Genomic DNA, 62,563 nt, shown 5'->3' on the forward strand with positions numbered 1-62,563 from the left:
TGCCGAATAGTTAACAGCTTCAAATCTCTGCGGATGGCTTCATTCCGCACGAACCATGGAGCATTCACCAGCAAGCATCCTGAGAAGTTTGTTTTGCAACCTTTCTAAAATGGAGAGGTTTGACGGGGCGGTTTGTCCCCAAGCACCTGAATTATACATGATGACAGGCTTGAACATCGTGATGTATAGTAAAATCTTATTTTCAAAATTGAGTTTTGAAAGGAGGACAAGTGGTTCATGACGTAGGGTGTTTTGATGGCGGCATAAAGGTCAATGACATCTCTGCCGCTCTGGCCTTGTGTACCCCTTCCTGACTGGGGTATTTGTTGAACAAACTGTTCATTTCAACAGACGTCGTGGAGCCTTCACTCAACCGAGCGACGGGGCCTTCTGAATTGAGTGGGGACGTCTATAGTGTAATCAACAGCTTCCCTGGCTAATGGATTATCATGAGTTTCCGCTGACTCGAAAACTCTCTGATTCCTCGACTGAATGGACTGCCGTATAGTTAACAGCCTCAAATCTCTGTGGATGGCTTCATTCTGCACGAACCATGGAGCATTCACCAGCATCCTGAGAAGTTTATTTTGCAACCTTTCCAAAGTGGAGAGGTTTGACGGAGCGGTTTGTCCCCAAGCGCCTGAAGCATACATAATGACAGGCTTGAACATAGTGTTGTATAATAAAATCTTATTTCTTAGACTCAACTTAGAGTTTCGATTGATCAGAGGATAGATTTTGGCTATCCTCATTTGTACTCTGTTCTTAATATAGTCGATGTGATTTACCCAGGTGAGTCGGCGGTCTACCCATAGACCTAGGTATTTGACTCGCGTTTGTCATTCGATCTCCCTACCTGAAATCGTGACTCTTGTATCTGGAGAAACGTTACGCCTCCCCAAATCTATCGCCTGAGTTTTTCCTGGGTTCACCCGAATCTTCCACTCCTGGTACCAGTTTTGAGGTCGTCCGATGCGCGTTGCATGTAGATGGCCGCCAACCCTCAACTCATGGAGGAAGCGAGGAGAGCCGTATCATCGGCGTATAGGGAAACATTCACGTGATCGAACCTCGGAAGGTCGCTCACGTAAAGGCTGTACAGTGGAGGAGACAGCAAAGCTCCTTGAGGCACTCCAACTTGGATTTTCCTGATAGGAGACAGGGTTCCTTCAACTCGGACCTGAAATGTTCTGCCCTTCAGAAAGGACCTAATCCACCGGATCAGGCCCCGAGGCAGGTCGAAATCGAGCATTTTATGTATTAAGCCTTCGTGCCATTCTCGGTCAAAGGCTTTCGAAATGTCCAGGAGAAAAAGATGGACTGTCTTCCTATTATTGAGCTCTGGAATGGAGTTTTCGACCAGTCTCAGAGCTTGGTGGAGTGTGCCCTCCTGAAGCCGAATTGTTCATCAGGCAGAAAATTTCGGTCTTCAACTTCTTCGGTTAGCCTTTGCAGCACAACACGTTCAACCAGTTCAGCCGTTTAGAAAAGCAGACTAATCGGACGATGATTCTGGGGAAACAGCGGGTTCTGGCCCTGTTTCGGAATCATGACAACTACGGCATGCTTCCATCTTCGGGGGAAGTATCTGAGGGCGATTGAGCTGTTTATTATATCCAATAGATATTTGATAAAGTAATCCGGGAGCTGCTTCAACAACCTTTTGTTGATTGAATCAATTCCCGGAGCCTTCTTGGGTTTGGAGGCCCTAATGTACTCCTTCAGTTCTTCCTCCGAAGCTGGACGGATCACGTCGTCATCATTTTCCCTGAGGATTCGCTGAACTCGTTGTTCCAGCCGGATATCACGGTCAATATCATCATCCGGATCAACGTTAAGCTGAAACTAATTCTTCATTGTGTCTGCAAAGGCCAACGCCTTCTTGGTGGGGGAGTAGCAGATACCGCGCTGTCCGTGAAGAAGGAAGGGAGCGGTTTTCCTCTTCTCGAGCCTGCGGGTGACTCGCCATAGCTCATCATCCCCAGGTTCGAGAGATTCTAAACACTCACTCCACCTCTCGTTTCTGTAGTCAATGATGGCCTGTTTGACTTGGTTGGCCATCCTGCTAGCCGCAGCCTTGTCTCCAGGGTAGAGAGTCCACTGATAAACTCGTATGAATCGATTTCTCTCCCGGATAAGGTTTTTCATCCTGGAAGGAAACTCATTATAGCTTCGCAGAGGACACTCTGTCCTGGTTGTGGCTGCGCGGAAAGCGTTGTTCACAGAGGAGCGCCTCACGTTCCGTACGATTCTCCACTAGATGAACCTTGAAGGCTTCCCAATCCGTGGATGATCTTATGCCATAGTCCTGGGGAGGGGAATCATCACCCAGCATCAGTATGACTGGATTATGATCTGAGTCTAGTTCCGACAAAGTGTACACTTCACAGGACATGGCAGGCCTTGACGTGAAAAAGCATGAACAGTACTTGTTAAAAAACACTGCGTAAACGCAAGACATAAGTGGAACCACCTATTGGTGTAATACCCAAGTAAGTTTGCCAAGTTTTCATGTCGGAATAATTGAAAATCGACAACTGCGATAGCAGAAATTTACAAAGCTATCTTGGAATGTCATCAGAAAACGACCCCACATGTTTATAGAAATAATATGGAATCAAGAAATGTTAATGCAGTCAAGCTTCTAGGAAATTTATCCATCATATCATCCAATCATATCCATCGAAAGATGAATAGATAAGTTAGTACTATTGTGATCATTCCCATATTGATTTCAATTCAAGAACCACCGGTAGAAAACCAAGAACAGTACTTGATAGAAATAACTGCGTGAACGCAAGCGAGGCATAAGTGGCACCACTTATTGGTGTGACAACTAAGTTAGTAAATTCAACATTAAACCAATTTTTGTGATACCCATTATATTCCCTTCACGTACTCACGTTTCTGAATGAACACATGAGGTAATTACTTTTTTGATCAAGTATATGTATAATTTCCTATAATCAATGAACTAAATGGATGTTTACTCGATTCCACAGTTCAATTTCAAAACCTTCGCTGACTTTTGAAAGAAGGTTTTGTCTACAAAAATACGGTAGATATTTCTACACATAATTTTTTTCTCATCTACGTTCGAAACCTCTTCAGCATCGAGATTTTGTAGCTTCTATAAACAAACCTTTTGATATACGCTACTCAACTGAGTCTATTATATTTTCATGAACCAATCCGTTGGTTTCTGTACTATCACATGAGTGAAAAAAACCCTTCAAAACTAGTTTTTACTGAATGCACCTCGACTATCACAGAATATCTCACAGTACGAAATAGGATCGTGTATAGGGGGAATAGGCAGTATATCCGGCGGTATATACGGATAGAGCCACATAGCCAGCATAGCCTAATGGAGCAGAATAGGCAGAGGTATAGGCTACAGGAGAAGCAACAACAGGAGCAGTGTAGGCTGGGGCAATCAGACTCGGATTGGGGGACGCCTTTGAATCAGCTTTAGCTCCAGGGGGGGTGCTGTAGCAATGGCAACGATGGCGACAAGAATACACTGAAAAAAAATCATTTTGATTTCCAGGGAAGTCTGAAATTTTCACTGAATTTTTATATTACTCCGTATCTATCAACTGTGCATTTATTGAAAGTCATCAGTCTATCTCTCATTGCTGAGAAAGCCATACTATAAGAATTAGGTCATGAATTTGGGCGTTATGTGCTCATTTTGATTTCAAAGATTTAGTTAGGGAGTTGTATATCATCCATGTTTACAGAAAACACAAAAAATCCTATCAGACAAATCCATTGAACTATAATGGTCAACCCCTCAATTAAAATAAAAGTTGAAAGTTGGATATTGGGACAATCAAGAATATTTGCTCGTCTGTAGGTCTGCCAAATAAAAATTTGCATAAATTGAACCCCTTCATTGATGAAGAAGGGATACTCAGGGTAGGAGGACGATTACAATTATCTATGTTGGATTATTCGAAAAAGCCCTATGTTGTTGTCGGGCAAACATAGGTTGTCTAGGTTGTCTAAAAAATCACTTCACGATGGACCTAATTTGGTATTGAGTTCAATTCTCGAAAACCATTGGGTTTTAGGTGGTAGAAATTTGGCTAGGAGGGTTACACATCAATGTGTAACATGTTTTAGGGTTAATACGAAACCACTTCAACAAGTTATGGGTGTACTTTCAAAGGAAAGAGTAACCCATACTTCTTCATTTCATGTAACTGGTATAGACTATGCTGGTCCTTTTATTATAAAACATATCCACGGTAGAGGTGCCAAAGTTAATAAATGTTATATTTGCCTATTCATTTGTTTTTCTACCAAAGCAACCCACTTAGAGATTATGTCGGACTTGACAACTGAGGCATTTTTTGCAACATTTCGGCGATTTGTCTCTAGGTCTAACTTTATTGGAGCTGATGCTGAACTTGGGCACCTAGGTGCGTTTCTCGAAAACCAGGCTGATTTTTTTAAAAATAATATTGAAAATGAAGGAATAACTTGGAAATTCATCCCAGTAAATTCCTTGATTTTTGGAGGTTTATGGGAGGCAGGTGTTAAGTCTTGTAAACATCATTTAAAGAGAATATTGGGCGAAGCAGGTTCGTTAACATATGAAGGGTTCTCAACTTCCATCACCAAAATTGAGGCAATCCTCAATTCACGTCCGCTATTTCCTTCATCATCCAGCCCTAATGATATGGATGTCCTTACTCCTTCTCATTTCCTCATTGGACGACGTTTGACTTCGTTACCAGACCCAGATGTTCGGGAAGTTTCAACCAAGAGACTGTCCAAGTTTCAACATCTCCAAATGCTTCTTCAACATTTCTGGTCCCGCTGGTCTTCTGAATACATCACTGAACTGCAACAACGATGTGAATGGACGAAGGAAAAAGTCAACCTACAAGTTGGACAACTCGTCCTCATCAAGGATGATAATCTGGCCCCGTTGTTTTGGCGCATGGGAAGAGTTAGCAACGTTTTTCCTGGTCCAGATGCAAAGGTTCGAGTCGCCACTGTAAAAACTTCAAATGGTGAAGTGAAGCGTGCCGTAACAAAACTAGGTGAAGAATAGATTGTAGCTTAATTTGATCATATATAGAGCATTCCTTTAGTATTTTCTGTTGAAAGGCACCCTTTCAAGGTGGGGGTATGTTCAGAATATCATCACTTTTTATATTTTGTGTAGACGTTCAAGATCTGGCAACATTTACTTTCTTGTATTTGTAAGTGAATGTTTTTCGTCATCCAACAACTGCATTACCATTATGTATGTAGGTAGACTTCTGACCCTTGTCACATGTTGGGTTTTAGATATTTGAAGTGGTGTTAACAATAACATTTCGTGCGATTCAAGCAGAATAAAATAGCATACAGTCCACGAAAGTTCTGTAGCCAGATGGACGTAAGTCACATTGTGCTTACTTTACAGCAGACCAATAAAAGTGAAAATAATAATTTCATCGTTAAGCTACAAAGCTATTGTTCGAGATATCATATCAAAATTCATCAAAAACATTGAAAGGGTCGTACCTTATTCATTCATGGACAATTTTTGTGTGAATAATTTAGAATTGATATCATTATCATGGTTTAAATTAGGCAGGAAAGGACTGACGCCATTATGGCTCTATATCAGGGATCTTTTTTGGGACCTGGTGATAATAAGACATATTATAAAAAATGATTATTACGTCGTTTCAAGTGAACATAACTACGCGAGCATTCATTTAAAATTTTTAATTAACATAAAAAAACATAGACGAACTACAAAATAATATTTTATTACTCCAGAGCAGTGGAGTCATCCTCAGGAAATTTTCCTTTCGTCTCTCCATGTGGAAGCCTTTCAAAGAAGGCTCTATATTCTTCAGGAATCCACTGCATCAAATTCATGAGATCTTTGTATTTCTCGTTATTTATTTTCTTCTTTGTTTTTCTCACTTTTGGTATCGCCGCTGGAATAACGACCCTTCCTCTAAGATTTCTTTTGAATTCGACAGTTTTGAAGGCCTCATCTGCAAAACTTGTTTAATAGTACAACTTGCTGTCACCTTTGCGAAGCTGCAACCACACTACACGGAATATTAAAAATGGTTCCTTGTCTGTGTTTTTCTTCCTTGCAACAAATGGACCATCTCTGCTTCTCAAGTAGAGGAAATCAAGGAAGTCTTCGAGGCACATCCTCCTCACAATGAAGGGGTCATTTTTTGAACACGAAGCGATAAAATTTACCGAGTCGTTAGTTGTAAAAATAGTGTGACTTTTCATTTTCTTCTTCGCCCTCTCTATCACACTATGCTTAACATCGACTTCCATGTGTGTATGCCCAGCAAGTAGGAACTTATGATTCACTTCTGCTAGGATCCCTAATTTTTCTAACAGCCACAGATACATGAATACCATATTAATATTTCTGTTTTGGCCGCTGCAATTATCTGTCCACACTGTCAACTTCTCCGTAGATCTTTCAGGATTTCTTAGTTCTTCCATCGCCCAAACGAATAAACATGAAGCTATTTCATTACCTCCCCGACCAGCTGTTGTCTCATCCCACATCATACACCAAGTTCTGTCAACGGTCGTGTCATAAATAGTACTATTCAATGTCCAGAGCTTTCTTGAGTAGAAACTTTGAAAATTCTTCAAATCAGCCATTAGGTATTAAATGGACTTACGTTCTTTTGGCTCGAATGAAGCTTAGGACTTACGCTCTTATAACCGTCCCTAATAACAAAGGATGAATCTTTAGAGGACATACGTCGTTACGGCCGGATGGACCATGAAATTATATGTGCAAACCACCAATAACCTGAAAATCGCTGCTTTTGGACTTACGTCCATCTGGCTCTGAGGTACAGAGTTGTGTTGTGATAATCTAAGAGAGTGAACACATAAATACAGACAGCAAACACTGGAGTTTTTCTTGTTTAGAATAATTGGAGTTCGAATTCAAGGGGATAAACCCCAACATCTGTCAAGACATGAAAATTCATTAATTATTTTCATTGATGGCTGAAATAATTCTTCAAAGTGTTTCTCATCTTCAGTGTTTTTATGAATAAGTAATCTCAATAAAATTTACGTGTATATACCGCTTTAATTATGATGGTAGTCATGATTATAATTGAAATAAAATATCAATATTGTGAATTTCCCCACGACAAGTAAATGTAGTGTGAATTCGATATTTATTGATTTTCATCAATATAATCAGTACTTTAATTTGTTTATGAATGAATAAATCATTGTCATTAATAATTTTTATCAAATAATTTTCAAAAAATATTCATTCGTTTCGTATATATTTCACAAAATTTTTAATAGTTGATCAACATTGAACGATTTCAATGAAAAGTGAATTATCATCGTGAAAGTCATGAATATAAAGAAAATTGTGATTTTATTATTTGCATTCAGCTTCACTTCGAAATTTAAAACTGATAATCCAAATAGTGAAATTGTCGGTGTGAGGTTTATATTTTATTCAATTAAATTTTTATTAAAAAAAATATTCATTATAACATTTATTTATTCAATCAACTGAGAACAACTTGTATCATTGGCGAATAGTTTCATTTTGAAAACTTATGATCACTACTATGAGTTTTTATTTAAAATTGACTTTATTAAATATAAGAGAAAATTCCAAAAAATTACTACTGCATCTGAAAAATATGTGGCTTCGTTTTTGGTAGTTAGTGGAGGAATTCATGAACTTTTTATCAATTGTAATTGGCATTTCCAGCAATTTTTAGTAACTGAAGAAAATGAACATTCACCATTTTGTTAAATTGTCTCGAAAAATAATTTTTAATTGGTGATAACTGCAGTCATCTTCAAATTTATATCACTGACGTGTATTGACCCAAAGAATAGAGGGGAACATTTCATTGAAAAACTTGGTTGCTAACAACCATTGCGAATTAATTAATATTCTACGGAGTTTCCAATTTATTATTTAGCCGATTGATTTCTATGTCACGGTCTCGACCTGTTCTTCTAATAGTTCAAGATCCTGAAGCTGCCATCGGAGCTAATATTTTGACTGGCAATTAAGATGGGTAAGAACGAAACCATACTTGTAAGCATATTTATTCTTGAATTCTTGCATTTGGAGCACTCAAATTTTGAAATACTGAATTTCAGGTCACTTTTATGATACGAAATTGTTTTTCTGATTTGACAAATTCATTCATTGTACATAGGTGTCTACATTCGATTTAGTTTGGTATATGGAGTGCTTCCTCCATGTTTGGATTTTTATCACGAGATGGAGCTAACAGTAACTCATTGTACTTGACTGACGAAGATTATACATTAGTAGACTACTAAAGAACAATGGTGTTTTGATTAGATGATCTGATCTGTTACAAAGAAACATTCCGAAACTGATTTGCAAACGATTATCCCAATAAATTTAGGAAAGTCCTGCTACTAGACAAACGATAAGAATCTGCAAAAATTTTCTGTAGAAAATAACTTATACAAGGTGTAAATTAGAAAACTTTTCACGCTCAATATCTTCCTTCCAGTAAATAATATGAGAACACGAAATAACAGGTCAATTTTATTTCCAAGGGGCACACTTTCAAGGACTATTTGTAGCCCTCATGGTTCAAGGAGTGGAAGATCTTAAAATGAGAAGAGGTGTCATGTGGCACATCATTTTGATTGGCGTTCAATTCTGCATCTAATGGTACCTACCCTGACTTATTATTTATTGATAAGCATTTTCCGACAAATAGCGTTCTAAACTAATACATGAGATGCATTATTGTATTGACTAATTTTAATGAAAATGGTTAGGGGAGTTGATGGCACCGTTTCAACCCTTGAATGACAGGAATAAATGTATAACGCGTGGGATTTTTATTTGCTTGTTATTGTCCTTTCACAAAATAAAATTCAATTTGCAAAAAAGACATTTCAAACATAAAATCTACTTATGCTTATCTTATTAACTGTTCGAAATGTTGTCCATTTTGCTCTAAACAGTAATAAAGTCTGTTTTCGAACTCATCCCTAACATTACGGAATAGTTCACTAGGACTGGGATGCTGCTGTTATTTGTCTTTCGAGTTCTTCAACATCAGAAGGTTGTGTTTTATAAACGAATTCAAGATGGCTCTGACTCTGTCAGAAATTCACTCGTGTATAATTTGATTGCACATTGAAACAAATAACTTTCAGTCAACAAATTTACTGAATTTCACAAATATCATACATATAAAACCATTTTACAGTACGACATAAGATCCAGTGTAGGGAGAGAAGGCAGTATATCCAGCAGAGTATACCGAAGGAGCAACATAACTAGCATATGCCAAAGGAGCAGAATAGGCAGATGTGTAGGCAACAGGAGCGGCTACAACGGGGGCAGTATAGGCAGCAGCAATCAGACTGGGATCAGCTTTTGGATCAGCTTTGGCTTCAGGTACTGGGGTAGTTGCTGCGAAAGCGAAGATGGCAACAAAAATACACTGGAAAAAAAAATTCATATTGAATTTTGAAACACTGAAATATATTGGGATTCATATCTAGACGAATTTTGCGAAATTTCCATAATCACATGTTATTTTGTAATGAAAAATTGGTCATGTTTCGAAAGTTGAAAATGTATAATATGGGACAATACTTCTAGAATATTATATTACTGAATCTGTTACAGAAGTTATAGAAAAAACAGTGTGAGTTATTTTGAATACTCACCAACTTGAACATTTTGAATTTACTTGCTGAATGCTCAAGTGATATTTTCCATTGGCATATTGGAGTATTTATACCATAGACTATCAAAACGTCATTAAAATTCATCCTACGTAGAGGTTGAGTACGCAACCAAGTTCATTGAAGGATCACAGAGTGCGACTACAATGGTTTTATATAGTGTGCGTATATGAGAGAGCATCAAAAATGTGTTCATGTAACTAAGAGGCCTAGACAATTGTATTATCAGCTCATTCAATTCATCCTGAGAAGTTAATTTCTACTAGTATGCGAAACGAAAGCCTGGAAGTGGTTCCTTTGATGGTAAAATGTAAGAAAATGCTGTTTCGTATTGCTGTAAGGGATTTGTCATTGATTAACATTAGCAACGATTCCACAATCAACAGTTGATTTCTTTCGCAACAGTCCACTTCATCTTCTATACTTTGTTGGACAACGCTATTTCACCATAGGATGAATCTTATCCCCTGTCATTTTATATTGTTGCAAAAACTGCCACGTAAAGTGTTTCTTATTACCATTTATTCAACAAAACAATCACAAGAAATAGCGGACGAAATTGCAACAATTTGACATTCTTGAGTAATTTTGAAAGCATTTCGATCGTTTACATTTTTCGGAAGACTCACCACCTACTGATCACTAATTGCGCTGCTTTTTTGAATTTTCCTCTCGCTCTGTTTTTCACCTCTTCCAAAATCTCTATAGTAGCTATTCTCATCTCAAACGCATTATACCTAAACATATACCTACATGATGGCCTATCGATAACGTTTAAAAAATATATGTTTTTCAGTTAACCAGCTGTCGCACCCCTACGAACGACAACCCTCAGAAGTTGAAACTTGTACGAGCTAAGGATTAACGAGGTATTACCTTTTAACGTGTGATTTCTAACACGGGTTGGACGATAGCAAGTGAAAATCGATCGTTCAGACTAGGGCTTGAACCACCGACCACCACGGCAGTCAATTCGAGTGAGTGAACAAAGCACCCACGTCGAACCGTCTGGCTACCGACCGAACGACGTACCGCAAGATATTACAGGGAGGAAAAAACGTTTTGACAAACCCCGAGAACAGGTGATTTTTTTTTCTGAAACAATAACACAGCCAGCAATAATCATGGTACAGTTTACAATAACAATGATTCATAAGTAAAAAGAAATTAATTATTTCGAAATAATTATTTCTTTATAAGTATGTATCCCTTCTCGATAATTTCCACTTTTGATAGCAACGATTTGTGTCAAACTGCAGAAATCAAATTAATTTAACTTTATTTGTCAGGTAAATTCTCTAAATATTGTCAACCATTGTATATACAACGATACATCTGTATCAATATATGTATGAACTGTACTGAATTCTAGAGCACTTGAGCTGTCACTTCTCAAATTATTCACTGAGTTAGGGGAGTGCGGTGAACTTTTTTTTATACGAAAACGTGAAAAATATGAAGGAATCAAATCGGGTGTCCGAGGGGGTCACTCAATGACATATTTTCGTCTTGAAAACATGTTATTGAAATAATTGCGCATATACTAGTGCTACTGTAGTAGCTAGTGCTAGTGCTACTTGTTGGAAAATTGAACAAGCGTGAGACGTCTGATTGTTGATTCGAGCATTTAATGTATATTGCCATGTAGCTTTGATTTTCCGTATTGGTTTCATTTATCCTAAAAGTTCATGATAAATTAAATTGTTTTTCTGTTTGATTGTTGTCACTGATGCTAAGACGAATCATTGACATCTGTAATCACGAATAATCTGAATCAGCGGTGTTCACAGTTTTTGACATATTATTGTTTTTTATAGATCCACATTTCCTTGAAGAATAGATTGATCTTCAAAAAAATAGGCACCGATATAGAGTAAATAAAAATTCTTAATATTGATTTTGATATTTTTGAATACTCGTGATAATTGATTTCTCAAAACGAAGTGAATGAGCTGATATCACAATTTTCTAGGCCCTAAATAGATTGAAACCATTGTTTATTCTCTCATATACGCATTACACATAAATCCTGAGGAGTTGCACTTCGTTATTCTTCATTGAACTTGATTGCGTACTCAACCTCTACGTAGGATGAATTTAAATGACTTGTTGATAGTCTGTGGTATAAATACTCGTATATTCCAAAGGAAATCATCACTTGACGATCATTCAGCAAGTAAATTCAAAATGTTCAAGTTGGTAAGTATTCAAAATAACTCACACTTTTTTTTCTATGACTTCTATATCAGATTCGAAAATATTCTAGAAGTATTGTTTCATATTATACATTTTTAACTTTTAGAACATGCCCAATCTTTCATTCCAAAGTAGCATGTGATAATGAAAATTTCACAAAATTCCTTTTAATTTGAATCCCAATATATTTCAATGTTACAAAATTCAATATGAATATTTTCCTTTTTTCAGTGTATCTTTGTTGCCATCTTCGCTTTCGCAGCAACTACCCCAGTACCTGAAGCCAAAGCTGATCCGAAAGCTGATCCCAGTTTAATTGCTGCTGCCTATACTGCCCCCTTTGTAGCCGCTCCAGTTGCCTACACATCTGCCTATTCTGCTCCTTTGGCATATGCCAGCTATGTTGCTCCTTCGGTATACTCTGCTGGATATACTGCTTACTCTCCCTATACTGGATCTTATGTCGTGCTGTGAAATGGTATTATATGTATGATATTTGTAAAAATCAGTAAATTTGTTGACTAAAAGTTACTTATTTATTTTAATCTGCTATCAAGTTATACACGAGTGAATTCCGGAGAGTCCAACGAATCATGAAACATTGAAAAATGGTCTTCTTCTAATGAACTACAGTTCAGAATTAACTAAAATGACTCCTGTAATTTTTACATTTTCGAATGGTTCACTATCCCAAAAATGTATGTACCAGTAGTAACTGATAATGATTTCAATTGGAATTGAATTCGTTTGAGGTATGGGCATAACAATTCGTAAGTATTACTGATGAATCAATTGATTCTTTTATCTTGATTGATACATATTATAAAATGAATATTTTGCCGTGTCTGACTCTTTTATCTCAATCAATACATGTTTTGATATGAAGATCTTTGCTGTGGTTGTGTTTCTATTTGTCTGAACGTAATGAACTTGAATATTCCGAACAGAATTTCATACGATTCCACCAAGACAAAGGTTCATATAAATCATTCAATTACGTGTGAAGTATGTGAAGTGGAGGCGGTGAAGCTATCCAAAGATCGTCTTATCGAAAATAAGAGTCAAACAGTAACAGGGTGAGTTATTTTGAATACTTTCCAACTTGAACATTTTGAATTCTGCTGGCTGAATGATCTTAAAGTGATAATTTCTATTGGCATATTCAAGTATTTATATCATACACATTCTACATGTCATTGAAATCCATCGTAAATAGAGGTTAAGTTCGCAATCAAGTTCAATGAAAAATCAGAGAGTGCAACTGCCCAGGTTTCATGTTGTATGCGTATATGAAAAATGAGCAAAAAGGTTTTGATTCTGTTCAGGACCCAAACGATTGTATCATTGGCTCAGTCAGTTCATTCTGAGAAACTAATTTCTACGAGTATTCAAAATTGAAGCCATTTGATGATGAAATTTCAGGCTAAACTATTTCGTATTCCGATTATGGATTGATTGATATGATCAACGATTTCAAAATCAACAGTTGACTTCATTTTCAATAGCTCGCTTCATTTAATATACTATGCTAGACAACATTATTTCGTCGGAGATTTTCGGATACCCATCATTTTATTCCACCACAAAAAATACCACCTCAATACCAGTTTATTGAAAAAAAAAATCACAAAAAATCATAACAAAATTGTAAGTTCCCGATTTTTTTCGAATATTTTTGAATGCATTTTTAACTTTTCCATTTTCCGGAGGTCTTGGTATGTACCTACTAATCACTAATTGCGCTGCTTTTTTCAGTTAACCTGTTGCTGTGCGTGTCAGCGCTTCCGAAATACCTATAATAATTCTTGCCCTCTTAGACGCTATATACATATAAATATACAGGATGACCGATCAAAAACGTACCACATGACATTGCAGGATAGGAGAAATTTTTCGAAAAAATCCAAAAACACATTTTATTTTTATTTGTAAGCAGAAACCATTGTTCAGTTTCGATGAGACATTCGAATGGTACATCTTTGTATGGGCTTATACGATTATTACCAGAAATTCCATTGCAGGTCCTTTGTTTCTTTCTGTTATTGTAACAGGCGTATAGACTTTGATTCACTACAAAATGCCGTCGACCCACTTTCATTAACTCTATCATATAGAACGAACTCATGTACACTGGGAAGGAATTGATTTTTTCACAAAACGCATCACTCCAGGATGGAACGACAGGGTGTGACATCCCTTTTGATAACCCGATTTGAGTCCTGCAGACTTTCGTGAGGCCACATAAAAAACAGAGTTTGAAGAACCCCAACTAGCACACTGAATGATATGCGAAGACGGACCATTGACATCTGTAATCAGAGATAATCTGTATCACCGTATGTACGTTGGAGGACAACAGTTCGAACATTACCTTAGCAAATAAAGTTAGTGAAATTACCCGAATGGTCGCCGGTTTTGACATATAATCGTTCTTTTATAGATCTACATTTTCTAAAACAATAGAACGACCTTCAAAAATAGGCACCAATTTATAGAAAATGGAAATCATTTCAGGCTTCTGTTTTGAATACTGTAAAATGAATTTCTCAAAACGAAGTAAATGACGGTATATCACAATCGTCTAGGCCCTGAATAGATTGGAAACATTGTTTTATCTCTAATATACGCATTACACATAAATCCTGAGGAGTCGCACTTCGTGATTCTTCATTGAACTTGATTGCATACTCAACCTCTATGTTCGTTGAATTTCAATGATATGTTGATGGTCTATCGCGTGAATACTCGGATATTCTAACGGAAATTATCAGTTGAAGATCAATCAGCAAGCAAAATTGAAAATCTTCAAGTTGGTGAGTATTCAGAATTACTTAAACTCTGGTATTGTTTCACTATGATAATAATTTTAGAAAAAAATGGTTCATGTTCATTATTTGTAGGAATTATCAACTGCTGTTATTTCTATGACTTCTGTACCAGTTTCGAAGACATTGTATTTCCAAATTTGATATGAATATTTTTACTTTCTTTCCAGTGTATTTTTGTTGCCATCGCATTAGCAGCAACTACCCCAGTACCTGAAGCTAAAGCTGATCCGAAAGCTGATCCGAGTCTAATTGCTGCTGCCTATACTGCCCCCTTTGTAGCCGCTCCAATTGCCTACACATCTACCTATTCTGCTCCTTTGTCATATGCTAGTTATGTTGCTCCTCTGGTATATTCTGCTGGATATACTGCCTACTCTCTCTACACTGGATCTTATGTCGTACTGTGAAATGGTTTTTTATGTATGATATTTGTGAAATCCAGTAAATTTTTTGACTGAAAGTTATTTGTTTCAACCTGCCAACAAACAATGATACTACCTATCATCGAATAATCGTCTTCTCCTAATGAACTACCCTTCATAACCAAAATCGCAGAGAGATGCCTTCTGTGATTTTTAAATTTTTGAACTGATCAATATTTTGAAAATGTATATATACCATTTGTTTCGTTTCTGTTGAAATGGAACAGAGATGGAATGGAAATCAACAAATGCTCAAATGTTTGAAATATTTCAGAATATTATACAGTACAAATACAGTTCCCACGAACAAAATTGATTCACTTGAAGTTTCGTTATGAATTGATTTTCGTTGTACTACTTTTCATTCGAAATCGGCGACGGAAATTACTTCAATGTTTACAAAAATACAATTTTTTAATTTTTTTGGTTAGTGATTCGAAAAAAGTGAAAAAGTTCCACATATGAACTGAAGATGTTTGCCATGTTTGTCTGAACGTAATGGATTTGGATATCCCAAACAGATTTTCATACGGTTCCACCAAAAGACAAAGCGATCCAAGAGGAAGGTTTATATGAATATATCAATGATGTTCGGTTTGAATTGTATGAATTAATCCACTGCGTATTGTTCCTCTTTTTTAAGTCTGCAAAAAAGTCCACACATAATCTGGTAACTAGAAAGCAATTCAGACGGATAATATATTGATCCTTATTGAATAATACTCCAGAATTTCATGGACATTCCAATTACCCTCCACACAATAGAGTTCATATAGATATATCAGGAGGTATCGCAAAATAAAACTATTGCTGAGAAATTGTTTTGTGTTCTCTCCAGGTAGATAGGTGCTTTTCTATTTCAATATCAAAAGTGATAGTTATGAACATACTTCTGTTTGGGTGAATTTCATCCAAGGTCATTATTATTAATTACTAGCTGCTGCACTTGGCTTTGTTCAAAGAACTCATATGAGACTTTCTGAGTTTTACAACTCCTAAACATGTTTTGGAATGTTTCACATCAATCTAGAATGTTCCATGATGTTCCAGACTATTACCGAACATTTCACAACATTCCAAAATGGTCTGGTATGTTCTTGAATGTTGTGGACTGCTTTCGAATACTCTAGAATGTTCTGAATTGTTGTAGAAATTTCTCAAGGTCAAAATATCCTGCCCTCATATTTTCAAAATAACGCTTTCAAGTAAAAAAGGTGAAACTTTTTCTTGGGAGGAAGATAGATGCTTACCAGGCTTCAAAACTCCCGTAGTCATTCCACAATGATCTGGAATGTTCCTGAGCGTTTTAGACTAATCGTGAACATTCCGAATCAATCTACGATGATATTTTCAGAAACATATATGTCAGGTGAGGACGGGATTTTTTTCATGGAAGGGAATAGAGGGACATCACAAACATGAGTTCCGTAATTGTTCCACAATGAACTAGGATTTTTCAAGATATTCACGAACGATACAGATTCCGAACATTCCACTGAATTGTGAAACGTAATGGAATGTTCCCGAACATGTCAGAACTAATCTGGAACGTACCAGATGGCGATAATATCAGCCCCTATATCTTCGAAAGCTCCGATTTTGAGTAAAAAACGATAACTTCATTTTCGAATGGGGGCCTTGAATGTTTCACAATACTCTAGAATATTCCAAGATTTTCTCGAATCCTCTGTTATATTCCAGAATGCCCCGAGATGTTCTGGAAAATGGTTTCAAATAATCTCTGATATTCTGAAATGATCTCAAACTTTCTAGAGGGCAAAAGTTCAAGACTTACTATGATAAAAAATATATCCAGAAATGAATGTTCTGCTACACGAGCGAAACCGGGTCGAATTGCTAGTTTCAGTATTATTCATCTTCTCCATATTTGATACAATTTGAAAACTGTATTGAACATGACTTTGTTATTTTTTGGTACGACTTTGCTAAGATATCTCAAACCCAAATTTTCAGAAAAGACCTATTCGATTATTATTTTCACAGGGTGTTTATTGAACATGCGGCAAAAATTCAAGCGACTACTCCTTGGACTATTCTAAGGATATTTTGTCTGAATTGAAGGGGTTATATTTTTAGGAGTGATTAATTTGTGTTTGAAAGTTACTTCTTTGCATGATCCACACATCCACGTATAGAGTTACTTATTTCCAAACTGATTACTTCCTTCTTTTTTTTTTAGATTCCCACGTCTCTTTTTTTTGTATCAAGATGGAGTGGTAGAAAGCCAAACACTTTCTCTCCCCCTTGATATTTTGTCCTTTGATGATTTTTGATAGGGCGCTTGGTTTCGAAGATACGGAGCGAAAAAGATTTTCGACAATTACAATGTATTACCAAAAATTACATCTAATGTTTCCTAATCCGCAAGAACTGTTGAAAAAAACTACCCTCCGCTCGGATGCAAGAATCCAATCTTCTCCTCATCAACTCACGAACTCTTTTAAAAACATCAGGATCGTTTCTGATTGTGATTATCCAAATCTTCCACTGGAGTATAAACTAGTGACTTCAGATTGTTTATTACTTGGTAGGTATGCTATACTTTTATTTCGGCTACGTTAATAATTTCAAAATTACCAAAATTGCTATTGTCGAAATTGACAAAATATCCTTAGAATAATCCAAGGAATACTTCCTTGGACTATCGGCGTTTAAGATATAACAATTCACTTCAGAAAAGTTATTGATAACATATATTTATGTTCTGAGGATAACTCACTATATACCCATTTTATCATTTGAAAGCTGTTGCGGATACAACTATGATCCTTATCCAATTGAAAACGTTAGTTAACTCAATTATTTCAAATCATCTAAAGGAATACATAATATCGTTCAGGTCAGTCAACTCACTACACTCTGGGTTAATGGACTGACACCTATCAGAAAGCAACTACTCCCGTGGCTAATACCACGAAGAGCGTTGGATTATATCCGACAGATGTCAGTGCAGTATTCTTCACTGAAGTTATTCCTGCATATGGTGTTAGCGATATAACTGCCGCAATAACTTCAGTGGAAAATCCTGTACTGACACGTATCGGATATGTTCTAACGCCCTACGTGGTATCAGCCAGGGGAGTAATGGTTTTAAGATAGGTGTCAGTCCATTTACCCACAGTGTATTGAATTGAGAGTGGCCTGAACGAATTGTTCCTTTAGATGATTTGATTTATAGCCAGTGTTCAAGTATACCCACTGAGACTATATGTGAAAACTTTTCTTTCCTTATACGAGGAATTGGGCAAATTTCGGATATGTGGTTGGTTACCTCGTTCACAGGCAGATGGAGCGATGACAAACCTGTTGTTTGTTTTCCGCTTCAGTCTAGTTCGAAGAATGATACTTTGAAGGAAATCGATTGCCAATTATCGGAAACCATCAACTTTATGTTGATGATAGACACTACCTTGCACTGATGAGTGGCCAAACAGCCCGAAACCGGTCTGCAAGTGTGTTCCAATAATTGAAAATCTATTGCGGCAGTTGTATCGCCAACAGCAAATACAAAAATAACTTGACACCTGTCGAATATAATCCAACGCCCTTCGTGGTATTAGCCAGTTAAGTAGTTGTTTTCTGAGAGGTTTCAGACCATCAACCCACAGTGTACGGAGTTGAGACTATTCTGAACGAATTGTTTCCTAAGATGATTTGATTCATAACCAGTCTTCAAATACACTCACTGACTATATGTGATCAATTATTTCATGTACAGTTCAATTCCCCTCCCTACACTATATGATTTGGTATCGTAAAATTGAAACTATTGCGGTAGTTAATGAATTTATGAGGCCTTACAAACCGACGCGACACGCATAATGCAGAGAGGTTGCAATTGCGTTGGTTTCGTGATGAATAATGTTGAAGGTTGAAGTCGAATATTGTTGTGCTTTCTTTGGATGGATAGGTATTTATCTATTTCAAAATCAAAATTGGTAGTTGTGAACATAATTTTGTTCGAGAGAACTTTATCACAGGTCTCGTTATCAGTTATGAGCTGATGCTAATTTTGGTTCTACTAGCTGTGTGAAGTCGCGTCATGTCGCTTACTTTGAATATATGAGTAGGTATATATTATTTTTTTACTTTCTCTATTTCTATAACAGCAATAGTGAAACAACTGGTTCCCAATTCTGGAAATTGAGGAGAATTGCAGACAATTTTTCGAAGTGGAGCGGTCCCAGCGGTACAAGTTTATGAAATTGAATTCAAGCCATTGACACTTCTTGTATGAAGTGCATGCATGAATAATGATGACTTCGAATGAAACAAATAATTTTTTTTTCTAAATGTATTGAATTTTGTCAGACCACCTTACAGTACGACGTAAGATCCAGTGTAGGGAGAGTAGGCAGTATATCCAGCAGAGTATACCGAAGGAGAAACATAACTAGCATATGTCAAGGGAGCAGAATAGGCAACAGGAGCGGCTACAACGGGGGCAGTATAGGCAGCAGCAATTAGACTGGGATCAGCTTTCGGATCAGCTTTGGCTTCAGGTACTGGGGTAGTTGCTGCGAAAGCGAGGATAGCAACAAAAATACACTGAAAAAAAAAGAAAAATATACATTTCAGACATATGAAAATATGATGGGATTTATATCTTGAGATATTTTGCAAAATTTCCATTATTACATGATATTCCGCCAGACGAAACATTTTTCGTGAATTGAAAGTTGAAAAATTATACAAATATCAAACACAAACCAATATTTCAATAATGCGTTTCTGTTGAATTTGGTATAATAGTCAAGCAATAACAGTGTTAGTTATTTTGAATTCTTACCAACTTGAACATTTTGTATTTTCTATGCTGATTGATCTTCAAGTGATAATTTTCATTGGAATATTCGGGTATTTATACCATAGACCATCAACACGTCATTAGAATTCATCGTACATAGAGGTTGAGTACGCAATCAAGTTCATTGAAGCATCACGTAGTGCGACTTAACAGGTTTTATGTAATATACGTACATGAGAGACCATCAAAAAGGCGTTCAATCTATTTAGGGCCCAGGCGATTGTGATTCTAGCTTATTCAAATAATTCTGAGAAATAATTTTTTATGGGTATTCGAAACGTTGTCCTGAAAGTGGTTCATCCAATGATAGAAAATTAGACAATGCTTTTCCGAATTGCGATCACGAATTTATCATTGATTGACGTTATTAACGATTCCACAGTCACCAATTGGTTCCATCCCAAACATACAACTTTTACGATAGACAACGCTATATTGATCTGCATCAGGGATTTTCATGGATTTTTTTTGGATTGATTCGGCCGTTACTTGATGAAAATCAATAGTCAAGTGATTTTCCCTAGATATTTGTCAGTTCAATCTATTTCATTATGAATAATATTTTATGTCACCGCAATAAGTGCTACGAAAATTAATAACAATAGTATAATTTACATGATATCAGACAAGTGATAAATAGAAAATATATGAACAATAATAACGGTCCACAGTATAAACATAGATCTGACAATTAAGACAGGTCCTTGACTATATACAGAAAATAAGAAACACATACATATAGGTACTCCTATATCTAAGTATATTAATCTTCAACTGAGGTTGAAAAATGTATCCCTTTCTCAAAATTCTTCTACGCTATAATATCTTAATTAGCTCCTTTATTTATTTTTCAAATTGTAAACAGTGATGTTAGCAGTTTGTTATCACAGGAAGTAGGTCTACATCTATCCATGGGCAATATTGAAGATTGTTTTGATTGATACCTTCTGAGAAATGACACAAGGTAACCTCTAGAGAACAACCCCAAATATTATTTTATTTTGAGCCATATGTGAGTAAGCCAATTGACACCATCTCAACTAAGCATTCTTTGACCTTTCTTATTACACATATTTCTCGATCCATTTATTTACAGATATGAAAGATATGGGGCCTCTAAGACAAGGGTTCATCTATAAACATACCAAGGAATTTGGCTGTTTTCGAGAGTTGGAACGAGACGCCTAAATGGACCGTTTTACTAACATTCAGTTTTAGTTGATTTCTGTTACAACAAATCATGTCATTCATGACTGAATCACTGTTGTGTTCTAGCTTTGGTAGATCATTTATATAAAAGGAAAAAAATCAGTGAACCTAAAACGGACCCCTGCGGTACCTCAATGATAATATTTCAAATATCAGACACTGCATTTTTTTATCTTCCATAAAATATTTTATCCATTCGAAAAGAAACCCTCTAATGCCAATGTTTTATAATTTACTAACTATTATGTCACTATTTACTGAATAGATGTATACAACGCCTTAGCCAAGTCAAATAATATTGAAACTATTGAGAATAATATTGAAATTTTTTTTTCTAGCTATAGCAGTCTCAACTGATCTAGCTTTTTTAAAACTATATTGATGATCGGTTAGAATCTTATATTTTTCGAGAAACACATTCATTCTATTTGCCACTATTTTTGCAATAATTTCAGAAGGAATACTTGACAATGATATTTGGCGATAGTTATTTATATATACATGTGAACCCTTTCTATGAATAGGAAAAACTTTGGCTGTTTCAGCATTACCAATTACACTCAGCTGCATAAGGAAAAGACACCTTGAAATTAAAAAAAAAGATCATAAATAACTTCTCCATTTCTAACCCAATTTTGATCATTTCTACAACAGAAAGGAGAAAATTTATATAAGATTGATATACGTCAAACAGATTACGAGGAAAAATTAAGTTATGTTTCTGTCATCTATATTCAGGACACCCTGTAATGAAATATAAGTTTTGGATGACACTGAAAACCATTTTATAAGTACGTTGATTCACTCCTCGAACATTGGTTTTCCATTCATTACGATATCACGATTCGATTGCAATTCATGAGTTATTAAATGATGCATTGCATTTTCTCAACGCATTTGTCATATGCAAGTTTCAAGATTTATAGCATTTGTTCCTTTTCATTCAATATTTGACAGTTGTTATTATTAGAAAGTCATTATAAAAAACTTTCATTAGTTTTAACAATGGTTTTGTGGAAAGACACTTTTGCAGAAGACCCTAACTCTTTTAGAAGAATGGCGAAATTATCAATATGTTGCTAGAAGATTGTTCTACTGTACGGTTCTACTGTTCTACTGTATAGTAGAACGACTATACAGAGAATCGAACAGCGATGAACTCAGACCTGGAAGTAGTCCAAAATTTAAGAATTTCAATGAAGATATATCGTTTCAACGGTCACAAAAAGTAGACAATTAACAGCAGTGTAAAATAAAAATCAACTTCGGGCCACAGAAATAAGTAAGTGGGCATTGGTCAAGCAGAGCTTGCTCAGAGGCTTGTAGACCATCTAGTGGTCCAAAGTTGCTCAGACGTCACCAGGTAACAAGATCAGCAGTGGACCGTTGAAATTTTATTGGGAATGATGCCCATTACCGAAACGGTATGTTTACCGATGAATCACGATTTTGCATGTATTTTCCGGAAGATAGAAAGTGCGTGAAACGGGTGAGAGATTTGTGGAGTATACTTTTTGCTCCCGTGTGCATCATGTTTGATAATCAGTGATTGTGGAAAAGTATTGTCTAATAATTCAACATGAAACCATCCAAGCCTTCTTTTATAAATACTCGTAGGAATGAATATCTTAGAATCAATTGAATAAGCTGATATCAAAATTGTCTAGGCCCTAAATATTTTTGAAAACATTGATAATGATTCCATATACGCCTCACACATGAATCCTGAGGAGTCGCACTTCGTGACTCTTCATTGAACTTGATTGCATACTCAACCTTCATGTACGATGAATTTTAATGACGTGGTGATGGTATAAATACTCAGACATTCTTAAGGAAATCATCACTTGAAGATCATTCAGCAAGCCAAATTCAAAATGTTCAAGTTGGTAAGTATTCAAAATAACTCACACTGTTATTTTGATTTCTATGCCAGTTTCGAAGAACTTTTTTTGTAACAGTATTGTTAATTGTTATGATTTTCAGCTCTCAATACGTGACGAATTTTTTATTCAAATAATTCATATAATAATGAAAATTTCGCAAAATCCCTCCAGATATGTATTCTAATCTATTTCACTATTTCAAAATTTGATATTGAATTTTTGTTTTCAGTGTATTTTTGTTGCTATCTTCGCTTTCGCAGCAACTACCCCAGTACCTGAAGCCAAAGCTGATCCGAAAGCTGATCCCAGTCTAATTGCTGCTGCCTATACTGCCCCCATTGCAGCTGCTCCAGTTGCCTACACATCTGCCTATTCTGCTCCTTTGACATATGCTAGTTATGTTGCTCCTTCGGTATACCCTGCTGGATACACTGCCTACTCTCCCTACACTGGATCTTATGTCGTGCTGTGAAATGTTTTCTTGTTAATGGTGTTCGTGAAATTCAATAAATTTGTTGACTAAAATTGAACTTTATTACAAAACCAACCTCATTCGTCTAGTGCGGAAATATAGAAAAATGCATTTATCGGGCACAAAAGAGTATTTCATTAGAAACTTTGGTTGCTAACAAGCAACAAAGGATATTTTATTTCATTTCTATCGATGTGCCATGAATGATTTCAATAATTGATCAGTGTTTTTCGAAGTTCCTACATGACTATTCAGTCTGACTTCAATGTCATAGACACGGTCTTCATATCTAAATTCAAGTTCTAAAAGCCTTCCCTTTTCCGAAATTGTGGGCAGAGCTGAAAATTGTTTGGACCATCGACTTTCAACTCTGGGAGGAAAATTTCGCCAAATTAGGTTCGAGCAGAGCCAAGTATCTGATAGCACAGCCAGCTATCGAAAGCGCTCCCATATAATATATATAAGTTATAAAGCTTTTCTGGACGTTCTCATCACAAAGTCCAACAACTCCTTCTCACACACGGTCTAACGAAAACCTCCCCATACTAACCACTTCCTCAATGCTAAGTCACATCCTCATCCTGTTCAGCTGAATTCCCTCATACATCGTTCTATAAGACTCACTGACAACCCCAAAACAGATACAAACTCAAAGCCGCCCTTCACCAAAACGACAATTCCGTCTCCCAAATAAAAATATCCATCCAACAACAGCAAACACAAACCCCACCCCACGAGTTACCTGAGGAACAGACCAACAGGACAAAAGGTTTCCTCCCCTACATCCATGGAGTTACGGACAATTCTGAAGAAACATAACGTGAAGACAGTGTTCACAGCCAAATCTCTTCTATTTAAGAACACCCAAGGACACGATACGCAATGAAGCACAAGACATACACGAAATACCATGTTCTAATTGTCGCAGAACTTACATCGGCCAGACCAATAGAAGAATTTCCAACAGAGCCTATGAACATGAACTAGCTGTTCGCAAATTAGATCGAACATCATCTCTCTTCAAACACCAGCAGGAAACAGGCCACACAATAAGCTTCGAAAACACCGAGACCATTGCTACGGAGAAAAATCTTCAGGCTAGGATTACTCGGGAAGCAATCGAAATTGAGAAACGTCGCAACTGCCTTAAAAAGCGAGATGATTCGCAGAGACTACCACAAACATGGAGTTCATTGTTGTCACGCAAGATACCTGCAAATACCCGGGCAGGTAGACCGGGCTACAACAATATAAATATGAACCCCGAACAACAGAGTGACCAGTATGACCTCAGAGTGGAACACAGCAAGCATAGAGGTAGTGACGAGACTTGGTGTACAAGGGTCGTGAACTCTTGTCCATATTTATTTTGTTGTTGCCCGGTCTGCCTGCCCGGGTATTTTCAAGTCAACAATGACTTCCATGTTTGTGGTAGTCTCTGCGAATAATCTCGCTTGTTAAAGCAGTTGCGATGTTTCTCATTTTCGATTGCTTCCCGAGTAATCCTGGCCTGAAGATTTTTCTCCGTAGCAATGGTCTCGGTGTTTTCGATGCTTATTGTGTGGCCTGTTTCCTGGTGGTGATTGAAGAGAGATGATGTTGGATCTAATTTGCGAACAGCTAGTTAATGTTCATAGGCTCTATTAGAAATTCTTCTATTGGTCTGGCCGATGTAAGTTCTGTGACAGTTAGAACATGGTAATTCGTATGTCTTGTGCTTCATTGCATATCGTATCCTAGGATGTTCTTAAAATAAAAGAGATTTGGTTGTTGGCTGTGAACACTGTCTTTACGTTATGTTTTTTCAGAATTCGGCTCTCTTTGTCAGTAACTCCATGGATGCAGGGGAGGAAACCTTTTGACTTGTTGGTCTGTTCCTCAAGTAACTCATGGGGTGGGGTTTGTGTTTTCTGTTGTTGGATGGATATTTTTATTTGGGAGACGGAATAGTCGTTTTGGTGAAGGGCGGCTTTGAGTTCGTATAGTTCCCTGGATCTGTTGGGGTTGTCAGTGAGTCTCATTGAACGATGTATGAGAGAATTCAGAACAGAATTCAGCTGGACTGGATGAGGATGTGACTTAGCATTGAGGAAGCGGTTTGTATGGGGAGGTTTTCGGTAGACCGTGTGTGAGAAGGAGTTGTTGGACTTTGTGATGAGAACGTCCAGGAAAGCTTTATAGCTTATATTTATTATATGGGAGCGCTTTCGATAGCTGGCTGTGCTATCATCTTCTTGGCTCTACTCGAACCAAATTTGGCAAAATTTTCCTCCCAGAGTTGAAAGTCAATGGTCCAAACAATTTTCAGCTCTGCCCACAATTTCGGAAAAGGGAAGGCTTTAAGATCTTGAATTTAGATATAAAGAACATGACTATAACAAAGAAGTCGGACTATATAGTCATGTAGGAACTTCGAAAAACACTGATCAATTATTGAAATCATTCATGGCACATCGATAGAAATGAAATAAAATATCCTTTGTTGCTTGTTAGCAACCAAAGTTTCTAATGAAATACTCCATTGTGACTGATAAATGCATTTTTCTATATTACGCACTGGACGAATGAGGTTGGTTTTGTAATAAAATTCAATTTTAGTCAACAAATTTATTGAATTTCACGAACACCATAAACAAGAAAGCATTTCACAGCACGACATAAGATCTAGTGTAGGGAGAGTAGGCAGTGTATCCAGCAGGGTATACCGAAGGAGCAACATAACTAGCATATGCCAAAGGAGCAGAATAGGCAGATGTGTAGGCAACAGGAGCTGCTACAACGGGGGCAGTATAGGCAGCAGCAATTAGACTGGGATCAGCTTTCGGATCAGCTTTGGCTTCCGGTACTGGGGTAGTTGCTGCGAAAGTGAAGATAGCAACGAAAATACACTGAAAACAAAGATTCAATATCAAATTTTGAAATAGTGAAATAGATTAGAATACATATCTGGTAGGATTTTGCGTAATTTTCATTATTATATGGATTATTTGAATAAAAAATTTGTCACGTATTGAGAGCTAAAATCATAACAATTAACAATACTTTTGCAATTGGAGTTTTTCGAAACTGGCATATAATTCAAAATAACAGTGTAACTTATTTTGAATACCTACCAACTTGAACATTTTGAATTTGGCTTGCTGAATGATCTTCAAGTGACGATTTCCTTAAGAATGTTTGAGTATTTATACCATAGACCATCAACACGTCATTAACATTCATCGTACATGAAGGTTTAGTATGCAATCAAGTTCAATGAAGAGTCACGAAGTGCGACTCCCCAGGGTTCATGTGTGAGGCGTATATGGAAACATTATCAATGTTTCAGAAGTAATAAGAACAGGATTGCAAAATGGAGTTGAAAACAATTTCAAAAAGTTCTAGTTCACTCCCAGTATTATATGATAAGTACAACTGTTCTCATGGAATTAATTCTTATTTTCATTTTGAAAATGTTGAAGAAAATAAATAAATATTATCTGTTGAAACATTGGATTATTCATTCTTGGCCAAGAGACTGTCCCTAATTTTGTCTAGGAATAAATATAGTTTCATAGTATGAAGTGGGTCGATCTCATTATGAAGCTTGAAGACATTTCATGTTAAAATATTAGACAATAATTGAATTGAAGGGGTTATGTTTTTAGGAGTGATTATTTTTGGAAAATAAAGTTTTTGGCTTTCTACTACTCCATCTTGATGTTCATATAAACATTGAATAACACAAAAGAAAAAAATTCTTTTGGAACAAATACTTCTATATGAACACTGAATTATACAGAAGACACTTTTCTCACTGTCACCCCCACTGTTCCATGTAAGTGCAATTTATTACAATTCATTCAAAGTAGAACTCATGTGAATGATATTTGATTATTATTCCACAACGAATGTTTGAAATACAAACTGAGTAGAGAAAAGTGTCTTATGTATAATTCAGTGTTCATATAGAAGTACTTGTTTCGAAATAATTTTTTTCTTTCGTGTAACTCAATGTTTATATGAAAGTAGCTGTTTCAGGAGGACTTTCTTTCAGTTTGTGTCTGAAAGTTACTTCTTTGCTTGATCTACACATCCATATGTATAGAGTTACTTATTTTCAAATTGATTACTTCCTTCCTTTCTTTGGAAGATTCCCTCATCCCCTTTTTGTATCAAGATGGAGTAGTGGAAAGCCAAAAGTAGACAATACTATTCCATAATCATTGATTTTGAAGCACAGACGTGAGCAAAAAGTATACTCCACAAATCTTTCACCCGTTTAAGGCGCTTTCTATCATCCGGAGAATGCATGCAAAATCGCGATTCATCGGTAAACATAACGTTTCGTTAATGGGCATCATTCCAAAGGAAATATCCACTGCTGGACATTTCATATTGAAAAGTTTGATTTTTCTAAACCCATTTTGTCAAATGGTGGAAAGTTGGAATTTTAGTAAAGTGAATGAAAAAAATCTGATTTTCCCTGTACCCATGACACGTTTGAAAACCATGAAACTATTACTATTCAATCAGTGTCTGTCACACACTGAAATAAGTAATATTTGGAATTATCTTGTAGAATGATTCATTCTCATTGCAATTTATAGAACGTAACGAATATATTCGTTAAATGTAACATGTAGGTATATTGATATAAAAAACTATTTGAACTTGTCTTTCTCCTACATGTACATGAATATTTCAATTCCCATTATCGCATCATAATATGTGTCATATTGTTTGCCTCAGTTATAGGCTTTGATTTCCAAGTGAAATATCAATCAATTCAGTAGCAATTTGAATCAATTAGTACTCATATCAGTTTCTAGAAATTTTTTAATCATTCTGACTCTCAAAATATGTATTCGTGAGAGCAAAACGGAGATACACGTTATGAATTATATTTTGAAATATATGTTATGTTCGATCAGTGACTATTGTTAGAAAATTCTCTCCGCTCGACTTTCTACTTCTTTCTCAATGTGGGCCCAAAAAATTCCTTTTACGGTGACGTCATCAACTATTTGTTTGAGAAATTTCTTTTCCGTTAACTAGCTGTCGCGTCCCTACGAACGACAACCCTCAGAAGTCGAAACTTGCGCGAGCCAATAATTGACGAGGTCTTACCTTTTAACGTGTGATTCCTAACACAGCAGCAATTCTGAACTCTCTTATCGAAGTTGAAAGGAAGTTCTAAGTTGACAATCATGACCTAACCTAGTATCACTGATTTCAGATTGACACCTCTGATATTGAAACAGGAATCCAACATGTCTGGACTCTGAAGTATCAGTTGTAATATTACTTTTTTAATCACACGTCAAAAGATGAGAACTCGTTAGTCCCTAGCTCGCACAAGTTTCGACTTCTGAGGGTTGTCGTTCGTAGGGGTGCGAAAGCTGATTAACGAAAAAACATTTTGAACATATATAGTTGAATTTTCACATCGTAAGATGTGATCGCAATAGATCGCAGTTGAATCCTGCATTGATATTTGATGAAAAAATTTTTCTATCAGTAACGTAATGATCTCTCAGTGAGAGGAGTTGGCATATCAATTTTCAACTCAGAATGAAACCCAGTTAAAGAAAGTCGAATTCAAAAGTTAGTACCAATAATGAGATGGAACCTATGAGACAAAAAAAAATCAAAATCTCAGTTACCGAAATGATGGAAACATATTGCATTGAACATATTACATAAAATCTAGGCAATCGCACTTTATTGCTCTTCCTTGAACTTGATTGCGTATTTCACCTACAGTTAGTACGATCAATTTAAATTCAGTGAAGAATACGTGTCAATAACATATAGCTAGGCTAGCCCCACGGTGTCTGATATTCAATGGTATAAATAATCGATTATACTAATGAATATTATCAGTTGAAGATCATATCCCAGACAAAATTCAAAATGTTCAAGTTGGTACGTATTGGAAATTTCTGTTAGACTGCTATGCTCAGTTTCAGTAGTATTTCATTGGATCAATGATAGTATCAATTTCCAACTCGACATCATTAGAGACTTTTTTAATCAAAAATTCTATGTAATGGTCAATATTTTGCCTAACTTCTCTAGATGTGAAACCTAAAGTACTTGCAATCGAATGAAACATACAAGATAATTATTGTTTTTTAATTTGTAGTGTATTTTCGTTGCCCTCGTTGCCTTTGCAGCAACTACTCCCGTACCAGAAGCCAAAGCTGAACCAAAAGCTGACCCTAGCCTAATAGCTGCTGCCTATACTGCACCCGTTGTAGCCGCTCCAATTGCCTATGCATCTGCCTATTCTGCTCCTTTGACGTATGCCAGTTATGTTGCTCCTTCGGTATACTCTGCTGGATATACTGCCTACTCTCCTTACACTGGATCTTATGTCGTGCTGTGAAATGGTTTTACATTTATAATATTTGGAAAATTCAGTAAATTTGCTAACTGAAATGATTTGTTTCAACCCACTATCCTATTATTTATAAGAAAGTTTCTCACAGGGTCTAAAAAATCAATATCCTGTACAATATCAACGAAGTGAGTTTCATAATTCAGGCAAACTCGCAATGAAATGGTTGCTGTATTTGTTACTTCAAACTTTTCTATATTTCAAAAAACTTCATACCTGTTGTATGCCTCAATTTTTTTATATATTTCAGAATTTGGAGTGGGTGTAGTTTCCTTGCGCAAAATCAGCCACATTTATCACAAACCCTATTGAAAAAAATAGTTTGCCTCCTTCCACAATAGTAGATTTTTTCAATGTTTTCAAAACTACGGTTTTGAAGTTTGAGAAAAGATTTGGAAAAAGTGAAAAAAGATTGTAATTTCAAGAGGATATTCGATACAATATGCCCCAGGGATCTCCAGGCCCTTGTTTGCTATCCTATATGCTGTTTCACATCCATGGGGCATGTAGGAAAGCGTGTTCAAGTTGGAGCTGATTAACGGAAAACAGATTTCAAACAGAATATTTTCAAACAGAATTACAACAAAATACATAAATATTCACTGAAACCAACAAAAAATCAAATTCGATGAAAAATGAAAAAAATAATTCCGTACGATCAGCAGCAACCACAACAACCGTAGCAACTTCATTTCCCTAGGGAGGGCGAAGAAAAGTAAATACGGAAGTCTTTTCTTGGGGCTCCAGCACAAATTCTTTGTGAACGGTCTCGGCCAATGAGTCGTCGTAGCTTAGCCAGCAGTTGCAACCGACGTGGAAGGCATTGGTCACGTAGTGTTCCGTCATGGTACACGACGGCGAATAGCTTGTACTATGGTATGGGCAACATAACTATTGATATTAGTGATGAACTGAATGTTTTCCAATATTTGAATTAATGAATATTATAATTCTTCAATGTGCCTATTTGTCTAATTGAACGCAATAAACTGAAAACTACCGAACGGATTTTCAAACGGTTACCAACAATGGACAAAATGATTCGAATGGAATAATGTTTTGGTTTCAGTTGGTTGAAGTGGAATGGAATGATCACTCTAGCTAATATAATGTATGCTAGGACCACTTTTCCTTCTGTTGTACATGAATGATCTACCTGACTTCATTGAAGGGGGAAAGATATTCATGTATGCAGACGACACAATTATAGTGACGGGCTCCTCGCCAAGTACTCTCAATGTGAAAGTGACCTTAGCAGTGAACCAATTCTATGAATAATGTACAAGAAACCATCTTCTGGGGAACCTACAAAATACTACGTTCATTCAATTCAACAGTGCATGCAGTAATAACCCAAACCTGGTCAATCTGAATATAAAAACAATCAACATGGAATATCAAGCTCAACAAAATTCTTAGGCATACATCTCGATAATAACATACCGTGGATCGAACAAATGCATAAAAGATAATACATGCAACAAACTCAAAAAAGCTACTTTGCCTTCCTATAACTGAAAAAATCTATTCGTTTCCACCTCCATGGTGATTTTGATATATATATATATATATATATATATATATATATATATATATATATTTCCTTCAGAAATGCCAGAATCGAATGTAACTGCAACTTTTTCCTTCGATTTGTTCCATTTTGAAATTTCTTTCACAGATGTTAAACGTGTGTCTCAAGATTGTGAAAAAAAAAGTCCCCAGAAAAGTCGATCAGATAATGCATTGAGGATTTTTAGTTTCTTGAATGTTATGGTTTTGTGTTTCATTCATCAACTTCCTAAGAATTTTCATAACAGATATTTGCAAAATTACTTTTTTGACTGTACTGCAACTCCATTTCTGGAAAAGAGAACACATTGTTAATTCAATTATATATAATGAAAAATATGCTTAGTGGAATGGAGCAACAAAAAATTACAGTTCTATTTATTTTTTGATTGAAATAATTCGTATTGCTATTAAACGTGGTTATGCTGCTTCGGTCCTTGGAACTATTCCTTCATCACATAATTTTGATGGGATTATGTATTGCCCTCATTCTAGTAAGGAACTGAAATCTTTTTGAAACAAGCCGATACCTGTGATGATTCATCAGCCCCCTAGCAAGGTTAATTCGCAAGTGATTGATCCACCTTATTTTTTTTCAGTGCTGTAAATGGACATAGGTCATTCTTGTCCCCCAAATATGAGCTGCGGTCCTCGAGGTTCTGGTTACCTTTCAGCTTCATGAAACAAGAGCCCGATCGATCCCTCAAGAAAACTCTTCATCATTTGGAAGGATCGACTGCAGCTTGAGAAATGATTCTGACACAGATTCTGTGAAACATGTTCTTCCTTACGAATCAGAAGACAGTTGTCCTGAAAATCTTGAGAAGAAAATTGGATTAGATAATTTAGGAAACATTTGCTACATGAATAGTATTTTAAAAGTGTTGTTTATGACGAAACATTTCAAGTACGAGGTTTTAACGATGAACGTGAACGATATTTCCTACTTATTCACCAAACTCAAACAATTTTTTATGCAGTTGCAGTTTCGTAAGAATGTATCATCTTTTTCACCAGCCGATTTCCTGGAGTCTTAGAAGTCCACTAGATACTCTTTAAGACAACAAGAGGATTCCTTCGAATTCTTGGGGTTGTTTTTGAATACCCTTCGTGAGCAAAAAAATAGCAGAATCAATACTCCTGATTGCTCTGGTTCCTTCATTCATTTGGCCAAAAATAAGCTCAAATATCTCACTTTTACTTTCAAAATCAATGGTGACCAATACAATAATTTGACAAGATATTCAGGCAATCTGAAATTGATGAAAATGGAAACAAAAATTGGATTTATTATAAAGATATTAAATTTCACGATGAGCTATCGAATCCTTTAAAAAAATTTAATAAACAAAAATTCCATATTAATTTATTGTTTGTATAGATATATTATCTGATGAGTACATTTACGTTCAAGTTGATAATGATATATATGTGTGTATATGTATGTATATTTGTATTTCTTTTCTACTTTAGTTCTGATTTCTCATTTTTTTGTTTGCTCTGTTCGTAATCAGTTATGTTTCAGTAATTGTTTTGAATTATTGTTTTTTTTTTGCTATAAACATTGTATGTTTCTTGGGAAAATAAATTATTATTATTATCATTTATACTCGAGGAAAAAATGGTTGGATATAGAAAAAGTCATCACGATACATGTTCAATTCAAACTCCTGATGACACAGCTATTCAACTGTTTCAGGAAATGGAGTTTTAGTAGCTATGGTACATATCACGAACGTAATAAATGGAAAAGTTCCATGTAAACAGTAAACAATTTTTTTTACGGTTATTCAGTATAACTGAATAACTGTTTTTGGTTTTTGTTTTGGAAAATATCCTTCAGCAACAATTTTGATTAAAATGGTTTTTGAATAAATATAAACTGAAATGTAGCATAGTGTTCACAGAATGAACGAATGTCATTGACATCAATTTGTTATGAAATACCCTTCATAAGTGTGATATACAGTATCCATACGCAATATTTCTAATTGATATGCAGGACGCCTAGGTCCTTGTATGACTGAGCATATTGTGAATGCTTTGGTACGTGATAACAAGTTCAACCCAATTTTTGATTAGGTTTTCATAATTTGAATAGGGATTTCTGCAGCAATTTCTTCATGAAAGTGTCCATTTGAATTAATGTATCAGTGAGGATGAAACGACTGTTTCTCATTTCTTTTTTGATCAACATTTTCAATGATTTGCTCTTGTAGAAATCTTGTTGTACGTTAACTTTTCATGGGCAAACCGTTTCAAATTGAAAATGAAGTTGACTCGACAAAAGGGTTCCTTTGAAATGAATCACATTCATTAATTCAACTGAATGAATTCATTGTTTTTCGGCATTCAGCAAAGAGGTCACATCAGCTTTCCATTATCGAAAAACAAGCACAAGCACGTCGAGAAGAGTATTGCATTTCTGGTGATTGAGAAAAGTGCCTATTTTTTTATTTACCGTTTCTACGCAAGACGTTTCAGTTTTACTTTTATCAGCTTCTCATGGGTTTTTGTGTTTCCTCAAGTTGAATTATTTGGGAAATTCATACTCAAAATTTTCCTATCATTATGTCTGGAGAATTGGTGATAATAAATAAATATTACGAAATAAAAATATCAAAACATTCATCTCTCCCAACGTACCCATGCAATAGGTTCTGTCAAACGCCTGCCGATGAACAACTACTATCCTGACCAATACCACACTGGACATTGAATTGTATGCGACAGATATAGAACAATTACAAAAAACAGGTATGAAAATAAGCAACATGCAACACACTCAATACTCATTTTTCCATTCTTCGGAATTATTATGATTTCTGTTTAGAGTAGTTGTACATGAGACATTTCTTCACCGCTTGGGGCTTTGTTCAAGAGATGAAGCTGGCACACAGCTGTCGGATACTTCCTGCACTGACGAGGAGTAATACTTCGAAACCGGTTTGTAGGTGACATACTCGATTGATTTTAGCATGGTTCTGCTGCTGGATGAACAAGAAATATTTGAAAGATTACTAATATTATGAATGTGAAAGTTTGTGAGGATGGATAAATTTATGTATGTATGTTTGTGGTTCTTTCACGCCCAAACGACTGAACGGATTTAGATCAAACTTCATATGAATACAGCTTATACATCAGAATGTATATATAGGAGTGGTTTGAGCAATGAAGCGCCATCGCCTAGAACTCGGGCAGACGCGTGAGGGCAGACGTCGCTTACGGTTGTGTTAGTTTAACGAATTTCTTTATAGGTGACATGCTTCGATTCTCGAAGACATTCGTTATTTAGTGCAATTGGCATATTTTTTCACTGTATTTTTAAAGTGAAAATGTGAATTTGTTTGAAATGGACTGTCACGAAACGCAATGTGACAAACCAAATTCTACGCGGGCGAAGCCGCGGACAACAACTGGTCTTGAATAAATATCTGTCGAATATGTCTAGCGTGGTATTAGCTGGGAAAGTAGTTTTTATCCGGTAGGCAGAATCTACTGTGTAGGTACGTTGTATGTATCTATGCAGCTCTCTTTGATACAGTCTTCAGAATCATTTTGATTTTCGTCCAGTGAAAATAATGCGAAACAGTACAATTTGTATATTCGAAAAATATTTTAACAATTCATGAAATCATACCGAATGCATATTTTCAGAAAAATATTTATTTGAAAGGGAAGTGATTTCAGCCATCTTTCATCAAAAAGAGAATCAGAAGTGGTTCAGAGATCTACTGAAAGCAACAACTTCACACAACTTAGTTTAGCTGCATACTACATCAATGAAGATAATAATTAAAATTGTGGATCGAAAAATTTTGAATTGAGAGAAGTGAAGTTTTGCGATGTTTTTTCAGGCTTGGTAGTTTCTCGATAATTACATTGTTTACTCTCTAATAGTAACGCAGTTTGTTGTTGTCTTCGCTCATAATATTCCAACGGAAATCCACTTCACAATTTATTGAGGCGTGTTCAATATGCTTTTGTATGTGGAAACACATGTTACGGTTTCTTGCACTGTTGAGTGAAAATGTCATAACGAAGTGTTATTTGAACATGTTACAACAAGTTTCAATTAGTTTTATCTCATATGATAGGTAACTGTTATTTTAACATTCATAATAGTCATCAACAGTTCAATTTCAATGAATACACGAGGGGAAACGGCCCAGGCGAAGCCTTCTGGCTTACAGAGACAGGTTTGTCATCAGTACCACACCGTCAGCGGCCACGGAAATGCTTCTAGGTCTACCTCCTCTTCACATTTTTCTGGAGAGAGAGGCTAGATGGACTAAATACAAATTTGAGCACATTGCCAATTGCACAAACCAATTTAATGCAGAGTGCAACAGACTGTTGGTTGATACTGGAAGTCACACCATTCTGGGAATGATCTCTGACTTCATCTCTCCAACTGTCAACTACGAACTGCTTCATGAAGTACTATTCCCGAGTAGAGACGACTGGAACCTCCGGGAGAAGGAAATATTGAAGGCAGATAGTTGTTGGTTCACAGATGGATCAAAAACACCTTCAGATTCTGGTGCAGGTGTTTTAAGTCGCAGACTCAGGACAGAGATATCAACCTGCCTAGGAACCTATACGACTGCATTTCAAGCGGAAATTTACGCTATTGAAGTCCATACAAATATTCTGGGACAGTCAAGCGGCGTTGAAAGCTCTTGGCTCCTACCAAGCAACGTCTAAATTGGTAGTAAATTGCCAAACACGACTCTTCTCGATAGGAAGACTCAACAAATTGTCTCTGGTCTGGATTCTTGGCCATACTGGCCTGGAAGGTAATGAGGCTGCTGACTCCCTTGCAAAGGAGGGTGCGGCAAGCAGCTTCATCGGACCAGAATCTGTCATTGACATCACTTTAGGCTTTGCCAAACAAACATTGAACACCAGGATTGGCCCACTCCAAGGCGTTCATTCACCCTTTGAAGCTTGATACCAAACAGTTGCTGGGTTTATTTGGTCGAGTGTGAATAGGTGTGAGCCACAATAAGCCCTTGTGGGTTGCGGTGGAGAATCGAATAGTCCCACTCACTTTGGACCTAACACAAGAGATTTCAGTGAAGAATCACTTCAAAGGTAGAATACGTCATACAGTATGTTCAGTAAGTTCATTTTCTCCGAATACCTATCATCAGTCTGGAAAATACTGGAAAATAGGCAACGTTGTGCATGATTATATATAGGGTCTCGGCAGGAAATACTAGACCAAGTGGGCACAGATATTTTATACATAAAAACAGGCTGAATTTATTCATGAATTTTCCAATTTTCCATAATATCTGTTTTCTCACTACAAGTTATGAAACCCTAATATGCAGTCGAAGTGCCAAAGCTGCTCTATATCATAGTGAGTTAATCCTTAGATTCTTATTTACTGTTTCACCTACACAGAAAAATGAACAGCTACATTTTTTTGTAGTGAAACAAGTACACATCGATGTCGAGGTTCGAAAAATTTGACTTTCTATTGAGACTTTCGAGATGAGTGAAGTAAAAGATGGTGATGAAAAAATCAAGAAGAAATACGTAAATTTGTGAAAAATATTCAATTTCTGAATTTTCATCCAGAAACTGATCAAACTTTGTCGTTTGTTTCTCCCTACATCAAATTGTTCGACAATATTATGACGTTATAGTGCCGCCATATCGAATATGAAGAAATTAGCTCATACGCCTCTATTTTGAATAAAAATAGCTACGTTTACAGAATAATTTTATGTCCCATTGAATGGAAATAGAAAGTTTTATTCAAAATTCTTCACTTGAGTTAATTTTTGGATAATCCTGTAAAGGATTTCATTGAATATATTGGCTTCGACGAACTATATCTACAATCTATAGGTACTTAACATTTTTCACCACACCAACAACTTAATGACATCATGTCCAATGATTTCGTTGTCACCTGGTTTATATCTGGTAACCGTTGTCGTCGTTTTGTAAGGATATTCATAATTCAGATTGAAACAAATTATATCAAACCAACATGTTTATTTCCATGAATTAGCAATCATTTCAGAGGTGATTTCACAAAACTACGTAAGATCCAGTATAGGGGGAATAGGCCGTGTATCCAGCAGAATACACAGAGGGAGCCACATAACCAGCATACGCCAAAGGAGCAGAATAGGCAGATGTGTAGGCAACAGGAGCAGCTACAACAGGGGCTGTGTAGGCAGCAGCAATCAGACTGGGGTCAGCTTTTGGATCAGCTTTAGCTTCAGGTGCTGGAGAAGCCACAGCAATGGCAAGAATAGCGGCAAAAATACACTGAAATAAAATGTCAATTGTTTAAATATAATGTTGTGGAAAACATTCGAAAGTTCCCTTTTCCAATATGGAATAATTCAATCCGGAGTGTGATATGTTGATCGATGGATTAGGTTCCATAAATCAACAGATTATATCTCATGAAAGTGAGTACTTACCAGTTTGAACATTTTTGGTTTGTTGTTGAGGAATGAGCACTGCAACTTAATAATTTTATCAACTGTGTGCTGTGGAATATATACTATTGGAATGATGACGTTTTTTATCTGAGTGTGGTTGGTTCAAATGGCTCAATGTAGAGGTTGAATCGTGGTATTGTCTTACACGCGTACGCATTACTTGATTAGGATTCAAGAATGCAGTTGCTGAAATAAGTACTTGGAAAATATCTGATTAATATTTCGCATCACTTTCATTTTATTGGTGAATTGTAAATGGTTAGATAGGACACAAGTTTAAAAATAAATTCTCTGGAATCGCACTAAAATTATGAAGTTCACAAAATACGTGTAATTTATTCCAAACCTATCGTGAATCAAATCAAACTTTTTCAAAACTGAGAGGAGTCACTGAATGGATTACATTTGTACTCGTTTGGACAATTCCTCAAAAATGAATTTGTACGAGTATAATCATTGCTGTACTTTTTCTCAAAGACGAAACATACCTGGCTCATTGCACAAATTAGAGGTTTTCCTGCATGAAATTTCCTAATTTTTCGATAGCTAGGAGAGGCTTTTCTTCAAAAAGCAATTATGAAGTAATTGAAGGAAATGAAAAGCTACAAAAACTATCTGGAAGATGAATTAACCAGGTATAAAGAGTGGCGATGACTATCCTTTTACGGAGAAACCTGAAAAGAACAAGCCAACGTAGACGCCATCTACGAGATGGACGAAAGACTCAATCACAAATATCAAGGATGAACAAATCCATCGAGTTGCCTTGTAGTGAGAGCTGCAGTGAAAGACAGTGAAGATATTTCATATGGTGGTACATGTCGAAGTTTGACTTTGCAACTGATCGCCTTGGGGAGAATCGTTCAGTTTTGATATTCGGTGATTGAGTCTTCTGTCAATTCCAGAGATGGATCACAACTGCTTTGATTTCAGTATCTTTACTTGTGATACACTGTTTGGAATCTTTGGTGTAGTAATGAATATCACTGGAGTTTTTTCCCAACACCAAATCAATCACCAAGAGATCATGTTCGAAAGGAAGATTAATCTTTCACTTGAAGATGATCACATGGTGATCAAAACACGTATCGAAGTGTTGAAATAACGATTTGGTGTTAGAGAAAAACTTCAGTAATATTAAGTATCTTGTTTCAAGAAGTGACTGTTACTGTTGATTTTGTGATAACTGTTATAATTTTTGATGTTTCGTAATAGTTGTGGCTATTATCTGTTTTTTTGAAGGTTTATCCGACTGGCTGATTCACAAAATCATCAAAAGTATTATTATTTTCAGGATCAATTCTAATGAAAAAAAAATTGTACCCAAAATTTTGTATTGTAATATGATTCTATACATCTTCAAGTCAAGCTGACAAAAACCCTTCTGAGATTTCTAAGATTTCTGCCTTAGTGCGGCAAGCCGGTATGATTTTAAAATGAGAGAGTAGAGAGAACATCATTCCACCGAGGACTCCAATGTTCAGAACAACCACATTAGGCTTATTAGCTCATATGAGCTTGAGGGTGGGGAACGAATAGTTCCAATAAATTCGGCACTTCTCGTTCTCCACAACGAATTCAGTATCCCCGGAGCGTTTGGGAACACCGGCGTCTCGCCAATACCGTAATGGTAATATAGCACTATTAGGGCCGCCTTATGTCGATGGATATAGGCCAAGACCGCATATGCTGGACATGCTGATAGCAAAGACATTAGGGTCTCGGGCGCCTCGCAGCAGGCACTGCACCTTGTGTCAGGAACCTCTATACCCATCACGCGACTGCTGTAGACTAACTTGTTGGAAACACCATCCTGGTAAGCCATGGTGAACTCCTCAGTTACCTATTTCAGCCCACTCGACCTGAGAAAAGCGAACGTCAGTCGCTTTAATAAGCCAAGGTTATTGAAGAAGACCCCATGCATTGGCTTATCCTTGTGTTTCCGCAGAAGTAAGGTGATCTATGCGGCTTTCATCTGAGCTTTTTGCTGAACGGGTTCCAACTCGGTGACAGAGTTGTGGTCACCTCGTTCAGTGTCGAAAACTATACCGAATTCATCAGCTTCTCGGGTAGCTGCCCTAAAGAGAAATACTCACGTCTTTACAGGCTGTATGTACGTATCTATTATTAGTATTATTTTTTCACCGTAGTGTGTGCTGGTCAGTGCGCTGGTCTGCGAACCAACGGTTTGCAGACTCAATCAATGTGTGGAAAAATTAGGTAAACATTCTTTGAATAATCAGATGAACTGCTGAATAAGAAAAATGGACAGTTCAATTTCCATAACTTTGCACATTTCAGTTGATCTCAATTTCTCTCAAAAACAAATACATGTTTCGAATGAAATGATCGATTATTTTTCATATAAAGTTTGTCAAAGAATACAAAAAAGGATTTGTTTATAATATTGGGTGGAAGGCGTAACAAATCAGGAGGTGAATGATAGTTTTAACTTCTCTGACGGCACCATAAGTTTTTGAGGTGATATATCATATCTAAAGTATGCGATATATCACCGTTGTATATTTCAGACCCCGTGGATAGAAAAAGAAGTGCTTGCAACCAAATCACCCCAGGTTTATTTCTTAATTTAAGAAATAGATTTGTGAAACGACTTCATTCCCATCTGGAAACGTATATAAGACTACTAGTTACTTTGGAACAACCAATTCGATTCCCAAAAGCAAAATGATGATTGGATTTTTTGTCAATTTTTAATTTGTTTTTGTTTTATAATTTCATGATTTGTATTTTGGAAGTGTTATTCCTTATTGAACATGTTCCACAATTGACACAATGACTACATAATATATCATATCATAGAAGAGCTAATTTTAAATTCGATCAAATGGCAATAAAGAGTTCTTTCAAAATTCCTCCACTCGAGTTCGGATAACAATGTATACATTTTTCATTGTATACATTGTTTCATTGAAAATATCGGCTTCGACAAACTATATTTTCAATCCATACTTAACATTTTTCACCTCATTAACAACTGAATGGTACCAGATCCAATGAATTTGTTGTCACTCGGTATATGTCTAGAAACCGTCGTACTGGTTTTGTAAGGATATTTATGATTCAGATTGAAACAAATTATATCAAATCAACATGTTTATTTCCATGAATTAGCAGTCATTTCAGCGGAGACTTTACAAAACTACGTAAGATCCAGTATAGGGAGAATAGGCCGTGTATCCAGCAGAATACACAGAGGGAGCCACATAACCAGCATACGCCAAAGGAGCAGAATAGGCAGATGTGTAGGCAACTGGAGCAGCTACAACAGGGGCTGTGTAGGCAGCAGCAATCAGACTGGGGTCAGCTTTCGGATCAGCTTTAGCTTCAGGTGCTGGAGAAGTCACAGCAATGGCAAGAATAGCGGCAAAAATACACTGAAAGAAAATGTCAGTTGTTCAAAAACAATATCATGAAATACTCAAAAACATTTGAATGTTCCCTTTTCCAATATAAAATAATTCAATCCGAAGTGTTATCTGTTGATCAATGAATTGCATTCCATATATCAACAGAATATATTTCAAAACCCTTCGGATATCATGGAAGTGAGCACTTACCAGTTTGAACATTTTTGGTTTGTTGTTGAGGAATGAGTTCTGCAACTTATAATTTAATCAACTGTGTGCTGTGGAATATATACTATTGAAATGATGACGTTCCATTCTGAGTATGGTTGGTTCAAATGGATCAATGTCGAGGTTGAATCGTGATATTGTCTTACACTCGCACGCAATACTTGATTAGGATTCAAGAATGCACTTGCTGAAATAAGTACTTGGGAAATATCTGATCAATATTCTGCATCACTTTCATTTCATTGGTGAATTGAAAATGGTTAGATAGGACAAAATTTTTAAAAAAATTCTCCGAAATCTTACTAAAATTATGAAGTTCAAACAAGACATGTAATTTATTCAACCTCTATGGTGAATTATACCATGACGTGTGTGTTGATTCAATTTTTATTTGCCTCACTGATACGTTTTTCGTGGACGGGATTGAATCAAATCAAACTTTTTCAAAACTGAGATGGGTTTCTGAATATATTGCAATTGTACTCGTTTGGACAATGCATCGAAAGTGAAATCGTCTAATCACTGCTGTACTTTTTTTCAAAGAAAATACTGAGCTGGCTCATTGAAAAAATTAGAGGTTTTCCTGCATGAAATTTCCTAATTTTTAGATAGCTAGGAGAGGCTTTTTTATAGAAAGCAATCATGTAGTAATTGAGGGAAATGAAAATTTACAGAAACTATCTGGAAAATGAATAAAACGGGTATAAAGAGCGGCGGTGACAATCCTTTTACGAAGAGACCTGGAGAGAACAAGCCTGATGAATAATGATGATGGCTTCTTTCCCTACGTAAACGCCATCTACGAGTTGGACGAAATACTCAGTCCTCGAATTTCAAGGATGAACAAATTCATCGAGTTGCCTCGAAGTGAGAGCTGCAGTGAAACACAGTAAAGAAATTTCGTACGGTGGAATATGTCAAAGCTTAGCTATGCAACTGATCAGCTTGAGGAGACTCGTTTACTTTTGATATTCGGGAATTAAGCCTTCTGTCGATCCCAGTGATGGATTACAACTACTTGATTTCAACATCTGGTTTCAAAAAATAACTGTCACAGTTGATTTTGTGATAATTTTTATAGTGTTCGATATTTCGTAATGGTTGTGATTATTGTTTGTTTTTCATAAGTTTTTCGATTGGCTAATTTACAAAATTATCGAAAATATTATTATTTTCAGAAACAATTCTGATGAAAAAATTTGTCTTCAAAATTTTGTGTTGTGAATGATTCAATACATCTGTTAGTATGTGTCTTTTCTATAAACACTCATTTCAGAATGATCTATACGTTCTATTCCATAATAAGATAAAATGATCAACCAAACGATTTTCCATCATGTCCCAAAATTTCACCGAACATTTGCATTTGTTGCCAAATTAGATAAATTGCAGAACGATTTCCTCTCGACCAGATATGAATAAAACATCAAATAACTATGATAGATTCATTTTGGAAATGAGATCAAATTTCATTTCATTTCCATGGGCTCCCAACACAATTATTGCTGAGTATGGTGAAATAATCATTGATTTATAAAAAAAAAAATGTTACTTGGGGTATTGTTTCAAAGACATACAATCGTCATGATGAAATGCAAAAACCAACAGTTTCTTTTATAATATTTTGAGAATAATAATTCTGCCACTGAACTATAATAATAAAAATGGACAATAATAGGAAAGGCGGTACCATAGCTTTGCAGACTCAATCAATGTGTGGAAAAATTAGGTAAACATACTTTGAATAATCAGATGAATTGCTGAATATGAAAAATGAACAGTTGAATTTCCATAACTTTGCACATTTCAGTTGATCTCAATTTCTCCCAAAAACAAATACAATTTCCGTATACAATGTTCGAATACAATATTCGATTATTTTTCATATAAAGTTTGTCAAATAATACCAAAAATGATTCGTTTATAATATTGGGTCAAAGTCGTAACAAATCAAGAGGTGAATAATAGTTATACCTTCTCTGACGATTTTGAGGGGATACGTCATATCTGAAGTATACGATACATCACCATTGTGTTCAGATACCGTGGATAGAAAAAGAAGTGCTTGCAACGAAATTACCCCAGGTTTATTTCATTATTCAAAAAATGGATTTGTGAAACGACTTCATTTTCAACTGGAAACGAATATGAGACTACTAGTTACTTTGGAACAAACAATTCGATTCCCAAAAACAAAAAGGTGTTTGATACTTTGCTAAAAATTGGTAGTCTGATGTTTTTTGAATTTTGGTCAATTTTCAATCATTTTGGATTTGTCGGGTATAAACTAACAGCTATTAGTTCTGCTTGCTTGTTTCATAGAACAAACATTCTTGTGCAATCTCGTTGATGAAGTGCGTGATTTGTTGAGTATCATGATATTGTTTCGTGACTCATTTCAAACAATATGATCAAAAAAACTCACGGTTTTTCTTGATGTGTGAAATAATTTGCTAAACGAAACTGATCAAACTACGTCGTTTGTTTCTTCCTACATCGAGTTATCCGACAAAATTGTGCCTCCATATTAAGTTTGGAGAAGACATAGCTCCTACGCCTCTATTTTGAATAGAAATGGGTAGGTATATACCGTGTGTTCCACATTTTATGTGACAGGCAATATCTGGTTTGTTAAAGGAGATACACAAAAATGTTTCATACAAAAGTTTTAGGAGTTCATGAGAGCTATATTTTGATATAATACTTGAATATACAGGGTGTTTGGTGTAGGTGCTACAGATCAAAATTCCATTTTTTAAAATAGAACGCCCTGTATATCATTACACATTCAGATGCTACGTTAAATTCTGATATCATTTCATGTTTGGTTTTTGAAATTCGGTTACGGCGTTGTTGAGTTATTGCTTAAAATGTAAAGTCTTGAGAACGACTATTATTTTTTTAAATATATCATACAATTATTCTCTCTGCATCAGATCACATGAAAATTAGTCAAAATTTTGGGTGTTCGAAGTAATGGTTTCAATTTTGAGTTGTGGAATTCAGTCAGGAATCATTTTGAATATGAAACAATTGCGAAATTGAAAAAGGTGTATTCGAAAACAAATCTTTAATTAATAACAATGTAAATAATATAACTTGATAAATCATTTCATAAGAATGTTTGGTACCTAGAAATAAGTCATAAAAATTGTTCAAAGTGATGCCCATTAGATATTATACAGGCTTCGAAACGTCGAATCACTTCTCTCGTACAAGTCGCTCTTATAATATCAGGCGTAATATCACTGCACGCTAGTCGAATTTTCATTTTCAGATCATCCACATTCAAAGGGGGAGTAGTGAAAACAATATCTTTTAAATAACCTCATAGGAAAAAATCAAGCGGTGATAAATCTGGGGAACGAGCCGGCCACCGAATTGGACCCTTATTACCAATCCATCTATTTGCGTACGTTCTATCCAGTTATTCAGTAACAACCTGTGAATTGTGAGGAGGAGCACCATCTTGTTGCCACCAAATTCCTTGTCGTTCTGCTATGGGAATATCTTCCATCAACTGGATCAAATCATTTTCTAGAAAATGTAAATATCGCAATCCATTGAGATTTTCATTGAAAAAGTAAGGTCCTATGATGCGGCCATTGAACAATCCACACCATACATTAATACCCCAAGTAGATTGAAAATTACTTTCGCGGACCCAGTGGGGATTTTCTTGAGACCAATAGTGACTGTTATGTCGATTCACAACTCCATTATTATGGAATCGCGATTCATCGCTCCACAAAATTTGACTGAATATGTTAGGACTTTCATGTAATATTACCTGAATACAAGCAATGAATTCAAGTCGTCGTTCAAAGTCCGTGAGTTTCAAACCTTGTATCAACTGAATTTTGAATGGGTGGTATTTATTTTCTTTCAGAATTCTCTGTACATTAGATTTACTCACACCGACTTCTTCTGCAAGAGTACGGATAGAAACATGTGGATGAATAATAATATAAGCCAACACATTGATCTCTAAATCTTCAGTTCTAACAGATCTCGTATGATGACGATGCTTTATAGTAGAAGGAAATGACCCAGTTCGCAATTTTTCTACAACTCTCGAAAAAGTCATTCGTGACGGAATGGGTCTGTCTGGAAAACGTTCTTGATATAGACGTTGTGCTTGACGGCAGTTTTTCTGACATTCCCCAAAAATCAATAACATATCAATGCAATCACTTGGACTAAACGCGAAAGGCACACTGGAGTTTTCGCACAAAGAACACAGTTACTGTTTTGCAAAGAATCACTGAATCAAACTGACAAGTAGATACAATTCAACAACATTTGTTACTATGGCATCAACAAGCATAAGCTACTTGATGAAATTGTGCAATATAAAGCAATTCACCCTCAAGTTAGTCACATTCTCAAGAATTTCAATATTATATTCAACTGATATCGATATCGTATCGTAGAGGTGAGAATAATGGTTTGTATTCAGTAGTAGTCTAGTTCAATTTAATAAAAGATATAGACTGGATTCGTGTACGAGTAAATAAGTTTTTTTGAAACTTTATATTTAAGGAAAAGTGCAATAATTCAACAACGCCGTAACCGAATTTCAAAAACCAAACATGAAATGATATCAGAATTCAACGTAGCATCTGAATATGTAATGATATACAGGGCGTTCTATTTTAAAAAATGGAATTTTGGTCTGTAGCACCTACACCAAACACCCTGTATATTTAAAAATTATATCAAAATATAGCTCTCATGAACTCCTAAAACTTTTGTATGGAACATTTTTGTGTATCTCCTTCAAAAAACCAGATATTGCCTGTCACATAAAATGTGGGACACCCGGTATGTCACATCGTTGAAAAGATAATTTTATATCCGATTAAAAGGCAATGAAGGGTTCTAATGAAAATCATTCACTTTCGGATAACCATGTATAGATTTTCAAGTGTTTCTTCATTGAAAATATCGGTTTCGACAAACTATACCTTCAATCCATGCTTAACATTTTTCACCTCATTAACAACTGAATGTCACCAGATCCAATGAATTTGTTGTCACTCGGTATATGTCTAGAAACCGTCGTACTGGTTTTGTAAGGATATTTATAATTCAGATTGAAACAAATTACATCAAATCAACATGTTTATTTCCATGAATTAGCAGTCATTTCAGAGGAGATTTTACAAAACTACGTAAGATCCAGTATAGGGAGAATAGGCCGTGTATCCAGCAGAATACACAGAGGGAGCCACATAACCAGCATACGCCAAAGGAGCAGAATAGGCAGATGTGTAGGCAACAGGAGCAGCTACAACAGGGGCTGTGTAGGCAGCAGCAATCAGACTGGGGTCAGCTTTTGGATCAGCTTTAGCTTCAGGTGCTGGAGAAGTCACAGCAATGGCAAGAATAGCGGCAAAAATACACTGAAAGAAAATGTCAGTTGTTCAAAAACAATATTATGAAATACTCAAAAACATTTGAATGTTCCCTTTTCCAATATAAAATAAATCAATCCGAAGTGTTATCTGTTGATCAATGAATTGCATTCCATATATCAACAGAATATATTTCAAAACCCTTCGGATATCATGGAAGTGAGCACTTACCAGTTTGAACATTTTTGGTTTGTTGTTGAGGAATGAGTTCTGCAACTTATAATTTAATCAACTGTGTGCTGTGGAATATATACTATTGAAATGATGACGTTCCATTCTGAGTATGGTTGGTTCAAATGGATCAATGTCGAGGTTGAATCGTGATATTGTCTTACACTCGCACGCAATACTTGATTAGGATTCAAGAATGCACTTGCTGAAATAAGTACTTGGGAAATATCTGATCAATATTCTGCATCACTTTCATTTCATTGGTGAATTGAAAATGGTTAGATAGGACAAAATTTTTAAAAAAATTCTCCGAAATCTTACTAAAATTATGAAGTTCAAACAAGACATGTAATTTATTCAACCTCTATGGTGAATTATACCATGACGTGTGTGTTGATTCAATTTTTATTTGCCTTACTGATACGTTTTTCGTGGACGGGATTGAATCAAGTCAAACTTTTTTAAAACTGAGATGGGTTTCTGAATATATTACATTTGTACTCGTTTGGACAATGCATCGAAAGTGAAATCGTCTAATCACTGCTGTACTTTTTTTCAAAGAAAATACGAAGCTGGCTCATTAAAAAAATTAGAGGTTTTCCTGCATGAAATTTCCTAATTTTTAGATAGCTAGGAGAGGCTTTTTTATAGAAAGCAATCATGTAGTAATTGAGGGAAATGAAAATCTACAGAAACTATCTGGAAAATGAATAAAACGGGTATAAAGAGCAGCGGTGACAATCTTTTTACGAAGAGACCTGGAGAGAACAAGCCTGATGAATAATAATGATGGCTTCTCTCCCTACGTAAACGCCATCTACGAGTTGGACGAAATACTCAATCCTCGAATATCAAGGATGAACAAATCTATCGAGTTGCCTTGTAGTGAGAGCTGCAGTGAAACACAGTGAAGAAATTTCGTATGGTGGAATATGTCAAAGCTCAGCTATGCAACTGATCAGCTTGAGGAGACTCGTTTAGTTTTGATATTCGGGAATTAAGCCTTCTGTCGATCCCAGTGATGGATCACAACCACTTGATTTCAGTATCTGGTTTCAAAAAGTAACTGTCACAGTTGATTTTGTGATAATTTGTATAGTGTTCGATATTTCGTAATGGTTGTGATTATTGTTTGTTTTTCATAAATTTTTCGATTGGCTAATTTACAAAATTATCGAAAATATTATTATTTTCAGAAACAATTCTGATGAAAAAATTTGTCTTCAATATTTTGTGTTGTGAATGATTCAATACATCTGTTAGTATGTGTCTTTTCTATAAACACTCATTTCAGAATGATCTATACATTCAATTCCATAATAAGATAAAATGATCAGCCAAACGATTTTCCATCATGTCCCAAAATTTCACCGAATATTTGCATTTGTTGCCAAATTGGATAAATTGCAGAACAATTTCCTCTCGACCAGATATGAATGAAACATCAAATAACTATGACAGATTCATTTTGGAAATGGCATCAAGTTTCATTTCATTTGCATGGCCTCCCAACACAATTATCGCTGAGTATGGTGGAATAATCATTGATTTATAAAAAAAATCGTTACTTGGGGTATTGGTTCAAAAACATACAATCGTCATGATGAAATGCAAGAACCAACAGTTTCTTTTATAATATTTTGTGAATATTAATTCTGCTTCAGAACTATAATAATAAAAATGGACAATAATAGGAAAGGCTGTACCATAGGTTTGCAGACTCAATCAATGTGTGGAAAAATTAGGTAAACATGCTTTGAATAATCAGATGAATTGCTGAATATGAAAAATGGACAGTTGAATTTCCATAACTTTGCACATTCCAGTTGATCTCAATTTCTCCCAAAAACAAATACAATTTTCGTATACAATGTTCGAATACAATGTTCGATTATTTTTCATATAAAGTTTGTCAAATAATACCAAAAATGATTCGTTTATAATATTGGGTCAAAGTCGTAACACATCAAGAGGTGAATAATAGTTATACCTTCTCTGACGATTTTGAGGGGATACGTCGGATCTGAAGTATACGATACATCAACATTGTGTTCAGATACCGTGGATAGAAAAAGAAGTGCTTGCAACGAAATTACCCCAGGTTTATTTCATTATTCAAAAAATGGATTTGTGAAACGACTTCATTTTCAACTGGAAACGAATATGAGACTACTAGTTACTTTGGAACAAACAATTCGATTCCCAAAAACAAAAAGGTGTTTGATACTTTGCAAAAAATTGGTAGTCTGATGTTTTTTGAATTTTGGCCAATTTTCAATCATTTTGGATTTGTCGGGTATAAACTAACAGCTATTAGTTCTGCTTGCTTGTTTCATAGAACAAACATTCTTGTGCAATCTCGTTGATAAAGTGCGTGATTTGTTGAGTATCATGATATCGTTTCGTGACTCATTTCAAACGATATGATCAAAAAAACTCACGGTTTTTCTTGATGTGTGAAATAAGTTGCTAAACGAAACTGATCAAACTACGTCGTTTGTTTCTTCCTACATCGAGTTATCCGACAAAATTGTGCCTCCATATTGAGTTTGAAGAAGATATAGCTCCTACGCCTCTATTTTGAATAGAAATGGGTAGGTATATACCGGGTGTCCCACATTTTATGTGACAGGCAATAGCTGGTTTGTTGAAGGAGATACACAAAAATGTTTCATACAAAAGTTTTAGGAGTTCATGAGAGCTATATTTTGATATAATTTTTAAATATACAGGGTGTTTGGTGTAGGTGCTACAGGTCAAAATTCCATTTTTTAAAATAGAACGCCCTGTATATCATTACATATTCAGATGCTACATTAAATTCTGATATCATTTCATGTTTGGTTTTTGAAATTCGGTTACGGCGTTGTTGAGTTATTGCTTAAAATGTAAAGTCTTGAGAACGACTATTATTTTTTTTAATATCTCATACAATTATTCTCTCTGCATCAGATCACATGAAAATTAGTCAAAATTTTGGGTGTTCGAAGTAATGGTTTCAATTTTGAGTTGTGGAATTCAGTCAGGAATCATTTTGAATATGAAACAATTAGAAATTGAAAGAGGTGTATTCGAAAACAAATCTTTAATTAATAACAATGTAAATAATATAACTTGATAAATCATTTCATAAGAATGGTAGGTACCTAGAAATAAGTCATAAAAATTGTTCAAAGTGATGTCCATTAGATATTATACAGGCTTCGAAACGTCGAATCACTTCTCTCGTACAAGTCGCTCTTATAATATCAGGCGTAATATCACTGCACGCTAGTCGAATTTTCATTTTCAGATCATCCACATTCAAAGGGGGAGTAGTGAAAACAATATCTTTTAAATAACCCCATAGGAAAAAATCAAGGGATGATAAATCTGGGGAACGAGCCGGCCACCGAATTGGACCCTTATTACCAATCCATCTATTTGGGTACGTTCTATCCAGATATTCAGTAACAACCTGTGAATTATGAGAAGGAGCACCATCTTGTTGCCACCAAATTCCTTGTCGTTCTGCTATGGGAATATCTTCCATCAACGGGATCAAATCATTTTCTAGAAAATGTAAATATCGCAATCCATTGAGATTTTCATTGAAACAGTAAGGTCCTATGATGCGGCCATTGAACAACCCACACCATACATTAATACCCCAAGTAGTTTGAAAATTACTTTCTCGGACCCAGTGGGGATTTTCTTGAGACCAATAGTGACTGTTATGTCGATTCACAACTCCATTATTGTGTTATCGCGATTCATCGCTCCACAAAATTTGACTGGATATGTTAGGACTTTCATGTAATATTACCTGAATACAAGCAATGAATTCAAGTCGTCGTTCAAAGTCCGTGGGTTTCAAACCTTGTACCAACTGAATTTTGAATGGGTGGTATTTATTTTCTTTCAGAATTCTCTGTACATTAGATTTACTCACACCGATTTCTTCTGCAAGAGTACGGATAGAAACATGTGGATGAATAATAATATAAGCCAACACATTGATCTCTAAATCTTCAGTTCTAACAGATCTCGTATGATGACGATGCTTTATAGTAGAAGGAAATGACCCAGTTCGCAATTTTTCTACAACTCTCGAAAAAGTCATTCGTGACGGAATGGGTCTGTCTGGAAAACGTTCTTGGTATAGACGTTGTGCTTGACGGCAGTTTTTCTGACATTCCCCAAAAATTAATAACATATCAATGCAATCACTTGGACTAAACGCGAAAGGCATACTGGAGTTTTCGCACAAAGAACACAGTTACTGTTTTGCAAAGAATCACTGAATCGAACTGACAAGTAGATACAATTCAACAACATTTGTTACTATGGCATCAACAAGCGTAAGTACTTGATGAAATTGTGCAATATAAAGCAATTCACCCTCAAGTTAGTCACATTCTCAAGAATTTCAATATTATATTCAACTGATATCGATATCGTATCGTAGAGGTGAGAATAATGGTTTGTATTCAGTAGTAGTCTAGTTCAATTCAATGGAAGATATAGACTGGATTCGTGTACGAGTAAATAAGTTTTTTTGAAACTTTATATTTAAGGAAAAGTGCAATAACTCAACAACGCCGTAACCGAATTTCAAAAACCAAACATGAAATGATATCAAAATTTAACGTAGCATCTGAATATGTAATGATATACAGGGCGTTCTATTTTAAAAAATAGAATTTTGGTCTGCAGCACCTACATCAAACACCCTGTATATTTGAAAATTATATCAAAATATAGCTCTCATGAACTCCTAAAACTTTTGTATGAAACAATTTTGTGTATCTCCTTCAACAAACCAGATATTGCCTGTCACATAAAATGTGGGACACCCGGTATGTCACATCGTTGAAAAGATAATTTTATATCCGATTAAAAGGCAATGAAGGGTTCTAATAAAAATCATTCACTTTCGGATAACCATGTATAGATTTTCAATTGTTTCTTCATTGAAAATATCGGTTTCGACAAACTATACCTTCAATCCATACTTAACATTTTTCATCTCATTAACAACTGAATGGCACCAGATCCAATGAATTTGTTGTCACTCGCTATATATCTAGAAACCGTCGTACTGGTTTTGTAAGGATATTTATAATTCAGATTGAAACAAATTACATCAAATCAACATGTTTATTTCCATGAATTAGCAGTCATTTCAGAGGAGATTTTACAAAACTACGTAAGATCCAGTATAGGGAGAATAGGCCGTGTATCCAGCAGAATACACAGAGGGAGCCACATAACCAGCATACGCCAAAGGAGCAGAATAGGCAGATGCGTAGGCAACAGGAGCAGCTACAACAGGGGCTGTGTAGGCAGCAGCAATTAGACTGGGGTCAGCTTTCGGATCAGCTTTGGCTTCAGGTGCTGGAGAAGCCACAGCAATGGCAAGAATAGCGGCGAAAATACACTGAAAGAAAATGTCAGTTGTTCAAAAACAATATTGTCAAATACTCAAAAACATTTGAATGTTCCCTTTTCCAATATAAAATAATTCAATCCGAAGTGTTATTTGTTGATCAATGAATTGCCTTCCATAAATCAACAGAATATATTTTAAAACCCTTCGGATACCATGAAAGTGAGCACTTACCAGTTTGAACATTTTTGGTTTTTAGTTGAGGAATGAGTTCTGCAACTTATAATTTCATCAACTGTGTGCTGTGGAATATATACTATTGGAGTGATGATGTTCCATTCTAAGTGGGGTTGCTTCAAATGGCTCAATGTCGAGGTTGAATCGTGATATTGTCTTATACGCGTACGCATTACTTCATCAGGATTCAAGAATGGAGTTGCTGAAATAAGTACTTGGAAAATATCTGATTAATATTCCACATCACTTTCTTTTCATTGATGAATTGAAAATAGTTAGATCGGACACCAGTTTGAAAAGAAAATCTCCGTAATCGCACTAAAATTATGAATTTCACACAAAACATGGAACTTATTCAACCTCTATAGTAAATTATACGATGACATGTGTCTTGATTCAATTTTTATTTGCCGTACTGAGACGTATTTCAAGGACGGAATTGAATCAAATCAAACTTTTTCAAAACTGGGAGGAGTCACTGAATGGATTACATTTGTACTCGTTTGGACAATGCATCAAAAGTAGAATCGTATAATCATTGCAGTATTTTTTCCCAAAGACAATACAAACCTGGCTCATTGAACAAATTAGAGGATTTTCTGCCTGAAATTTACTAATTTTACGAAAGCTAGGAGAGGCTTTTCTTCTGAAAGCAATTATGTAATGATTGGAGGAAAAGAAAATCTACAAAAACTATCTGGAAGATGAATAAAACTGGTACGAACAGCGATGACTATCCTTTCACGAAGACCCCTGGAGAGAACGAGCCTAAAGAATGTGATGGTGTCTCCCCCTACGTAGACGCCATCTACGAGATGGACGAAAGACTCAATCCCCGAATATTCAGGATGAACAAAAAATCCATCAAATTGCCTTGTAATGAGTGCTGCAGTAAAATACAGTGAAAAAATTTCGTATGGTGGTCTATGTCGAAGCTTAGCTTTACAACAGATTATTTGGGGAGACTTATTTAGTTATGATATTGGGGGTTCAGTCTTCTGTCGATCGCAGAGATGGATTACAACTGCTCGATTTCAGTATCTTGTTTCGAAAAATGACTGTTACTGTTGATTTTGTGTTAATATTGATAGTGTTTGATGTTTCGTGATGGTTGTGGTTATTGTTTGTTACTTTATAGATTTCTCCAATTGGCTCTTTCACAAAATCATCGAAAATATTATTATTTTCAGGAACAAGTCTGATGAAAATAAATTTGATCACTATATTTTGTGTTGTGATATGACTCGAAACATCTATCATTTTGTGTTTTTTCTATAAACACTCATTACAGAATGATCTGTACATTCAATTTCATAATAAGATAAAATGATCAACCAAACGATTTTCCATCATGTCCTAAAATTTCACAGAACATTTGCATTTGTTGCCCATTTGGATAAATTGCATAACGATTTTTTCTGGCCCAGATATGAGTGAAATATAAAATGATTATGACATGAATTTTGGAAATGCCATCAAGTTTCATTTCATTTTCATGGCCTCCCAACACAATTATCGCTGGGTATGGTGAAATAATCATTGATTTATAAAAAAAATTGTTACTTGGGGTATTGGTTCAAAAACATAGAATCGTCTTGATGACATGCAAGAACCAACAGTTGCTTTTATAATATTTTGAGAATATTGATTCTGCCACTGAACTATAATAGTTATAATTGAAAATAATAGGAAAGGCAGTACCATAGGTTTGCAGACTCAATCAATGTGTGGAAAAGTCAGGTACACATTATTTGAATCAGATGAATTGTTGAATGAGAAAAATGAACAGTACAACTTTCATAACTTTGGCCAATTAGATCAGTTATTAGATTAATCGAAAATGCACATTTCAGTTGATCTCAATTTCTCTCAAAAACAAATACATTTTTCGAATAAAATGATGGATTATTTTTCATATAAACTTTGTCAGAGAATATAGAAAAGGGATACTTAAAATTATTGGGTCAAAGGCGTAACAAATCAGGAGATGAATGAGAGTTGTAACTTCTCTGACGGCTCCATAAGTTTTTGAGGGAATACGTCATATCTGAAGTATACGATACATCACAGTTGTATATTTCATACCCCGTGGATAAAAAAAGAAGTGCTTGCAACGAAACTATCCCAGGTTTATTTCATAATTTAAGGAATAGATTTGTGAACCTACTTCATTTTCATCTGGTAACGAATATAAGACTACTAGTTACTTTGGAGCAACCAATTCGATTCTCAAAAACAAAATGGTGTTTGATACTTTGCAAGAAATTGGTAGTCTGATATTTTTTGAATTTTTGACAATTTTCCACCATATTTTATTTGACAAGTATAAACCTAACAGCTATTAGTTCTACTTGCTTGTTTCATAGAATAAACATTCTTGTGCAATCTTGTTGATGAAGTGCTTGATTTGTTGAGTATCATATTATCGTTTCGTGACTCATATGAAACGATATGACCAAAAAAACTAACGGCTTTTCTTGATGTGTGAAATAAGTTGCCAAACGAAGGGTAATCATCTACATGGAACATCTACATGAAACTGATCAAACTTCGTCGTTTGTTTCTTCCTACATTGAGTTATCCGATAAATGCCTCCATATTAAATTTTAAGAAAATATAGCATCCTACGCCTCTATTTTGAATAGAAATGGGTAGATACATAATATGTCACATCGTTGAAAAGATAATTTTATATCCGATTAAATCGCAATGAAGAGTTCTAAGATTCATCCACTTTCGGATAACCATATATAGATTTTCAAGTGTTTTTTCATTGAAAATATCGGTTTCGACAAACTATACCTTCAAACCATACTTAACATTTTTCACCTCATTAACAACTGAATGGCACCAGATCCAATGAATTTGTTGTCACTCGGTATATGTCTAGAAACCGTCGTACTGGTTTTGTAAGGATATTTATAATTCAGATTGAAACAAATTACATCAAATCAACATGTTTATTTCCATGAATTAGCAGTCATTTCAGAGGAGATTTTACAAAACTACGTAAGATCCAGTGTAGGGAGAATAGGCCGTGTATCCAGCAGAATACACAGAGGGGGCCACATAACCAGCATACGCCAAAGGAGCAGAATAGGCAGATGTGTATGCAACAGGAGCAGCTACAACAGGGGCTGTGTAGGCAGCAGCAATTAGACTGGGGTCAGCTTTCGGATCAGCTTTAGCTTCAGGTGCTGGAGAAGTCACAGCAATGGCAAGAATAGCGGCGAAAATACACTGAAAAAAAATGTCAGTTGTTTAAAAACAATATTGTGAAATACACAAAAACGTTTGAATGTTCCCTTTTCCAATATAAAATAATTCAATCCGAAGTGTTATCTGTTGATCAATGAATTGCATTCCATATATCAACAGAATATATTTCAAAACCCTTCGTATATCATGGAAGTGAGTACTTACCAGTTTGAACATTTTTGGTTTGTTGTTGAGTATGAGTTCTGCAACTTATAATTTAATCAACTGTGTGCTGTGGAATATATACTATTGAAATGATGACGTTCCATTCTAAGTGGGGTTGCTTCAAATGGCTCAATGTCGAGGTTGAATCGTGATATTGTCTTACACGCATACGCATTACTTGATTAGGATTCAAGAATGCACTTGCTGAAATAAGTACTTGGAAAATATCTAATTAATATTCCGCATCACTTTCATTTTATTGGTAAATTGGAAATGGTTGGATCGGACACAAGTTTCCAAAAGGAATTTACAGCGATGTCGCACTGAAAATATGTAGTTCACACAATACATAGAGTTTATTCAACCTTTATGGTGAATTATACGACAACGTGTGTTTTGATTCAGTTTATATTATTTATTTTTCCTCCGTGAAAGAAATTCAATCAAATTGAACTTTCTTATGACTGAGAGGAGTTACTGCATGGATTATATTTGTACTCGTTTGGACAATGCATCAAAAGTGAAATCGTAATCGTAACATTGGCAAGACAATTCAAACCTGTCTCATTGAACGAATTAGGGGTTTTCCTGAACAAAATTTCCTGATTTTTTGATAGCTTGGAGATTCCTTTCTTCAGAAAGCAATTGTGTAGCAATTGAAAGTAATGAAAATCTACAAATACTATCTGAAAGATGAATGGAACTAATCAGCGACAGCTGAAAAACGGAAAAACAGATTTTGACAGATTTTAATATTAAGAGTGAAGAAACCTGAAGAGAGCAAGCCTGAAGAATAAAAGTGGTAGCTTCTCCCCCCTACATAGACGCTATCTATGAGATGTACAGAAGACTCAATCCTCGAATATCAAGGATAAACAAATCCATTAAGTTATTTTGTAGTGATAGCTTTTTTTCAAAGTGAAAACATAAGCACTACAGGAAAATCCTTGAGGCGTTCCAAGAGCAGTGCCTGTGTTACGGGGGCAATTCCAATATGAACCTTCATCTACAATGAGATGAAAATGATTCTATAAATATCCGACATTATGCTGCATTATTGTTTCTTGACCAAAACCAGCCCGCTCACTCAGTGGTGTGGGCGTGGGAACTCAAAAGAAAAGAAATGTTATATAAAATAAAGGGGCGCCACCCGTTTAATACGGTTTTGTGTCGCCAAGAAACTTACTTAAACGGGAAAGAAATATAATCGACAATTATAAATAACAACCGATCATAAATAATCAACACTTAATGTCCAATAAAAAGAATTGATTTACTAGATATCCCTTAACCAATACAAGTTGATAACTATGGTTGATAACTGACAACATATCGTTCATATATGAATCTCCAAATATAGCTATAATTGGCTCACAAAATAAAACTATTATTCCAATGACTTCATTCCAATGACTTTATTCCAATGACTTTATTGGACCCCACGGGACATACTTCGATGTATCCTTTTCGAAGCTCTGGTCTATCAGATATATTCCTCACAGTCGTAAGGGACTGTGGAGAAACAATCCTTAGAGTCGTAGGGGGCTGTAGAGAATCAATCATACCTCAGAGCCGTAGGGGACTGTGTGGTATGGTCAGTTTTTTAGAAACTCAAGTTTCTAAATGCATAAAATGGATGTTCCAAAACTATTATTATTATGACATGAGAAAATATGGTCTCATATATTCAGGTGATAATAAAATGTTTATAATTAAGGAAGAGCCTGCACTGGTATTTCTTGGTTTTTGCAGTATCGTAGCAGCAATCCCAGCGGTAGAAATTATAGATAAACAATGAAGAAATACTCGCTTACCGGACGTATCCTTCTTGCAATATTGTATAAAAAAATAAACCAAATAGTCCTCATGAATACCGATCCTACGACAATACTTCGGATCTCAGCTTGGCGGGACTTGAGGACTTTTCCTATTTCACTCAGACAATCTATCGTCGAGCAATAAATCGAAAGTGATCTGTGGTGCATTCAAGGAAATGAAAAATCCAAAACTGGAACCCTAAAAATTATACCATTCGAATCTTAGCATATAACACAACAAGGGAGATGAATAGTTTTTTTCAATGTTTGTTTTTGCCTTACCTCAATATTAGAGGGCTCATTTACTAAATAGTAGGTTTCCAAAAGAAAATGATAAGACACAAAATTTTCTTCAGTAGGGTTCAGTGCATAAATCCATAGAAGCAGGAGATTTCAGGATTGGTATCAATTGGAGCATCAAACTAATTCCTATATGATGATTTATATCTGCAATAACCCTCAAATCGACAAAACTTTATAACAATACCAAGTCGCTGATCTCCAGTACACTCGCTTACTGACTGAATGTCCTATTTTCACTGTGCACCGAGAATTCTAAAATTCGAGGGACGAATGATCAACAAACCTATTTGAAAAAAACTTAATATTTGCTGGAAGGATTCGAGGAAACGAGAGACGACACTTGACCGTTTCTCTGTCTTTGTTGAATTCGCACCTTTCATTCGAAGGAATAGGGTAGGCGTAGCGCGGGCATAGATTGTATTCGATAGTTCGCACGGAGACCGATGAATAATATACCGGGAGATTTATAATAATATTTTTGAAAAAGAAATTATTGAATGATAGAGAAATTTCATTAACTTCAGTTACCAACGTTCGGAAATAAGTTGCTTGTTATTAGGAATTCAACTATAATAAGACTACTGGGAAAATGAACTGTAACACCTGTGCGGAAGTAGCGAGTCACATTGGATTTGAAGCGCTGGAGATTAAATACATTTGGAAGAATCTTCTCAGGAAGTTTATTCCACAGAAACGCAGTTCTCCAAGCGATTGAATCAAATGTGCAAAATCAATTGAACACTTTCAGTGAAAGAATCTATAAAAGATAAACGAATCCCCAACCTTTCTTCGATGTCCCACACTATCAAGTTTGCAATTGATGTTTGCATCTCCAATCAGGTGAATGGTTTTTTTCTGGATGAAATTCAGAAGCTCCGGGGTATACTAGTAGGGCGGAGTTTCATACAAAAAAACAAAACTCCAGAGAAGGTCTAATCTTTGCTGTATAAAGCATCGAAAGTTGCTGAAAGGTTTTCAGTTTTCTGGTTTGAGACAGTGTTTCATGCTTTGAGAGGCAGCTTTCGTAATTTCAGCGACTTGATTGTGCCAAGACAATTGGTGTCCATTTCAACCCCCACCAAAGTTACCGAAGCAGAAAGCAGAATTGTTCTTCCTGACATTATCATATCTGGTTCGGAGACATTCATCTTCTAAAAGGAAATCAATGCCTGGGTTTACCTGGCATTGAACTGAACCTGGTTACCTCTACTCCAATTTGAAATCATTTCTAGATCCTCATTAAGATATGCAACCTTCTGCTGTCGGTGAAGATGTGCATCCGCAGCCGAAGTCCTGCAATCCAAATGGAATGACGAGACAAGTGTGGTGAAATGAAAACTCATCTGCAGTGAAACATAGTGACGACATTTCGTTTGATGGTAAATGTTGAAGCTTGGCTTTCACCTTAGGGAGACTCGATTATGTTTGATATTCAGCAATTAGGTATTCTGTTTATCCCATAGATGGCGTCTTCGTAGGTGAAAAAGCCATCACCCTTACTTCTTAGGCTTGTTCTTTCCGAAACAGTTCAGTGGTTTTGCTCAGAACAACTGATGAAACCAGGTGGGCAAAAACAGCTCTGCCTGGTATTGGATCACAAATCTATCAAGTTACCCTGCATTGGAAGCTGCAGTGGAAAACAGAGGACGAATCTCAATAGCGATTGATGTCGTAGCTTGGCCTTACAACTGAGCGTCTTAGAACCCCGTTTATCCTTGATATTTAGAACCAACTCCTATGGTGATCTCATAAATGGAGTATGTACAGGACAGCCTAGTACCACTGATGAGACGTGTGAGGTCGAAAGAGTGCTATCTGGAATTGAATCACAAATCCATACTCAACAGTCCTCAATAGACTTAATGGACAACATAATCTATGGGATCGGTCGGTAGCCGGTCCGTTCGACGTGGGAGCTTTGTTCACTCACTCAAATTGACCGTCGTATCGGTCGGTGGTTCAAGCCGCAGGCTAAACAATCGATTTCTACTTGCTATCGTCAAACCCGTGTTAAGAATCACACGTTAAAAGGTAAGACCTCGTTAGTCCTCAGCTCGTACAAATTTCGACTTCTGAGGGTTGCCTTTCATAGAGGTGCGACAGCTGGTTAATGGAAAAACATATTTTTTTCGAACAGGAGACTAAAATCACGAATACTAATGATACTCGCAGTGTGAGTCTTCTTTCAATCTCATATGGTATCGTCTCTTTCTGTTTGTGGTTTTTTCTAGCACCATCCATGAGAATTACGATAGGCCGATACAACGTTTCTGAAAACAGTAGCAAGAAAGACACGAACATATAAGAAAATAAAAAAATTTCGAAATAAAATTTCGAAGCAACCGTGAAAATTGTCATAGTTTTAATGATTCGTAATGGTTGTGGTTATTGTTTGTTTTCTATAGATTTTTCCGATTGGCAAATTCCCAAAATTTTGGGCTGTGATATAATCCAGTTCGGTCGGTATCCAAGCGGTTCGGCGTGGGCGCTTTGTTCACTCACTCGAATTGACTGCCGTGTTGGTCGGTGGTTCAAGCCCTAGTCTGAACGATCGGTCTTCACTTGCTATCGTCCTACCCGTGTTAGGAACCACACGTTGAAAGGTAAGACCTTGTTAATCCTTAGCTCGCACAAGTTTCGACTTCTGAGGGTTGTTGTTCGTAGGGGTGCGACAGCTGGTTAATGGAAAAACAGATTTTAAACAGTTGGGCTCCTTCATAACGTATTCGAAATCAAATCAATACATCTGTTAGTAAAAACAAAACAAAAACCGCGATACGTGTTCTACTATACAATAGCTTCCTCAAGCATAAGTCGCGGTTTTTGTAAAATACAATATACTGCATTGATTAATTTTTCATATAGATTTTCATCATGTATCGGCCAGTTCTATTCAATATATGTTAGTATGTGTTTTTTTAAAAACACTCATTTCAGAATGATCTGTACATTCAATAACATAAAAGGACAAAATGATCAATTAAACGATTTTCCATCATGTTCAGAAATTCCACTGAACATTTGCATTTGTTGACCATTTGGATGAGTTACAGAACGATTTTCGCCCGCCTAGATATTAATGAAACATCGAATAACTATGACAGATTCATTTTGGAAGTGACATTGAGTTTCATTCTATTTCCATGGCCTCCCAACACAATGCGCGTGTTTCATGATTTTTTGTTTACATTTCATTTCGTAGTAATTTCAAATTGAAAAATAGTGTACTTTGTTTCAGCACTCTAATTATGAATTAATTGATTTTCTAGGCCCGTCACGTCACGGGCCTAGTCCCGCTTCTTGTTCGATTGACCAATAGGAACAATACATATAATGAACACTGCCAAATTGTAAAATTCACGGAGCGTATAAACAGTTTCTGATTCATTCGTGATTCAAAGTAAAATCACACTCACTTCTGACAACTAAATCTAAGAAGAAAGGAAATGCATTGGATGGGAGAATCAATCATACATGGGATCCAAATAACGCAGTAGACATTTTCATGTTGATATCATAGAAGTTTCAATAATGGAAATGTATATGCACCCATTAACGTTTAAATTCATGAAAAAATTCTCCATATGAAATAAAATGTACTCAAAAACCATGGTTCTAAATAGAATTTAACGGACTATATTTTTAAATGGTTCTGGAAAGCTTATGAACACCCTAATAAAATAAATCAAATATACATTCATGCCACCTACTGAATGTAAGAAATTCAACGTTATATATTAGCCATATTGCCACCCAGTCAGCTATCTTTCTTGAATGAATGAGACAATGTTCTCTTTCTAATGTTTCATAACTTCGTATTTTTGTTAAAATAATTGACATTTGGCAACACCGCTGTAGACACGATCAATTTTATTGGTCAACAGACACGCGGCCAATTTAAACTCTTGCTTCTCGAATTTTTTTTTTCTGCAAATATAAAGATGTATTGGGACCGATTAAGCTCGATAAGTATAATATACCCCTAACTCGATCAGTCTATAAACAAATCAGTATCATTTTCAATAGCATGAAACAAGTCCATTGTCGCTGGGTATGGTAAAATCATCATTGATTCATTCAAAAATTAGTTACTTAGGGTATTGGTTCAGAAACATATACTAGTCGTGATGAAATGCAAGAACCAACAATTTTGAAAAAAATGTTGTGAATATTTAGTCTGCACCTAAAATATAATAATGATAATAGCTTAGTATATAAAAGCGCTAGCTATATAAATTTGCAG

General features: G+C 35.8%; 9 protein-coding genes across 9 annotated transcripts; 2 read left to right on the top strand and 7 right to left on the bottom strand.

Moving 5' to 3' along the window:
• Window positions 1–9,129: 9,129 nt before the first annotated feature.
• On the bottom strand, window positions 9,130–9,848 carry LOC141481695 (uncharacterized). The gene is made up of 2 exons (XM_074173708.1): window positions 9,703–9,848; window positions 9,130–9,473 (listed from the first exon to the last, which is right to left on the bottom strand). Exons 1-2 carry the CDS (start codon window positions 9,805–9,807, stop codon window positions 9,231–9,233), a joined length of 348 nt encoding a protein of 115 aa, XP_074029809.1. The 5' UTR covers window positions 9,808–9,848; the 3' UTR covers window positions 9,130–9,230.
• A 1,927-nt stretch (window positions 9,849–11,775) lies between these two features.
• Window positions 11,776–12,447, top strand: LOC141481696 (uncharacterized). Its single transcript, XM_074173709.1, has 2 exons — window positions 11,776–11,919; window positions 12,148–12,447. The coding sequence occupies exons 1-2, from the start codon at window positions 11,812–11,814 to the stop codon at window positions 12,388–12,390; spliced, it is 351 nt and encodes a 116-aa protein (XP_074029810.1). The 5' UTR covers window positions 11,776–11,811; the 3' UTR covers window positions 12,391–12,447.
• A 7,024-nt stretch (window positions 12,448–19,471) lies between these two features.
• Window positions 19,472–26,740, bottom strand: LOC141481619 (uncharacterized). Its single transcript, XM_074173401.1, has 3 exons — window positions 26,675–26,740; window positions 26,210–26,449; window positions 19,472–19,735 (listed from the first exon to the last, which is right to left on the bottom strand). The coding sequence occupies exons 1-3, from the start codon at window positions 26,684–26,686 to the stop codon at window positions 19,505–19,507; spliced, it is 483 nt and encodes a 160-aa protein (XP_074029502.1). The 5' UTR covers window positions 26,687–26,740; the 3' UTR covers window positions 19,472–19,504.
• Window positions 26,741–29,328: 2,588 nt separating this feature from the next.
• LOC111515453 (uncharacterized) lies at window positions 29,329–29,984 on the top strand. The gene is made up of 2 exons (XM_023171676.2): window positions 29,329–29,468; window positions 29,689–29,984. The coding sequence occupies exons 1-2, from the start codon at window positions 29,457–29,459 to the stop codon at window positions 29,929–29,931; spliced, it is 255 nt and encodes an 84-aa protein (XP_023027444.1). The 5' UTR covers window positions 29,329–29,456; the 3' UTR covers window positions 29,932–29,984.
• A 7,523-nt stretch (window positions 29,985–37,507) lies between these two features.
• Window positions 37,508–38,102, bottom strand: LOC141481697 (uncharacterized). Its single transcript, XM_074173710.1, has 2 exons — window positions 37,965–38,102; window positions 37,508–37,806 (listed from the first exon to the last, which is right to left on the bottom strand). The coding sequence occupies exons 1-2, from the start codon at window positions 37,974–37,976 to the stop codon at window positions 37,564–37,566; spliced, it is 255 nt and encodes an 84-aa protein (XP_074029811.1). The 5' UTR covers window positions 37,977–38,102; the 3' UTR covers window positions 37,508–37,563.
• A 2,982-nt stretch (window positions 38,103–41,084) lies between these two features.
• On the bottom strand, window positions 41,085–41,724 carry LOC141481698 (uncharacterized). The gene is made up of 2 exons (XM_074173711.1): window positions 41,567–41,724; window positions 41,085–41,383 (listed from the first exon to the last, which is right to left on the bottom strand). The coding sequence occupies exons 1-2, from the start codon at window positions 41,576–41,578 to the stop codon at window positions 41,141–41,143; spliced, it is 255 nt and encodes an 84-aa protein (XP_074029812.1). The 5' UTR covers window positions 41,579–41,724; the 3' UTR covers window positions 41,085–41,140.
• A 4,971-nt stretch (window positions 41,725–46,695) lies between these two features.
• Window positions 46,696–47,329, bottom strand: LOC141481699 (uncharacterized). The gene is made up of 2 exons (XM_074173712.1): window positions 47,173–47,329; window positions 46,696–46,989 (listed from the first exon to the last, which is right to left on the bottom strand). The coding sequence occupies exons 1-2, from the start codon at window positions 47,182–47,184 to the stop codon at window positions 46,747–46,749; spliced, it is 255 nt and encodes an 84-aa protein (XP_074029813.1). The 5' UTR covers window positions 47,185–47,329; the 3' UTR covers window positions 46,696–46,746.
• A 4,968-nt stretch (window positions 47,330–52,297) lies between these two features.
• Window positions 52,298–52,908, bottom strand: LOC141481700 (uncharacterized). The gene is made up of 2 exons (XM_074173713.1): window positions 52,775–52,908; window positions 52,298–52,591 (listed from the first exon to the last, which is right to left on the bottom strand). Exons 1-2 carry the CDS (start codon window positions 52,784–52,786, stop codon window positions 52,349–52,351), a joined length of 255 nt encoding a protein of 84 aa, XP_074029814.1. The 5' UTR covers window positions 52,787–52,908; the 3' UTR covers window positions 52,298–52,348.
• Window positions 52,909–55,716: 2,808 nt separating this feature from the next.
• On the bottom strand, window positions 55,717–56,521 carry LOC141481653 (uncharacterized). Its single transcript, XM_074173567.1, has 2 exons — window positions 56,201–56,521; window positions 55,717–56,017 (listed from the first exon to the last, which is right to left on the bottom strand). Exons 1-2 carry the CDS (start codon window positions 56,210–56,212, stop codon window positions 55,775–55,777), a joined length of 255 nt encoding a protein of 84 aa, XP_074029668.1. The 5' UTR covers window positions 56,213–56,521; the 3' UTR covers window positions 55,717–55,774.
• Between the last annotated feature and the right edge of the window lie 6,042 nt (window positions 56,522–62,563).

Source organism: Leptinotarsa decemlineata, unplaced genomic scaffold (assembly GCF_025532065.1).
Source record: "Leptinotarsa decemlineata unplaced genomic scaffold, Ldec_3_MD MMD2_tig00000251_RagTag_RagTag, whole genome shotgun sequence".
Classification (NCBI taxonomy): domain Eukaryota; kingdom Metazoa; phylum Arthropoda; class Insecta; order Coleoptera; family Chrysomelidae; genus Leptinotarsa; species Leptinotarsa decemlineata.

Bases quoted from the DNA above. Each gene is read 5' to 3' on its own strand.
- LOC141481695 (XM_074173708.1), bottom strand. From the start codon at position 9,807: ATGAATTTTAATGACGTTTTGATAGTCTATGGTATAAATACTCCAATA. The intron at 9,474-9,702 runs GTGAGTATTCAA...TTTTTTTTCCAG, and splicing joins AATTCAAAATGTTCAAGTTG to TGTATTTTTGTTGCCATCTT.
- LOC141481696 (XM_074173709.1), top strand. From the start codon at position 11,812: ATGAATTTAAATGACTTGTTGATAGTCTGTGGTATAAATACTCGTATA. The intron at 11,920-12,147 runs GTAAGTATTCAA...TCCTTTTTTCAG, and splicing joins AATTCAAAATGTTCAAGTTG to TGTATCTTTGTTGCCATCTT.
- LOC141481619 (XM_074173401.1), bottom strand. The intron at 19,736-26,209 runs TGAAATGCTTTC...TTTTTTTTTCAG, and splicing joins CTAGATCTTATGTCGTGCTG to TGTATTTTTGTTGCTATCCT.